Source organism: Talpa occidentalis, unplaced genomic scaffold (assembly GCF_014898055.3).
Source record: "Talpa occidentalis isolate TD23 unplaced genomic scaffold, MPIMG_talOcc4v2.1 talOcc4.6, whole genome shotgun sequence".
Lineage (NCBI taxonomy): Eukaryota > Metazoa > Chordata > Mammalia > Eulipotyphla > Talpidae > Talpa > Talpa occidentalis.
In genome coordinates, this window is record NW_023604972.1 from 139,231,124 (window position 1) to 139,296,184 (window position 65,061).

A 65,061-nucleotide genomic window follows, 5' to 3' on the forward strand; every position below is an offset into this window, starting at 1 on the left:
AAGTCGGGGTGCCCTGCTCCCGACAGACAGGTTGGGGTGTAGGCTAGCTGCCCCCAGCATCCAGGGAGGGGTGGTCCAGGCAGCCCAAGACCCGTGGCACAGAGCCGGGCCCAGTGCAGGGCGGGCAGAGGCCCCTGCAGCCTCCCCCTCCCCCAGTGGCCCAGGCAGGCCCGAGACCCCTGCCACCGCCCCACACTCCTGGGCCAGGCTGCCCGAGCCTCCGAGGGCCCGCGCCTGCGCTCACTGCGGGGCCAGGCCCGCCGGGTGAGGGAGGCGCAGGCTGGGAGAGACTGGCCTCTCGGGAGGCGTCTCAGAGGGCGCCAGCCGCGTCTCCCATTCCAAAGCTGGCGCCCGTGTTTGGGGCAAGGGAGGCATTTAATCACGACGGCCAGCATCCGCTCAGTGCCCCTGGCCCGCTCTGAAGGAAAGCCCGCGTGGGGGGGGGTCCTCCAAGGAAGGCGGCAGTTGCGGCCGGGGACGGGGAGTGAGCGGGCAAGCTCGGACCCACAGGCCAGTAGCCACTCCCTGAAGACGGGGACAGTGGAGAACACGGGGCGCACGGGAGACGAGACGGCGATGCGACAGCTAGTGGGGGTGGGACCATGGCTGGGGCGGGGGGGGGGGCGCAGGAGGCAGGATCGAAGCCGGCACAAGCAGCCACGACAAGGGCCGAGGCCGCCGCCCGATGCATGCGAACGACAGGCCGAGGGGCCCCGGCCAGGACCCCAGGCAAACAGGACACCCCTGCAGGCCCCTGGGCTTCCAAGAAGGAGAGACAGCACGGGCGGGGATGGGGTCAGGACTTTATTACGGACGCTAGTGGTGCCGGAACCGCAGGCCCCCAGCACGCCCCGGGCTTCCGAGGAGGACACGGCGCGGGCGGGCCAGGCAGGCCTGTGCTGCGGGGCTAGTGGTGCTGCTGCCGGAACTGCAGGCCACAGTAGCCGCACGTGCCAGTCTTCGTCTCCTTGTCCTGGAAGAGCCACAGGGCAGCCTCGTCAAGCCGCAGCCGCCAGTGCAGACACGCCCCGGGGCACTGGTTGGCTCTGGGTGGGCGAAGCCAGGACGCCTGCCAGCTCGGGGCTCCTCAGAGGCCTCCACACCGGGCAAGCGTCGGCACAGCCCTGCTCTGGCATCGCGGCCAACCCACCTCGCTCCCAGGAGGCCAGAGGTTCACCCGGAGCATGGCCTCTGCGGCCAGCAGAGCCCACCCCTCGGGGCTGGGGGGTCAGGCAGAGCCCACACGCGGGGCTGGGCACACCCAGGCCAAGCACAAGGGTGAGTGGGTGCAGCTGCCCCTGTCCCAGAGGCCTCACGCCCCACCCGTCCAGCCCCGTGGCGTGTGGCAGCGTGCAAGCCCCAGGGGTGGGGCAGCGGGACAGCCGACGGGACACCTTACCAGGTTTATGTACACCTTGGGGTGGCCCAGGGCCCCCCCACCGCCGTCGCACGCGATCACACGGCTCCCAACTTCGCTCACGGGCTGCTCCGCTATCAAGTCAATGGCGAAGTTCTCATTCACCTGGAACAAGAGGGGCGAGGCCTTGCAGAGACGAGCCGTGACCCCGTCATCGGTGACCCCGTCATCCAGGCCATGCCATGCAGGGCCAGCGCGTCTTCAGCCAGGCCCACCAGCAGCCCCCAAAGACAGGCGCAAGCCAAGCACACTCGTGCACACACCCAGCTCACACCCGCACGGTGCTCCAGCCCACAGGGAGACTGAGGCCTGCAGGAGGAGACATCCCTGGAGCCTGCGGAGGGTCACGCAGCTGGTCTGACCCCGCCCGCGGGCGGCCCCAGGAGAGCGGCCTGACTGCTGTCCCCTTGGTGAGGCAGGGCTGGTGCTGGGTGCCAAGGGGGCAAGTGGCCATCCGGGGAGGCTGGTTGTGGCCGCAGGGCGAGGGATCCCTGGGCAAAACGCCGCAGGCACCGCTGGTCACGACTGGCCAAGAACTGCAAGTGGACTCGGTCCCTGTCTCCCTGCAAGGAGGGCTCATCTCCCCATGGCCTGCGCCCCATTCTCCAGGGGAAATGCGGGTGCTGCCTGTGCCTCCGTCGTGCCCACGGGCGGTTCTAATCACACGTGCGTGTGGCAAGCTCCAAGGGGGTGTGTGGCAGGGCAGGACAACCGACGGGCTGCACGTCCCGAACAGCCCTTCAATAAAGCCAAGTTTTCCCAAAACCATTTCTTGGAAACCAAAAAAACAAAAAGTACAAATACTCAACAGCAAGTTTTCGCTAAGAGAACGAAGTGGGAGGCCTGCTCGTGCACACAGGACCTCACCGTGTGGCCAAGGTGGCCGGGCCCAGAGCCCAGGCACCTTCAGGCCAGAGCCAGGCGATGCCGCAGGCCTTCTGCACCACTAGTGACTTCTCTGCTGGTTTTGCCCGCAGCTGCTGCCCAGCCCTGCAACGGTGTGCGAAACCCATAGTCACCGGGAGTCTCTCCAGCCCTGAGAACTAGACTGAGCTGGGACTGCGGGAGCCACCTGCTCCTTCTGGCAGCCAACGCCCCCCCCCCCCACAGCCCTGCAACACCGGGCAGTAGTGTCAGGGAGCCCAGGGTGCCAGGGAGCCCAAGGGGTCCCAGCACCACCACTGGGAGAACCTGCCAGCACCAGGCCTGGGGAGGCCCTGCTGCCCCTGATAGCCAGCACGAGCCGTGTGCAGAGAAGCAGCCCTCCCGAGCCACAGCTGAGGGCTCTGTGTGCACCTGGGACACCCACAGCTGGGCGCAGGTGGGCGACGGAGGGCAGATGGGAAGGCAGGGACGAGACACACGGGGCCTCGCAGAGGACAACGTCATCTCAGTGGAGGAGCCTAAGACTCTGAAAAACCATTCAAGGGCTTCCATTTTTCAAAAGAAAATCTGACTTTCAGAGGGATCACCCTGCAACCCATTGGCCTGCAGGTCCACGGGCTTCCACTTCTCCAGGGGTACAACCACCTCACCGCGCTTCCCTGGCAGACATCACTGGTCGAACGTGGAGCTCTGGCATGGAGCAGGCTTCCAGATGCTTCTCCACCCAGGCCAACCCATTAGTGCAGCATCACCAAAGGAACCAGCTGACAGACAAAACACAAACCTATCTGCTCCCTTTCATCAACCGCACAGCAGCAAGCCCGCTGGGCTGCAGGACACGGGCGTGCAGCAAGCCTCGCTTTCTGTAGGAACTCGGCCAGGCAAAAAAGGGGACACTGGGCCTGGAACTATTGCAAAAGTAAATTCTAGCCTTTACCCAGGCAAGGGAAGAACAACACGGTACTTCAGAAATGGTGAGGCCAGGAGAAACTTTATTACTCGTGCATGAGGTCTGAGGCCTGGGCAGGCCCTAAGGTCTGAGCACCGGTCTAGAGACAGAGTTTTTTTTATACATAACCGCTTTACTTGACAACGCTGGTTAGTTAGCAGACAAGTCTTCACACAGGAAAAGGGGAAGGACACAGATTTTTGAGGCTGCGCTGGGAGATCAATCAGCCGAGCAGGCTGCCAGACCACCTTGTTTAGATCTGCTTATTGAGGAAACAAACTTGTTCACACGTCCAGGTCTATGACTCTCTAACAGGGAAAGATTTTCCTTTTCCTAGCAGTCCCCTTTCAGAACACACACCCCAACCAAGATCAAAGGGGAGGGGGACACGGCCAGACTGTGGCAGCACAAGAACCAAAAGGAGGGAAGAAGAAGCCGAGGCAGCGGAGCAGCCCTGGGGCACCCGCTGCTGTGCTGCTGCACCGGCTTCTCTGGGCAGGAGTCTCCAGGGCCGCGCAGCCTCTGAACCCACGGGGTTTCTTTACAAGCTGCGGGGCAACCAGGCCCACTTGGGGAAGAAGACTCCACACCCGCCGCCAGCTGTCGGGCGCATGAACCGGGGAGACCCCGGCAGAGGCGGCTTGGGGGAGCAGAGGTCAGCACACGCGAAGGGGAGGTGGCGAGGGGGCTCCACAAAGCCGGCGCACTCGCTCCACCGGAGGGTCTGGAGCCACAGAACCATCGACAGAGCCCACGGCACCCTCCTGACGCGCCAGGCTTCGGGGCGCGGGAACCAGGGGAACACGCTGCTCAGAACAGACGCGGCCTGCAGGGGCTCCGGGCCACGTCAGACCCGTTCACGACACGAACGTGCACTCACCTCCTTCTGACGACCCACAAACCGGACCCTCCTGTAGTCTCCGTCGTCGTAAGCCTGCGGAGAGAGCGCGCGTAAGCCCCGGCCCCGAGGCCCCGAAGCCCCAGACCCCCGCCCCCGCTCCCGGAGGCCCCGGCCCCGCGCAGGCCGGCGGGGCGTTTCCCGGGGCGGCCAGGCCCCGCGGAGAAGCACCGCGGGAGTCGGGCTTGGGCGCCCCACCCCCGCCGCGGCCCCACCGGAGCGCGCCCGCCGCGCCAGGCGGCCGCCCCGCGCTGAGCCGAGGCCCCTCCGCGCCGCCCGCGCCCCGTCGCCGGGTCACCGGGACACACCGCGGGCGCCCCCGGACGGACGGCGGCCTCCGCGCCGCGGCGGTACCTGGCCCGTGTGCGTGACCTTCTCCCCGGTCGGCGACGTCCGCACCCCGAAGGCGCGGGAGCCCCGGGGCAGGCTCAGCGCGCTCGCGCCGCGCCGGCCCAGCAGCCGGCAGAAGGTCAGCAAGGCCGCCATCTTCGCGGCTGACCCTTGACCCGGCGCGCCGACGCGGCGGCGCATGCGCACGGAGAGGTCGGCGGCGGGGGCGCGCACGCGCAGTGCTCCAGGCAGGGGCGGGGCGGGGCTCGCCGGGGAAGGGGCGTCCTCGGCCGCCGCCTGCCTGGGGCCGTGCGCGCCGGGGCGGCGGACGGCGAGCCCCCGAGTGCCTCTGGGGCTGCCCCGGGCGGCCCGCACCTCAGCTGCCCGGCGCAGGGAGAGGCGGCGCCCGCGCGCCGCCCGGGGTGCCCCCTGCCCCCGCGCCCGCCCGGCGCCCGCTGCTCCCGGGACGCGGGGCCTGGAGGGCGGGCAGCAGCCCAGGCTCCCCGGGCCGCCTCCCGCCTGCGGGGCGAGGCCCTGCGGGGAGGCCCGGGCGGCCGGGCCCGCCCATCGCCGCGGAGGTGCCGCGCCGGCTGCCGGGCGGGCCGGGCCGAGCGGGCGCGGAGCTGCGGGCCCCAGGCCGGGCTGCCCGCCCCGCCCCTGCCCTCCGGAGGCCGCTGACTGCGAGCCGCGGGCGGCCTGCCCCGCGCCGGCGTTCGCGTCGGCCCGCCTTTAGCGTGTCCAGCGGGCCGTGGCCGGCCTGGCACTGTCCGCGGCCGCCGCCGCCCTCACGGGCCCAGGGCGCGCCCCGGCCGGGGCCACGTGACCCGCCGCCATCTTTTTTGCTGGCCGGAGTCCGGGCGCTGACGTCCCCGCCCGACTGCGCAGGCGCGAGGCGGGGCCTGGGGCGCAAACGCGGTTGAGACGCGCTGCCGGCGGTCCCGGCGCCCTCTGCGAGGTCTGGGGGCCGGGGGCTTGGCGGGCTCGGGGGGCCCGGGCCCGGGCGGGGGGCGGGGGCCCCGGGGCGGGGGCGGGGGTTCCTCTGGGGTCGACCCCGGCCGGCCTGCGTCTGCGGGCCGCAGTCTTGGCCGCGCCCCGTCCTCTTGCGCCCACGTGCCCGGGCCCGCCCGCCGGCCGCGGGGACCCCCAGCCGCGGGGGTCTCGGGGCGCAGGTCCCGCCCCCGGCCGCGGGCGCCCTGACCGTGCCCGCTCGCCCGCAGAGCCGCCGCCATGGCCGCCGCGTTCCTGAGGAAGCTGCTGGCGTCGGCCGCGAGCCCCGGCCTGCTGCTGCCGCGCCCCGCCGCGCCCCGCCTGCTGCCGGCGCCCCCCGCGCCCCCGCGCTGCCGGCGCCCCTCGCGCGCGCGCTCTCCGCGCTCCTGCGCGCCCCGCCGCCGCCCGGCGCCCCGCGCCCCCCCGGCGCCCCGCTCCTGCGCGCCCCGCCGCCGCCCGGCGCCCCGCCCGCGCGGCCCCTCAAGACCAAGGCCGCGCTGCGCCGCCGCTGCCGGGACTGCCGCCTGGTGAAGCGGCGCGGCCGCTGGTTCGTCCACTGCGCCAGCCACCCGCGGCACAAGCAGCGCCAGCTGTAGCGGGGCGCGCGACCGAGGGGCGCCCCCACCCCGAGACGCGCCGGCCCGGCGGGAGGCCGCTCCGGCGCCTGCGTCCAGCGGCCCCGCAGCCCCCGGCGGGGTTCGCGCCCCTCGGCCTGGGCCTCAGCGCCTCCGCCTGCCCCGCCCCCACTCTGCCTCTGGGGCGCCCCCGCGCCCCCGGCCCGCACCCGGTTCTTGTATAAGTACAATAAATCTTGCACGAACGAAGAGTGAGTGGACGCGTCGCCGACGCCGGGCGGCGAAGGGCTCCGGCCCGGCCGGGCCACGGCGGGTGCGTTCAGCAAACCGGGCGGGGCCGAGGCCCGCGGGCCCCCCCGGACGGAGCCCGGGCCGCTGACCGGCGGACCCGCCTCCCGAGGGCAGGGGAGGGAGCCCCCAGGCCGCGGGGCGCCCGCGCGCCCCCAACCCCGCCGCGCGGCAGCACAACCGGGCGCGGCGCTTGCAGAGCCGGGGCTGCCCCCCCCACCCCCCGCAGCGCCCGCGCCAGCCTCGGGGACCCGCGGGCCGCAGCCGCCGAAGACCGAGTCTCCCCCAGACGGGACGCTCTGCGCGAGTTCCCTGGGGCGCCGCCTGTGACGGTTTTCGCCTTCAGCCGCCCCCACATTCCCTGTCCTGGGGCCACAAAATTCGGGGGCCTCAACGCAGGCCCCGACCCGCCCCGCGCGGCCTGCGGCTCTGACTCGGGACCAGCCGGTCACCTGTCCCTGCCGCGCCTGCCGGGGGCGGAGCCGGACCGGGGGGGGGGGGGGGGGGGGGTGAGGGGCCGAGCCGGGAGCGCGTCTGGGTGGGGGACGCTGGGGTCCCTCGGTGCCTGCGCTGCACCCCACAAGGCCCGGGCGCCTGCTGGGGGGCATGTACCGCCGGCGCGCAGCGCCACCCTGATCCTGGGCGGGAGCGGGCGAGGGCGTGTGCGGGGAGCCCGGGTCTCAGGCCGGCGTCCAGGCAGCCCGCGTGGAAGGACCGCGGCCGCCTGGCCCCCGCCCTCCCCTCTCCTCCGGCCGGTCCCGCGCCCAGCGCGTGCCCGCTGCCCACGGGAGGGGAAGGGCCGCCTCTCGGCTCAGGGCAGGGACAGGTGGGGGGCCCCGCTGCGCCCCTCTGAGCCCACCGGTCTGCCCGCCCAGGGCACCAGGCTGTGCCCGTCCCGGGGCTCTCAGCCCCTGCCTGGCGCGGTGACGGCTTTTCTGTGCTCAGGTGTTTTCAGAATTTGAGCCGCCGGAGCCTTTGCTTTCCCTGTTTGGAAATCCAGGCTTCGCCACTCGCCTGCCGGGGTCCGGGGGGCCCAGGTGGGGCTCCGGCTCCTCCTTGTCCCCAGGCCCTGGGCACCACCCCTGAGAACCAGCCCGGGGTCTGCACCAGATGCCCCCCGATCACTGGTCAGAGAGGAGGGAGCGACCCAAACACTTCCACCTCCCGGTCTCAGCCCAGGAGCCACCAGGCCCGTCTGAACAATGATCTTTCTGCCCAGGTGCCCAGCAGCGGGTTCCAGAGAGGATCTGCCCCCCCAGCCCCTCGCCTGCCCCTCCCCCATGCCCAAGCTTGGACCCTGGCGTCCTTCTGCACCTGTGCACCTCAGCCATGTTCCCGGCCACGGCCTCTGTCCTCCGGTTTCCCTCAGCGGCCATTTGCTCAAATCATGGCGCCCACCTGTAGACCAGGCAGGAGCGTGCACCCCACCGGGTGGCAGGGATCCGGCCCTGCCCTCTGCCCTGGGAGGCTCTGCGCCCTTGCCAGTGGAGACCATGCAGGAGGGCGGAGGGGGAGCCTCGGGCCCTGGAAGGGGAGGGAGGCACCAAGGGGCAGAGGGGCGCCGGGACCTGGGCCACCGCTCCCCGCAGGGAGGGACTGGGGCACCCCAGTCTTGGCGGGATGTGACTGCAGACACCGGAAAGGCCCGTGGGCAGCGCCTGCAGCGCTGCTCCCTGGGAACACGGGCCCCAAGCCCAGCCTCTCCCAGAGCGGCCCACCGCCAGACAGCGGCCCTGCGCTCGGGAAGGCCCGGGGTCGGCCCCGCCCCACCCTGGGCACCCGCCTCGGACACCCTGACCACTGAGAGCGCCCCAGGCCCGCAGTGGAAGGAGCTGCTGCCGGTGGCCGCCTCGGCCGCACAGCAGCGGGGCTAAGGCCCCGGCGAAATAGCGCGGCCTCGGAGGCTCCGGGGCCCTCTGCTCTGCGGCGGGCGGGGGGGCGGCTACAGAGGCCCTCGCGGCAAAGCTCCTCCCGTCGGGTCGACGGCGCGTGCAGACAGGGCTTAGCAGACGCCCAATCTCGCTCTTTTTTAATAAACCAGCAGAAAGTGGAATTTATTTACATAATGCGATGATCCATGAAGGTTACCATAACACCCAGGGACCATATTAACCGCTTGAGTGGGATTCATTAGAAATTAACTACCACTTAAATTAATTTTCCCACAGCCACCGGGCCGGAATGGCGGGAGAGCGGCGTCCATCAGCCGCGCTGACAGCCGGCCTGTCACCGCCCGGATTTATAGGTGAGCGCGGCGCGCGCGGCGGGGCTGGGCCACCGTGGGGCCTCGGCCCTCCGGCCCCGGGCCCCCTCCCGCCCGACGAGGGGCCCCTGAAGCCGCCGTGGCCCCCTGACCTGCGGAGGGCGAGCCCCCACACCTGGCAGGAAGGCGCCAGTGGCCGAGCTGCGGGGTCCCCATGGCCACGCCCAGCGCCCCCGCCAGGGGCTGCCTGCGCCCCGGGCCTTCCCCAGGGGCCCAGGGCTCCTTTCAAAGGGCCTTGTGTAGGTGTGTGCACACGGTGGTATGTGTCACATGCACCCCCGTGCGCACAAGCGAGGTGTGCACCAGTGTATGGTTGCACCCGTGTGCGTGCATGTGCACCGGTGTGCAGGCGTGAGGTTTGCGGTGCGCACGTGTGGCGCCTGTGTGCTCGTGTGCTGCATACACACACGTGTGCTGCGTGTGACGGGGAGGAGCGGCTGCACCTCCAGGCGGGGCCGACCCTCTTCGCTGGGGCGCAAGGGCAGCGCTGCCCACTGCTGTCAGTGACCGACCCCCCACCAGGTGGGATGGCCCCCCTGACTGCCCCGGGGACGTGAGCACCGAGCCCCGAACTCCCGCCAGCCTGAGGACACAGCAGGCGGCGCTGCTGTTCTGAGTCCTGGTGCCCAGGCGGTCCATCACCAGACATCCCTGGGGTCCCAAGGGATGGGGCGCCCAGCAGGGCCCCTCAGTCCCCACCCTTCCCTGGCCTGTGGAAGGCAGAGGAGGAGCCCCCTGGGGTGGCGGGGGCCAGGGTGCCTCTGCCGCAGCGTGGCCTCCCGTCCAGATCAGGTGGGGAAGGCGCGTGCTGGCCCAGGCGGTGCCCATGGGGTTCTGTGCCGAGGTCCTGGCTTAGTCCGGGGCCAGCAGCTGGGATGTGTTTCTAGATGGAAGAGAGGAGCCCCTGGGCTGCCCCAGCTGCTTCAGGAAAAGGGGGGGTGCATCTCCATGCCGGCCACCTGTGGAGCCCCCAGGACCAAGCCTACCTGAGCAGCCTGAGGTCATGCCAGCCGCAGTCAGCGAGCCTCCGCTTTGGGGGCACAGAGGTGAGAGGGGAGCCAGGCGGCCTCTCCCCGGTGCTCCAGGACCCGACCCCCCGCACGGGAGCAGTCCCCCCAGAGCGGTCCTTCAGCCCTGACCCCCGCAGGGCCCCCGCCCGCCTCTCGGGGGGTGCATTTGCAGAAGGGGCCGTCACCCACTGCAGGGCCCATCCTCAGGGCCGCACTGGGAGACGCGGGGGTGCCCCACCCCCTCAGAGGCCTCTGCAGGGCTGTGACCCCTGAGCAGTCCCCTCTCCGTCTGCAGCCGCGCAACAGCCCGGGACAGAGCCCGGCGCCGTCTCCTCTGCGGCCCAGGGAGCGCCGTGCAGACGTGTCCCGCCTTTCTCCCGGAACACTTAGCGCAGAGGTCCCTTCCGTCAGGAGAAGCCGCTTTCCACGCCCCCTCGTCGTGCCCGCCGCTGCCCTTTCAGAGGGAAAGCTGCGCCGTGTCTGACGCGTGTGACCCGAGTGCACCGGACCCGCTGGCACCTCCCGCGCCGCTCTCTCGAGGAAAGGCTGCTCATCGGAGCCAGGCGGGGGCTCCCCGAGAAACAGGCCGCGGGAACTGGCCCCAGGCGCTGCCGGTCTGGAGCGATGTCGCCCCCGGCCCCACCCCCACCCCAGCCCACCCCAGGCTGCTCCCCGGTGGGGCCCCACGGGCCCGGGCCCGGCTTCCCCTGGAGAAAGGCCCAGCGACGACACACGTCAGGCACGGCGTCAGGTGGGCAGCATGCCCACGTGTGCACACCCCACACCGGGGTGCACGCGCCACACAGGGCACACGCGGCACCTCGTGGCCTACAGCACGCACAGGCCCTGTGCACACGCACCCGCCACACACGCGCTTACACGTGCACGCCACCTCCGCACACGAGCACGCACCGCCTTCTCGGGGCCAGAGCCCCACCGGGCCTGGAGTCCAGGTGCTGCCCCGGCCGGCTCACCGCAGCCTCAGGGCCCAGGGCCGCCCGCACCGCCCCCCCCCCGCCACCCCGCCCACAGCGGCTTTCACGGCTGCTCACCGGTGCCTCCGAGTGAGCCCGCCCGAGTCCAGCGCGGCGCACCCCACTGAAAGGACCCCTCCTCAGCCAGAGCCCCGCAGCTCACAGCCACCTTCTCTAGGCAGCCGGGGCTGGGCTGCGGCCGGGGGGCCTCCTCCTGCGTGCCCCGCCCCATCCTCTTCTTAGGGGCGCCGACCCCCCCAGACCGCCGCCAGGTGCATTCGGCGGGCTCTGGCCTCAACCTCTGAGTGGGGGGGGCCCGTTTCACCAACACGGTGCCGCCACGTGGACCCCGACACAGATGCCCTCCGCCCGCCCGCGGCCAGCCCCTGCGTGGCGGCCCAGGAGCTGGTCCAGAGGCCCTCGCGGCCTCGCGGGCACCGGGCCACCATGTGCGGGGTGGGGAGGCAGAGGGGGCAGGCTGCGGCCGGCGCGGGCTGTGGCCAGCGATGGGCAGCAGGTTGCGGGAAAGACAGCGGCTCTCGGGGCAGCCTGGGCACAGTGCCCTGTCCTGGGGGCGCTGGGGGGAACCAGGGCAGCCCCCACCTGGCCCTGGCAGCGCCGACACCCGAGACCGAGTGCTTGAGTGAACAAAGCCCAGGCACAAAAAGGCGTCCATGCTGGGAGGCGCCGATGGCCGTGGGGGCAATTGGGAGGGTGTGGGGGCGTGGGGTGTGGAGGCCCAAGTGGGGCGCACCCCGGAGGTGGGCTGCTCTGACCCGGTGCCGGGGGGGAGGGGGGGCCTCCCCACCCCCAGCGTCTGTGGAGGACCTGACTCAGCAGAAGGCCCTCCCCCGCCCCGGAGGGGAGCGGCTGCGCCGGCTGGGGCTCTCCAGGCCGCGGCCCCGCCCGGCTGGCACGTGTCACTGCGCTCGATGACGGGGCAAAACGAAAACAGAATGACAAGTGATCCACCTCCCGGGGAGTCCGCGCCCGCTCCGTGGAAATGGGGAATGACTTCCAGACGCGAGATGCTGCAGTCTCAGGCCCGGTGCCATCACCTCCGCCCCCACCGGCACCCGGCCAGCGCCCAGCACCCCAGCGGCACCCGGCCAGCACCCCGCCAGCACCCAGCACCCCACCGGCACCCGGCCAGCACCCCGCCAGCACCCAGCACCCCACCGGCACCCGGCCAGCACCCCGCCGGCACCCACCCAGCACCCGGCCAGTACCCAGCACCCCGCCGGCACCTGAGCACTTACGCAAAACGCTCTTGTCCCACCCTCTCCTCCCGCCGCGGCTTTACGAGCGGCACAGGCCCTTCTGCCAAGGGTTTTGTGTCCCTTCTCCTCAGAGTCGTGTCAGATCTTCCTGGACTGGCGCTGACTCTCGCCTCACGGCGGGGGCGCAGCCAAGGCCTGGGGGCGCGACCCAGCTCATCCTTCCGCTCTCTGAGGTGAACGTCCGTCTGTAAAAACCACGACCCCGGGGGTCTGTGTTGTTCTGGTTCTTGGATGGCGTCTTGGCCTGGTGCTCCCTCCTCAGGGGGTCCTCCCTCCCTCCCTCCCTCCCTCCCTCCCGGAGCATCTGCGCCTCTGGACCTTGCTCTCAGCAGGGCCCCCCACGGACCTGCTCCTGTGTGCGCTTCCCGCCAGCGCTCCACCCCCAGCCCCCCGGACCCGCTGGGTCCCCCACTCAGGGTGCAGACCCCACCTCTGCCCCAGGGGACGGGGCTGTCCTCCTCACAGCCCGCGTGCCCCCACCCTGGCTCCCTCCCCACCCCGGGGCTCCAGGGGGCTGCCCCCTGTCCGTCCTGTGGGCCGCCGTGGGTTTGTCTCCGCTCCCTGCGTGGACGGCTGTGCTCCGTGGAGCCCGCGTGGACAGGCTTGTTCTCGGGGGTCAGCGCCCCGGCCCCACCCCTCCCCCTAGCACTGAACGCCACCCGTGGAGTGAAGGCCCCGGGCTCCCCGCCCCCCCCCCACTTGAGAGTGGAGCCGCCAGCCTCAAGGTCAAAGGAGGTGACCTTGGCAAGCTCGGTGCACGGGCTGACGTCCATGCCCCAAAGGGACGCACTGGGCCTCCATGGGGCCGCATCGGTGATGGGCCATGAGGGCACCGGCCTCAGACGCGCAGCAGTGAGGGGTCCCCTCTGTCTCCCCGTCACTGTCTCTGCCTGGCACTCCGCGCACTCGAGGTCAGGGCCAGGACCAGGGGAGCCCTCGCAAGCCAGGCAGGGGCCTCCGCAGGACCCCAGGGCCCCAGCCCTGATTCAGCTGCCACTGGCTGCACAGGGAGGCTTTGCCCCCCGCCCCCGCGTGTTTATTTCGGTGCAAGCAGAACCAGAGACCTTTGTCTACAGGGAGCCGCGTCATGGGATGGTCTGCCACCTCCTGCCCCCCCTCCTCACGCCCTGGTGCCCGAGGCAAGCCACTCCCTACAAGCGAGTCCCCGGCAGGGCCCAAGCCAGCCCCACCCAGCTGCGGCGCCCCTGGGACATGTGGCCTGGCCTGGCCTTGTCCGCCACATTGGCTTTCTGACCCCGGCGTGTCCCTGCCATGGAGCCTCTACCTTTTGGAAAGACCCCCCCACGCCCGTTTCTGGGGGCCTCCCAGGGGTCACCCCACATTCCCACGTGCACGGAGACCCGTCAGTGCTGGCGGGCACCCCTGCGGCACTGCAAAGCTACACCTGGCGTGGCAGGCACTGCCGGCCCCCCAGGCGAGGGTGGGGAGAGCCGGTGCCGGCCGGGAATGCCCAGGGCGCCAGCCCCGCTCTAGGCAGAGCCGCGTCCCTGCCAGGGCAGCAGCGGGCGCCGGGCTTCCTGAAGCGCAAGGAGCCTGCGCGGGGGCCTGGGGCGCGGGGGCACCTCCGGGAAATAGAGTCACTGACCGCCCAGCGGAGGCCTGGAGGAGGCCCCCCCCCCCCGCCGCAGGCCCTTCTCCGTGAGGGGGAGGCGGGAGGGTGGGTCCTCCTGCTGGGAGTGGCGGGACTCCCCCCAGCGCGGGGGTTAAGTGAATTCAGATCCCTAGCCCTCGGAGCGCTCGCTAGAAAAATCAGATTACATGCCTCGCGTGGGGAAGCGGCAACAGCAGGAGGCGCGCGGCTCGCTGCAGCCAGCACGTGCTTGCCCGTAAATGGAAAGGGGCTGGGCGCCCCCAGGCCGCAGAGGATCGGGCGAGCTGCCAGCCCAGAGGGCCCTGACCTGGGCCAGCCCGGCCCGTCCCCCAGGCAGCGCCCCCCTGCTGGCCCCGGCCGGGCCCCGTGCTGGGCCCAGCCCGGCCCCTGCGGACGTCCGGCCCGGCCGGTGGGCAGCGCGGGGCGGGGAGCAGCTGGCCGTGCGGGGGGGCTGCCGGCCGCCCCGCGAGCAGGTCGTGGGTGTGGGTGCCGTGCACCCCTGGCCGGCTCGCCCACGTGAGCCCAGACGTGGCTGTGATTTTCACGACTTCGTTTCCACTCACTTCGCTGCGCTTTCATAAAGGGACGTCTCATCTCCTCCTCCCCCTCCCAGCGAAGCCGCGCACCCAGGCCGAGAGGCCCTTCCTGCGCCGGGAGAGCGGGGCTCACGCGCTCCAGCCGGTCGCTCGGGCTCTAATGAACGAGTCTGTCGGAGGGACTGGGGCCGCTGGAGGGAGGCGGCGGTCCGGCCTTGAGCGCCGTGTCCTCAGCGGGGACGGCCGGCGGGACCTGCCCCTCCGTGGCCAGCGAATTCTCCGCGGGTCACCGCCAGCCAGCCCGGCGGAGAGTGGTGGTCGCGTCCTCTGGGAGGGGAGGAGGGAGGGGAGGGAGGGAAGGGCCCTGGGAGTCAGGGGAGGCCTGGCGAGACCCTGCACCCCCGGTGAACTCCAGGGCCCCGCTCTGCCCCAGCGTGGGAGCTCTGCAGACCCCCCACAAAGCAGCCTGGAGTCGCCGGGGCTGCACGAGGCGCGGGTGCCAAGGCCCAGGTGCCACCCGGCCCGCCACCCCGCTGCAGAGGAAGGCCGGGTGGGCCAGCTCAGGCTCCACGTCCAGCCCAGAGCTTGGCCGGGACTTGGCTTTGTACCTCGGTTCTCGCGGATTTGGGGGACCCGCCAGCTCTGGGGTGATGTGCATTACAAGTCACGTCTAAAACCAGCCTTCACGGCAATGTGTGCGCTGGCGTGGGGGAGACCCCTGGGCGTCAGGACCGCTCCTGCTGGGGGCTGTGGCTGGCCCCGCCTCCAGGGCCACTCAGGGCCATGTCCACTGGCACAACCCACGCGCCCCGGCGTCCAGGGGCTGCCGTGGGGGCGGGGCCTGCCGCCTGGACCTGCCCAGGCTGGACACCCTGAGGGAGGGTCTGGCCACAGAGGCTGTCGCCCTAACTTGGGGGACCCTCGCCCCGGATGTCCTTACTTTGCAAGCCCTTCCTCCCCACCACGCACGTAGGGGCCGGGCACGTCCCCCGCCCTTTGCTCTTGCCGTCTCTGCAGCAGCCCGGCCGCCCCCCCACCACGCACGCGGCCAGGTGTGAGGGAGAAGGCCGGGTGTGCAGGGGGAGGCTGGGTGTGTGGGGGGAGGCCGGGTGTGCGGGGGGAGGCCGGGTGTGAGGGAGGAGGCCGGGTGTGCGGGGCGAGGACGGGTGTGCGGGGGGAGGACGGGTGTGCGGGTGGAGGCCGGGTGTGAGGGAGGAGGCCTGGTGTGCAGGGGGAGGCCAGGTGTGCGGGGGGAGTCTGGGTGTGAGGGAGGGGGCCGGGTGTGAGGGAGGAGGCCGGGTGTGCGGGGGGAGGCCGGGTGTGCGGGGGGGAGGCCGGGTGTGAGGGAGGAGGCCGGGTGTGCGGGGGGAGGCCGAGTGTGCGGGGGGGAGGCCAGGTGTGCAGGGGGAGGCCGGGTGTGCAGGGGGAGGCCGGGTGTGCGGGGGGAGGCCGGGTGTGCGGGGGGAGTCCGGGTGTGAGGGAGGAGGCCGGGTGTGAGGGAGGAGGCCGGGTGTGCGGGGGAGGCCGGGTGTGCAGGGGGAGGCCGGGTGTGCGGGGGGGAGGCCGGGTGTGCAGGGGGAGGCCGGGTGTGCGGGGGGAGGCCGGGTGTGAGGGAGGAGGCCGGGTGTGAGGGAGGAGGCCGGGTGTGAGGGAGGAGGCCGGGTGTGCGGGGGGAGGCCGGGTGTGAGGGAGGAGGCCGGGTGTGCGGGGGGAGGCCGGGTGTGCGGGGGGAGGCCGGGTGTGAGGGAGGAGGCCGGGTGTGAGGGAGGAGGCCGGGTGTGCGGGGGGAGGCCGAGAGTGCGGGGAGGAGGCCAGGTGTGCAGGGGGAGGCCGGGTGTGCAGGGGGAGGCCGGGTGTGCGGGGGGGAGGCCGGGTGTGAGGGAGGAGGCCGGGTGTGAGGGAGGAGGCCGGGTGTGCGGGGGGAGGCCGGGTGTGCGGGGGGGAGGCCGGGTGTGCAGGGGGAGGCCGGGTGTGCGGGGGGGAGGCCGGGTGTGAGGGAGGAGGCCGGGTGTGAGGGAGGAGGCCGGGTGTGCGGGGGGAGGCCGGGTGTGAGGGAGGAGGCCGGGTGTGCGGGGGGAGGCCGGGTGTGCGGGGGGAGGCCGGGTGTGAGGGAGGAGGCCGGGTGTGAGGGAGGAGGCCGGGTGTGCGGGGGGAGGCCGAGAGTGCGGGGAGGAGGCCAGGTGTGCAGGGGGAGGCCGGGTGTGCAGGGGGAGGCCGGGTGTGCGGGGGGGAGGCCGGGTGTGAGGGAGGAGGCCGGGTGTGAGGGAGGAGGCCGGGTGTGCGGGGGGGAGGCCGGGTGTGCGGGGGGGAGGCCGGGTGTGAGGGAGGAGCCGGGTGTGCGGGGGGAGGCCGAGAGTGCGGGGAGGAGGCCAGGTGTGCAGGGGGAGGCCGGGTGTGCAGGGGGAGGCCGGGTGTGCGGGGGGAGGCCGGGTGTGCGGGGGTAGGCTGGGCGGTCCTGCCGCTCCTGGCCCAGGGCGGGGGTGGCGGCAGGGCTGCGGCGGGGGGCGCTGCGGGCCACCCCACAAGCAGGTCGTGGGTGCGGGTGTCTGGGGTGCCTGAACGGACGCTGAGGTGGCGCTGTGGGGGCAGGCAGGAGGGAGGGCGTCAGCACGGGGGGAGCAGAGGCAGAGGGCACGCCCCCAGCGTGTGCACCCATCCACTCCCTCCAGGACACGGCCCAAGGAGGGTCTGAGGTGGTGGCCCCGACCACAGGGCTGCTTGCACGGGCACCGTGGTGGCCACGGTGACCACGGTATCTCAGTGGCCACACCGGGGTCATGATGCCCAGTCCTAGTGGCCTCCAGGAGGGGGGCGGGCCTGGTTCCTGGCCAGTCTCCCCAAGACCAGACGCGCCCCTTCCTGGACCTGCCCCTCCACACACCAGGCCCACCCGCTCGCCCCCCCACGCCGCGGTGGGGGGTGCAGGGCCCCATCTCGCGCACCGGCTGCACCCAGGCTTCTCACCATCTCGGAATGTGCCATTTGTTAGCTGCTCGCTTTCATTTCAGCCCCACGCAAGCCCTTCCGCGGCGAGGCGGGAGCCGCCTGTTCTGCGGGGCACAGCAACGCGGCGATGACATAAACACAAATAATTGGCTCTGTGACATTCTTAATAAAAAAGACATGTTGATTTTGTTGTAATGGCAAATTTATAGCATATTTTTCTGCTAAGTGAGAACAAACGCAATCCTGGGTCACGGCGCCATGCAGCAAACCAAGACTGCCCCCTATGGGCACCGGCCTCGGCCCGCTCCTGCGACCTTCCACCCCAGCCGTGGCCTCCAGCTGGGGCCTCTCCTCGGCTCCCTGCTCCGGGGCGGCTCCCACCCCCCATCAGAGCAGGCCTCAGGCCCAGACCACGCCCGCCGGCCCCGGGGTCAGTGGGAATCCTCCGGGCAGGAGGCAGCCCGCAGGGGACATCATGCTTAGAGGGGACGGCCCTTTCCAACGCCCCCCTCAGCCCACGCCCTGCGGCAGGCAGAGCGGCCACGGCTCCCTGGGGCAGAGGGGTGTCCCACCCAGCGGGGGTAGGAGCAGCGCGTCCCGCGGCTGGAGGATGGGGCTCCCGCAGGCTGACACCCCGAGCTGCACGCAGAGGTGGGGGCCGGCCCAGCCCACTGCCTCCAAGCTCCGTCCCTCCCCAGCCCGGCTCTGCTGCCCAGCCTGTGCCCCCCATGTGCAGGGCCAGGGAGGAGGGGCGGTCCCCGCCCAGCAGCCGGTGCTGCCTCGTCCCAGGAGGGCGTGGCTCAGTGGCTGCCGGGTGACCAGGAGGTCGTGGCCGCTGCGCCCCTGGGCCTCAGGTGCCCTGGCTGACCCCCACGCCAGCAGACTGCTGGTCTCTGCAGGCCCTGCTGGCAAAGGGGACTCACTGACTGCCCAGCCCTCGGGCGTCGCCAGGCCCAGAGCAGTGGGGCTCACACATGGAAACATCCAGAAACACCGGTGACCAGCGAGCAGGACAGGCTTTAGCGAGACTCCAGGTGCTGGTCACACACCCGGCCGGCTCGGGCCTGGCTCCTGTACGGCCGTCCACACTGGCCGGGTCCTGCAGGTGGGGCGGGGAGACTCACGCAGCCCATGGAAAGGGCTGCGGACCGGGCCTCAGAGCCCTCAGGCTGACGCCGCCGACCCGGTGGTGGGACCGCTGGCCCCGCTGGCCGCAGGCCGGCTGTGCGGGGGCTCTGCAGGCCGCCCTGACATTTAACACGGAGAAAACACGCGCTTCCCACCCGACATGGCTCCACGGCCCAGGGGCCCACGACCTCCCCATGGGGCTCCCGCCAGCAACCGAGGCCCAGCCTGACCTGTGGGAAGGCGCCCTGGACCCCAGGGGAGCCCGGAGCGGGGTCGGGGCGCCGGGAGATAGCGCAGAGCTGGGCGATAAGGGCTTATCCCGAGCGGCTGTCAGCGCCGGCCTGAGCGCTGTCGAGACGCGGACGGATGGTACTACCAGCGGCTGCGCCCTGGCCAGGATGGATGCTCCCGGCCCCAGGCAGACAGCCGACTGATGGATACCGCTAATGGGCTGGGGGGGCTCGCGCCCCGGGGGCATTGTGGAGCGATCCTTCTTGTGAGGCGCTGCAGATGCTAATCTCGGAGCAGCCTGCGCCCACAGTCTCTCTCCCCGTGCAGATGCGCCCGAGCTGGGGCCTGGCGGCTCAGGGGTGACTCTGCTTTCCAGACACAGGGTTCAGGGGTGCCCAGAGGTGCCTGGCCACCGCCTGCAGGAGAGCCAGCTGAATCCTTGGCCCAGCGCTGCCCGGGAGCCGCAGGGTGCTCCCTGGCCGGGGCAGGGGTGGGGGGCATGAGGGTCCTCACAGCCAGGGCAGCGGGAGAGGCAGGCCGCTCTCCATGCTCTCCCAAGGTCTCTCCCAGGGCAGAGCCTGGCCTCAGCCTGCCGCTTCCAGAGGCTTCCCTGGGGGGCAGGGGTGGCCCAAAAAGCCACAAGCCAGTCCTCAGGAGCCCCCAGGGCTAGGCCTGCTCCTCTCGGGACACTCCCCAGGCTACACCACTTTGCCTCCTTTGTTACCGGCTTGCTGCTGGGGAGATACGCCCCAGCAGCCACACCCCACACTGCCGGCCTCGGGGAGCGTCAGTGGCAGGAGGGTCACTTGGCGGGCACAGGCCGTGTCTGCTCCAGGCTTAGCCAACTTGTGGTGGGTGCAGGCCTCTGCCCGGCAGGACCGCCTGAGAAGGGCAGCCAGACTCAAGCCCAAGCTCACGGTCGGGCTCGACCCGGCAGAGCCCCAGCCACCATCCAGGGAGCTGCGAGGGCTTGGCTATTGCTTTAGGGTGTGGGTCGGCAGATAAAAAGCTACGTGTTTGAGGCGTACGCACTGTGAGTCGTCACCCCATCAAGAACACCTGCCCCGCCACCCCCACTTACCACTGTGCGAGAGCCAGAGGGAGAGGGCGAGTCAGCCCCCCGCACCGCACAGTGTCCCCGCGCGGCCCCTGTGTCTACGCGTCTGACCGGGCCCTTCGCCCACGCTAAAGTCGGATTATTTGGGTCTGGGGGCCTGAGGACGGGGATTGCGGGCTCAGCCATGTGGCGGGAGTGCTGGCACTTTCCGTCCAGCCCCGGCCTCCAGGGACACCTCCGTCCCTTCCTGCTGGCGACCGCCTGGCTGGGGGCCGCGTCCCCTCACTGGTGGCAAGAGAGTCCCCCGCTCACACCGGATAGCGAAGCCTCCACAGAACCTGGCCGGGCTGGGGGCTCCCCTGTCCAGGTCCTTGGCTGAGGGTGCCCGTCCAGGCCCGCGGCTGGGGATCCCCCGTCCAGGCCCGCGGTCACCCTCAGGTCTCTTCATCCACCGTCCCTTTGTCTCACTGACATCCTTCGTCATGAAGCGGGAGTCTGGCCAGCGGGCGGCCCTGGGAGCTGGGAGCAGCGCTCACGTCCGTCCAGCCCAAGGAGGGGCCGGGCCTTGATCCCAGGCGGGCCCCAGAGCTGCCCTCCTTGTGGGCACCCTGTCTCCCGCCGGGTGGGGTCCTGGGCTGTGGAGGCCCCAGGGCGGGAGCCCCTTGCGGGCGGGAGGGCTGAGGGGGGTCAGCTGGAGGCCTCTGGGTGTCTGGGGTTTGTCCACTCCCTCTGGGAGACAGTGGCCAGCGCGTCCACGGGCTGGGGTGTCCGTGCCTGTGGCTGCGGCAGCCCCTCTTCCGCCCGTGGCATCAGCTTCCCGCCGTCTCTTCTTCCTGGCTGAAGGAGCGGAGGCTCTGTCAGGTTGTTTCTTTCCAAAGCACCCGCTCTCCACTGCTCTTTCGGCTCGTCTTTTTTGGAGCTCCTTGGGGGTAAACTGAGGCCGCCCTAAGGTGCTTCTCCCCGAACGCAGGTCTTTCTCCGGTAAACGGCGGCGCGGCTCACGCCGGCCATGGGCTCGGTGCCTGTGCGTCCCCGGCTGCTTTGTTCTGACGTCCTTTCGGATGGTTTGTTTTGATCCCTTGGCTGTCCGGGCGTGTGCGCTTCAGGTCACAGACTTGCCAGTTTTCCCGTTGTCCTCCAGCTCTTGATTTCTGCTTTCATTCCCCTGCGGGTAGTGCGCCCGCAACCTTACGCTGGCTAAGATGAGAACTAAGGCTGGAGAAGCTTCGTGGGCGCTGTCGCCATGGAGGGGCGTCTGCCAGGCTCCTTCCCGGGCCACGGGCGTTTGCCCAGAAAACAAGAATCCACCGCGGTGAGGCGGAGCCCACCTGGGGGCTGTCGGCCCTGGACACCTGGGGTCCTGCCAGGCGCACCTGCAGCGGGCCGGGCTGCAAGAGAGGGCGCCCGCCCGCCCCTCACCAGGCCCTCACTGCTCGTCTCCACCTGCCGCTCTGAAGCCGGAGAAGCTGCCCCTGCATCTTGCATCTGAGAAATGGAAATTCAGGGAACTTGCTCGAGGCTACAAGCGGGAGCTCCTTCTCAATAAAGAGCACCTAGATGTCGGGGTGCGCTGGTGCGTGCCGGCGCTGGGGGGGCCTTGGGCTTGCAGGAAGCAGCTGCCCTTGAGCTGGGCAGCGAGAAGCCACCGGGTCCTCACAGAAGGCTCCCCTGCTCAGCACCCCGCCCAGCCCCGGCACCCCCGTGGCCCCGGAGCCTGGCCTGCTCCTGGCCAGGTGCACGCGGCGCGGTCAGCTGAGCTGGCTGGGCTCTGAGGCGCCTCGCCTGCCCCGGGGGCCCTGCCAGCCAGGCCTGCCCCACCGAGCACTGCCCGTCCAGCCCGCCCCGCAGCCCACATCCGTCTTCTGGGCTTTTTTTTTTTTTTTAAAGCGAGAAAATGGGAAAGAATAAAAAAGAGAGACTAGGAGGGAGATTCGGGAGATAAAAGGCACATGTGGGTGACAAAGAAACTATGACATAGTCAAATTTTATTAATGGCTCCCCCATCTGCATTCGGAGGATAATTAACTATTCACAGGTGAAATTAGCTGATAGGAGTGGCTGGCCCGAGCAAATCGAATGAGCTCCGATTATATCAATAGTTTTCAACCAGTGTCCCCGGTTATCAAACCATCAAATAAATTTGTCCACTCTCTTCCTCTGGGGGGGACCTTAATTATCCGCCCGCGCGTGGCAGGCCATTAATAACGCGGCTATCGGGCGGCGGGTCGCGAGCCCCGCGGGGATCCATCTTCCATCTAAATAAACATTTGGGAAACGTCCTTAAAATTATTACGGACGCGGCGCCCTGCCCGGGAGGCGCCGGCCCCGCCCGCGCGTGATGGATGCGCCGCGGCCCACGATAAGGCGGCGCCGGCTCAGGGGCGTCGGGGCCTCCCCGGCTCCGGCTCCGGCCCGCAGGCGCGGGGCGCCCCCCCCATGCCCTCCCCAGCACGCGGCCGCGGGTGTCTGCCGCCCGGGGTGTCTGCCGCCCGGGGTGTCCGCGGCCCGGGGTGTCCGCGGCCCGGGGTGTCCGCGGCCCGGGGGTGTCTGCGGCCCGGGGTGTCCGCCGCCCGGGGGTGTCCGCGGCCCGGGGGTTCTGCCGCCCCGGGTGTCCCGGCCAGGGGTGTGCGTGGCCAGGGGTGTCCCGGCCCGGGGTGTCCACGGCCCGGGGTGTCCGCCGCCCGGGAAGAGCCCCGGGACCCGGGCCGCGGGCGCCGTGGGCCGGAGCGAGGCGGCCGGCGGCCCTTCCCGTGACCCGATGGCCCCGCCGTGCCGGCCCCTCCGCTCTCGCCGCTGGGGTTCGCCTTGGGGGGCGCCGGACAGACGCGCCGGGGCCTCGGGGCTCGCCCCGGCCCGCCGAGCTTCGCGGGGTGAAGGAGGGCTTCAGGCGCTGCACCCCCAAAGCAGGTTGACGCCGAACCCTCCCGGGGGCAGAGCAGGGCGGGCCTTGCGCTCCGGCTCCAGCCGCGGGGCGACCCCTCCCCGGACCCCCGCGGGGGGTTGCGCTGGGGACGCGCACCCCGGGCCGCCTGGGCGTCTCCGCGGGGCCGACCTCCCCGCCTCGGGCTCGCTGCCTTCCGGGGAGCAGCAGGAGGGGCGGGCCCGGGGTCTGCGGCGCAGGCGGCCCGAAGGAAGAGGCGGCACTGCCTGCTCAGAGTCTCCAGGAGGCTGCAGAGGGGACTCTCGTGCCAGCTCGTCCTGCAAGGGCGGCCCTGACCAGCTGGCAAGCCCCGCGGTGCAGAAGGTGCTGAGGGGAGCGTCTCACTCACTTGGATGTAAGAATACTAAAAGTTTTAGCAAATTTTATTGGGGAGGGACGGGATGGGGGGAGACCCCCCTGGCATCTGCGCCAGCCCTTGGCCGGGTCAGGAGGAGGTGGGGGTGCAGGGCTCTCGCCCCCCGCTGCCCGGCTGCCCCGCAGGCTGAGAGAGCCCGCACGCCGGGGCCATCACCCCAGGGCCAGGGGCGTCTGCAGCGAGGACACCACGTCCAGCCGGGCACCTGATGCTGCTGCAGCCAGCCCGCCCGGAGGGCCTGAGGCCCACTGGCCTCCCCTGCAGCGGGGGCGGCAGCTGGGCGTGGCCCTGTCCAAACAGGCCGGCGCTGGCCCCTCCGGGCCGCTCACCCACAAGGCCAGGCGGCCCAGGCGGCTGCGGCCCGCACGTCCGTTCCTGGAGCCCGGGTCGCGCCGGTAAGAACGCCCCTTCTGTTTCTCACGCACAGAGAAGCTCCCTTTGCATATTCCCCTCACGCTACACGGAGGGTAAATTATGCCAAGCTCAGAGCCAGCCTGAGCCAGTCCAGGAGAGCGGCTGACCCGGGCAGAGCCGCCGTGTGTCCAGGCCGACATGTGTCACTCTGAACAAAGAGCAAGGAGGGCCCTTTGGACACGCGCTGTGGGCTGCTCGCAGAGCCAGGGCCCATGGGATAGGGCTGCAGGGGATGGGGGCGCAGGGGGCCGGGGCTGCAGGGGATGGGGGCGCAGGGGGCGGGGGCTGGCGTCTGTCAGCTATGGCCGCGGCGCACCGTCCCCCTGCAGCTCACAGCACAGAGGCCCCAGCTCCTGGGCTCCCTGTGCCTGTCCCGAGGCTGTCAGTTAAGCGGCGGGGGTGGGGATCCCCGAGTCCAGCCGGTCTCCACCCCAGCTTCTCCAGGCTGGCCTGGGGCTGGGCAGGCTCGTCGTTCTGGGACCCACCCCAGCACGTGAAGGGCAGGTGCTGCAGGATGCGGGCGCCAGTCACCCCTCAGGGTCTTCGGGGCTCGGCAGAGAGGCCGGCGCTGTCCATCCCTTGGCCTTGAGTCCGAGGCCGGATCTGGCCGTGACAGCCCAGGGCAGCCATCCTTCCCTAGGCCCGCCTTGCCCCAGCACGCTCCGCCACCACCTCAGGCCCGGGCTCCCCTCCCCTCGCTGAGCACCGAGCCCCACAAGAGGGGCTCCCTCGCCCCCGGCTGCCCCGGAGCACAGGATCCGCCTAGTGACCGCTGCAGGAGGGGCTTCAAGCCCCCCCACGCGGCATCTCGATGTATTTAAAAACCATTGGGACGTCCGCTTTCAAGGAGACGCAGGCGCCATTGCACGCACCGCTGCCCGCGTGGGGCTGGGTCAGCACGACACGCTCGTCCAGGGGCTTTAGGGAGCCGGGTAGCGGAAACTCCAGCGCTGGGCCGGCGGGGTGAAGCCAAATTCCTGCCACCTCGAAGTACCTTAGTGACAGGCTCCTGCCAAGGCGAGGGGCCCGCACCAGCCCGGCTCACGGCCACTGCCACCTGGACATCTGAGGAGAGGGGAGCTCAGGCCGGGGGTGTCGTCACCAGGACCTCCAGGCCCTACCCCATTTCATTCCCAGCGGGCTCTGGGAGGGCCGCGCCCGCCCACCCCACCCAGGCACAGCCTGGGGCAGCTGAGAGCTGCCGCTCTTTTCATCACACTGCCGGCCTTAGTCCATTTTTTTAGAGTTGTAAAGCAGCAGAAAAACGACAAATAGCAGAAAGATAATACAATAGAAATGGATACACAGGTAATTCGTATTTGGGAGAGAGCAAGAACATTAACATAACGCTTATGATAAATAGCCAAAAAGACACAATGAATTAAGTCAATAGACAGCAAGAATTTACATGAAAGAATCTGAAACAGGCCAGATGCCCAGACGAGAGGCAAAGGCCAAAGCCAGGCCGAGGGCTCCAGCAGCGCCTAGACCTGGGGGCTGTGGCCGGCCAAGGGACAGGCCCACGGAGGACAGGCCGCCGGCTGTGGGTCTCACCCACATGCACAACCTGGGCTCCAGGAACAACCCGGGGGCGACTTTACAAACAGGGGAGACAAGGAGCTCACTGTGTCCCCGGGAGGCGGCCGCCTCACCCAGAGCGTCCACCAGCAGCACAGCAGAGCGCCGGCCACCGGCCACCCGAGGCGCTGTCAGAGACACCCCGCCGGCAGCTCTTCGTGAGGGGTGGGGCGACACCCGCAACAAACAGCTCCTTGAGACGCCAGGCCGGGCCTTGGGTGCCCCGCTCAGGCCATGGAGAGGCAGGACCCAGGCCGGTCTCTGCAAAGGTCTTCGGCTTCTCTCCCACCCGCAAAGGTCGGCTTCGGATGCTGCTTCATCTCTGAGGGCAGCCCCGGCTCTTCCTGCCCTCGCAGGCGGGAGCAGAGCCCCCCAGGCTGAAGCAGCCTCCAGGCCCACCAGCCCGGCTTATATCCTCTCTGAGTGCCCCACCCACAAGTCTGATTGGACCATTCCTCAATCCTGTGGCTGATTGGACCAGATAGCACCAATCAGCTCGTAGCTCACACCTGATTGGTCCAGTCTACAGTCCAGGAAGTGAGCATAAAAGGGCGGCGGCTGGGGGCGGAGCCACGGGAAAGCTGGTGGGTGTTCCCCGCGGGAGAGGGACAGTGGCTTCATTTGAGGAAACATAAGGGGAGCTGATAACAGGCATTCACGGAAAGACCCGTAAGAAGCGCCAGGCAGAGAGCTGGACAGGGAGCACAGCGGAGAGCAGAAAGGGGCGGCTGGGAAGTCAGTGCCCACGCGAGTCCAGGGCAGAGGGCGGGCGGACGGCACGTCTCCAGGGCCAGCGTCCAGCGGGAGCCCACGGGCCAGCGTCCAGCGGGAGCCCACGGGCCCAGCGTCCAGCGGGAGCCCACGGGCCAGCGTCCAGCGGGAGCCCACGGGCCCAGCGTCCAGCGGGAGCCCACGGGCCCAGCGTCCAGCGGGAGCCCACGGGCCAGCGTCCAGCGGGAGCCCACGGGCCAGCGTCCAGCGGGAGCCCACGGGCCCAGCGTCCAGCGGGAGCCCACGGGCCCAGCGTCCAGCGGGAGCCCACGGGCCCAGCGTCCAGCGGGAGCCCACGGGCCCAGCGTCCAGCGGGAGCCCACGGGCCAGCGTCCAGCGGGAGCCCACGGGCCAGCGTCCAGCGGGAGCCCACGGGCCCAGCGTCCAGCGGGAGCCCACGGGCCAGCGTCCAGCGGGAGCCCACGGGCCCAGCATCCAGCGGGAGCCCACGGGCCCAGCGTCCAGCGGGAGCCCACGGGCCAGCGTCCAGCGGGAGCCCACGGGCCCAGCGTCCAGCGGGAGCCCACGGGCCAGCGTCCAGCGGGAGCCCACGGGCCAGCGTCCAGCGGGAGCCCACAGGCCAGCGTCCAGCGGGAGCCCACGGGCCCAGCGTCCAGCGGGAGCCCACGGGCCAGCGTCCAGCGGGAGCCCACGGGCCAGCGTCCAGCGGGAGCCCACCGGGCTGCGGCAGCTGGCCCGTCACACTGCGTCTCCGCGTGGCAGCGCTGCTGCAGCTCCCCGGTGTTTCAGGAGTGGGGGGGTGCAACTCCAGCCCGCTCTGGGCATCCCCAGCCCGCGGCGCCTCGTGGATCCCTTCTTGGCCTTCCGCGAGCCGTCCCCAGCCACCCAGACCAGCCTGTCCCTGCAGCCTCTCCCCACCTGTCGGGCGGACGTGGCGTGTCCCCACCGCGGGGCTCCCTGCGCCCTCGTGGCCACTGCTGAGTCCCATGAGGTTTTAGTATTTTTTCCTGGAAGTTACATTTAATTCTATCACAAGCTGGGCTGTTTCTTAAAAAAAATTCCCGATCCTCGTGAGTCTTTCTTAGCTTGTGCTTGATTTGTCGTCTCCCACTGCGCCCCCGCGGCGAGGCTGGTCCGGGGAGGCCGGTGGGCGCGGGGATGGAGCACAGAGGAATCTCATCGCCGCCCGGGTCCCTCCCTGGCCGTGATGGACTCGGGCGGCAGTGGCCGGCGATAGCTTGATAGCTGAGACCCAAGCCCTGCACCCCAGGGGGCCCTTTACACACCCACTTTTACTCATTTTCCTTCCCCAAACGAGCCCCGGAGTCGGAGATCTACTCCCAGGCATGAGGACGGCAGGTGCGCAGGCTGAGCCCCAGAGCTGAGCAGCCGAGGGAGCTGATTGTGGCCTGGTCTGGGCACAGCAGAGGTGGGGGTCACGCGGCAGGAGCCCTGGCCCAAAGGTCAAAACAGCGAGGACCCAGGCACAGACTGCTGCCCTTCCTGCATCTGCTGTGCCCTGCGCAGTGCGGCTCCCTCCCCTCCTGGGCACCAGCCAGCTCCCCCCAGGGCACGGCGGAGGCTGTCCCGACCCACTGCGGTCTGCAGAGCGGCCAGCGCCCAGCCAGCTCCTCCTGGGCCCAGGTGCGGGCGCTCAGGCCACTGCGGCTTATGCAGGCAGATGCGCCCGGGCCTGCCTCTGCCCAAAGCGGGCAGTCCCTCCACACGGGCCCTTTGTGTGCGCAGAGAGACCAGTGTGGACACTGCTGGGAAGAGATCACACTATGGCCGGAGCCCTGGGCCGGAGTGGGCCCCAGCACGGGTGCGGGAAGGGCAGCGGGGCAGCTGGCCCCGGGTGTCCACACCTCCATCCGGGCCCGCCCTCTGCAGAGACTTGGCTGCAAATCCGGTCCCCTCGGAGTCCAGTCTCAGCGGAGAGGGGCTGGCCGCTGCCCCCTGATGAGCCGTCAGAGCCTCCGCCCTGCCTGAAGCCCCTTCATAAGCAGAGACCGCTGGGGGGGCAGTGCCAGCGGGCAGGCTCCCTGACAGAAGGAAGGGAAGTGGCCACCGCCAGCCTCGGGGAGCGCGTCAACCTCGAAACCGAAACCGGCACTTTGCTTTGTGTCGAAGACGCTCCGGGTCGCGAGGGTCCCGCCCCCGGAGACATAGGAGCCTGCTGGACACAACGGGGCATCGGCCGGTGGGGGCGGGGGGGCTGCTCCTCAGAACCCCCACCGAGCCGGGCTAACCTGCGGGGCCTGGGCGCTCCGCTGGGGCCAGCCCCCCCCCAGGCCCTCACCCCCCAGCCCCTCCAACACCCCTCCAGCTCCCACCCCAGTCCTCCCCGCCCCCAGCCCCGCAGTTATCCCGCTAAATTAAAATCGCAACTCGTTCGGTCCCATTTACAGCGGCCTCGGCGGTGACACATGCAATTACTATGAACACGGGGGCGACATGATTGCTGACGGCGCCGGGAAGGGGCTTAATCAGAAAACATGGGGCTGTTCCGGCCGAGTTATAATTTCACTACTTGCTATTCCTTTATGTTCCTCTGTGTTCAGATAATTAGATACACTAGTTCTTGCTTCCCGAGAGGCCAGAAAGGGCAAAATTCCTATTCTTTTTACATTAAAAAGATTAAATTATAATATAGAAAATCTGTAACTTTGGTAGAAATGACAAATTCACACTACATTAATTTCAGTGCTTACAAAATGTTACAAATAATTTGTGTTCCTCCCTCTTGTAGGTGCATGTGAATTAATTACCTATCCAATTGCAATGTCTTGCGCGGCAGCTTCCCACAGACAACCCCGAAATTAAAAAAGACGCTTTGCTTCCCCTCCAGAGCAGGGCGGCGGCCGCCAGGACACGGCGGCGGGGACGTGCCACTGGTGAGGCCGGGGCTGATGACCGCCAGGACCCGGCCACTCGCAGCTCCGGACACTGGACAAAGAAACAGGCTCTCAAAACCCAAAAGGAGGGCGGCTGGCACCCCAAATCACAGGCTCCAGAAAAGGCAGCTTCGCAGCCCCACAGGCGCACTTGGGGTGTCCTGCTCCGCTGCTGGGCAGCAAGGACTCTGCGGGACCCCATCCGCGCAGGGACAGCAGGGCCCCCCCAGACTATTGCAGCCGCATGGTGTCCCCAATACCCCCCACCTGCGCGGTGGCCCTCCGGGACAGGGTCCTTGCAGATGCCATCGGGCTGGCCAAGGCCGGGAGCCGGCAGTCTGCGCCGCGTGGATGCCGTGTGTGTGCAGGCCCAGAGGCCCGGACACCCAGCGAGGGTCCTTCCTCCCCACCACGGAGGTGCGGCCGGACACCCCCAGGTCCTGCACTTGGAGGGGCTCCTCCTTGACCCCTGTTGGGGTCCTTCCTACAGTGCCCCCCAACAAGTGGCCACAGCATTGCCACAGCTGCTGAGACGGGGGCTCATGGACACAAATGGGCAGGGCGCCATGGGGGTCAACATCCGCCAGACGCCGGGAACCAGCGCTGCCCCCCCAGGCCTCCACTGGGAGGGACCCTGGCTCAGCAAGAGCTCAGGGCACTTGGAGCCCTGCGGGGTGGGGCTGCGCCCCCAGGACAGGCCCTGCAGGCCGTCCTTCCCCCACCAGGGGCCGGAGAGCTGCCCACCCAGCAGGAGTGGGCGACCGCCAGGGCCCCCAGGAAACCTCTCGCCTCACCCTCTGCCTCCTCCCTGCAACACACCGCTCAGGTCGCGCTCGCTCGCGCAGGCCAAGGCAGGCGGGGCAGGGCTGCACACGGGGGCGCACACGCCCGCCCCGCCCCCCGCCCCCCAGCAGAGGCAGGCCAGCCCCTCCCCCCTCCTGCTAGGAGCAGCCCCCGCCCGCAGCCTGGGGGCGCAGGAGCCCCGCCCCGCACCAGCCCGCCGGGACGGTGGTCCAGCCACCCCGAGCGAGCGCGCCGGGCACCGCCCTCCCGGGAGCCGGGCGCGAGCCCCGAGGGCGCAGGGCGCGAGGGGACGGCACCTCGGGGAGGGCACCTGCTTGCGCACAGGCGACCCTCGTGCCCACCAGGACCCGCGCCAGCGGGGGCCGCCAGCCGGGACCGCCCTGCGCCCTGCAGGACGCGCGGGGGGCGCAGGGGCCTCGGCGAGGCCGCCCCGCGCAGGGGTGCGGCCCGGGCAGCGCCCACCCCCAGGCCTCGCTCTGCGACGCGGGCGGCCCGCAAGGCCCGAGGTGGGGGCGCAGCGCGGCGAGTGGCCCTGGCCCCTCCCGCCACCGCCGCCCGGGGCCCCGAGACCCAGGGCCTCAGCCGAGCGGAACCGGGGCGCCTGGAGCCCCGCAGGCGGGAGCGCACGGAGGCCGCCTGCCCCGCCCGGGCCCCCAAACCCCGCCCGGGCCCCCTCCGCGCCCCCCCCCCCCCCCCGCCTCGGGGCCGCCCCCAGGCGTCCGCCCGCCGCCGCGCGCCCCCCACCCTGTCCCCAGCCCGGCGGCCCCCAGGGCGCCCCGCGGCCCGAGCGAGGGGGTCGCACCCCGCGCTGGGCGCCCCCCGCCCCGGGCCAAGGGCGTCGGGCGCGTCCAGCGGGCCGGGCTCGCGGGGTGGGGGGAGAAGGACCCTGAGGCCGAGCCCCCCGCGGCCCCTCCGCGGGCTCCCGGGACCGCGCGCGCAGGGCGCCGGCGGCCACTAGAGGGGGTGTCGGCCCGCGGCGCCCCGAGAACCTGCCGCGCCGGGCTCCGGGATCCGCCGGGCCCGCCGCAGCCCCTCGCGCTGGGGGGGGGGGGCGGGGGCCCAACTCCGGGAACAGCCCGGGCCGGACCCGCCCCTGCCGGCGCCCGCGAGCCAGGACCGCCCCGGCGTCCACTGCAGGCGGCTCCGGGCAGGGCGGACGCTCCTCTGCCTGGGGATCTGCCCTGGCGGGGGGGAGCCGGGGGGAGCCGGCGGGGGGGGAGCGGGGGGGGGCAGGCCCGCCCCTCTGCCTGGCCCCGCCCCCCGCGCCCCACCAGCCGGCGCCTCCCCAAGTGGGGGTCTGGCCCGCTCACCGCCCCGTGCAGGGGAGAGGAGGCCGGTGCCCGCGCTGTCCCTGCCTCGCCCGCCCGGCCAGGCTGTGCAGGGCCCCCTCCTGCGGGAGGCACCGGGGGGCCCGCGAGGGGCCTGGGGATGAGCAGGCACGTGCACTGGCCCTGGGAGGCCGCCTGCCCCGCGGCGCTGCAGACAGTGACCGCGCAGTGGGGGGGCCTGAGGGGTGTGCCAGGGGGTCAGCACTGCCCCCCGGGGAGGACTGTCTGAGCCGAGGCTGGGGGAGGTGGGAACGCCCGCCTGGACGCCCCATCAGCCGTGGTGGAGGCTGCCCTTGGCCCTGCCCGTGGGGGCCGTGGTCCCCCACTTCCTTCAGCCCGGGTGCACCTTCCACAGTGACCCCCACCCCCTCACCTCTTTAGCTACCCCCCTTGGCGCATGCCCTTCCGCTGGCCAGAGGCTCTCCTCTCTCTGGAGAGCCCCCCACATCGTCCGCACACAGAGCCCACGGTCCCCTCTCTCCCACGCCGCTGACCCCCGCCTCGCGCCCTGCGGCCCCTCGTCCTCGTGCACCCCACCGCACCCAGCCTGAGCTCCGGCCGTCCTGGGAGAGGTGGGCACCGGGTCCCCCCGGGGCCTGCGGCCAGGAGGGTCGGCTCCCCAGAGCCAGGGCTGGTGGTCTTGGACGGCGGCGCTGGCCTCGCGGACCCGCCTCCTCTCGCCCGAGCTCCTCGCCCTGCAGAGGGAGCGACGGGCGGCGGGGCAGGGCGTGGGGAGGCTCCCACCTCTCGGGGCACAAAGCTGCAGCGCATTGGTGAAGGTCGGGCCGCTCCGCAGGGACCCCATGCCGCTGGCCCCAGGCTGCCCGCCGAGCAGCCGCGTCTCCCCCTCTGCTGCGCAGGGCCGGGCCCGGGGGGGCCAGGTGGGGCCTTCCCGGGAAACCACAGGCAACCGCAGGCCTCGGCCCCCGCCGCGTCGGAGGAGCCCCACGGCCCCGCACCGGCGCCTCTGCCCACGCTCTGCGCGGAGGGAGGGCCCGGCTGGCGCTGCCCGGCGTCGGGGTGTTTCCAACGGAGCCGCTGGAGGCTGCTCCAAAGCGCCAGTTTTCAGGCTGCCAACCCGACGGGCTTGGGTTTGCCGGGCAAGGTGGCGCCCCACGGTCTCAGTCCCCGCTGACCCCACAGCGGGCCGCGGGCCCCTCCTGCGTGGCTGCCCTGGCGTGGCCACTGCGGGCTCCGCACCATGCACCTGCCCTCTGGGGCCGGCGCAGGCCTTGAAAATCACCAATGGCCCGGGCGCGGGGCAGGCGCGGAAGAGTTGAGGGCGCTCGGCCCTGGCATGTCCTCCGCACGCGGTGGCTGGCGGTGGGCGACCCGCCCTCCCAGGAGGCCCCGGCAGTGCCCGCCCCAGCCAGGCCCCCCGCGAGGGAACGTCAGCCTCCCATCCGCTCCATCTCGCGGCTTTCCTGCGGCTTCCGCCCCTCCTGAGTGGGTTCGCCTTGTCTGTGCTTCCCTGTCTGGCTCGGATCCACACGCTTCATCTCCGGGTCTCCCTCCACTCTACACGCGAGCGGGTTTCAGACAAACACTCCCCCATCGCTGTGCTGCGTTTCCTGCATTAACCCAGTACCACGGGCACCTGCACACACCCACGCAGGACACAGACACGCGCCACACCCACGCAGGACTCGCGTGCCACCCCCTTGCAGGACATGCATGCCACACCCACATAGGACACAGACACGCACAACACCCATGCAGGACAGACACACACCACACCCACACAGGACGTGTGTCACACCCACGCAGGACACACGCACAAGACACAGTCACACGCACACACGAGTCACCCGTGCACGCTCAGTCACACGTGTCCACAGACACACCCACATGTGCCGACAGACAGGAGCGCCCTGCACAGACGCGCACACACGTGCACACAGACACAGTCTCTGGGCTCCGGCGACGCCCGAGTCAGGCACAGGCGCAGGCCCAGGCCCTGCCCGGCGCGGGTGAGGGCGGCTAAGGGTGTGGGGGGCCTTCGTCCTTGGGCTGCTGGAGGGAAGCCCCGCCCCTGCCCCCCCACCCCCAGGCTGCCGGTCGGAAGAGCCCTGGCCCGTCTGGGGACGCTGAGGCACAGACCCCCTGGCCTGGCGGCCCAGCACCGGGCGTGACGAGACCCCGCTTTGCTGTCTCCAGGGCGCCTGGCGGGCCCGGAGGCTGGTGGGGTGCCCCTCCTCTGGGCGACAGACACCCCGCCATGCTCACACCCCCAGGACCCGGCCTCGGGAGCCGCCAGGGGCTTCTCCCCTCTTCGAGCTGCCCCTGAGGAGGGCTGGGGCCCTCGCGGGGGTGCCGGGCCTGGGAGCTGGCGGGGGGCCAGGAGCGCCAGTGGCAGCGGCCCAGTCAGAGCAGGCTGTGCCCGGGGGCCCTGGCCCGAGGTTTCGGGGAGCCTCACGCCCACGAGCTGCAGGGGCCGCCAGGGGCCACCTCGGGCTTTGGACGCCGCCCAGCCTGAACAGCGGAGCAGTCAGCTGGCCCCAGGGCTGCAGAAGGGCCGGCGGCCGCTGGGTCAGAGCCAGGCTGGGCCGCTCGCAGGCCGGGCAGGCCCGTGTGGGAAGGAGCCCCAGGCTGGGGCCCGCCCGCCGGCCTCCCCTGCCCCTCCCCGCCCCGCAGCAGAGCCAGGGAGCCCCGGGTCTCCAGAGGCCCCGCGCCCCTTCCCTGCCCGTCCCGCCTGGGGCACCCGCCCTGTTCCTGAGGGTGGCCCAGGCCCCCATGGGTGGGGGGGGCGGGGGGCCTGAGGGAGGGTGACCCCACCTGTGTGAGAGGTGGGGCGCCTCCTGAGTGGGGCGTCGGGACAGCCCTGAGGGGCCATTCTGGGCCACAGGGCAGGCCCCCAGCTCCTCAGCCCTGCCCCACATGGGCTCCCTAAATCCTCTCCCAGATTTTCTCACAACCTGTGTTAGGGGTAGAATCAAGTCCCCCCAAAACTTTTGTGCCAGGGTCATGACTCCCAGCTCCTCAGAAGTGACCCCTGACAAGGAGGTGCCGGGCAGGCCCCACCCAGTAGCACTGCAGGTCCCCCAAGGCCCTGTCAAGAGCAGGGCCAGGCCGGGGCTGGGGGGCGGGGGGCAGGGGCAGGGCTGGGGTGAGGAGCCAGGCTGGGGGACCGGCCCCAGCAGAGGAGCCTGCCCCCCAGACACGGGGGCGAGTGGCTGGCAGAGGGCAGCTCCCCAGCAGGTCTGCAGGGAGCAGAGAGGCCTTGGGCTGGGGAGGCTGAGGGGTGGGGCGCCGGTGGGTCAGGACCCCCTCTCCACACCCCTGGCCCCAGCATGCCCAGTCTGGACGTGAGCGTCCCGGCCCCCTCTTGTGGCTGGCCTGGCCTCCCAGGGGGCTCTGTGAGGTCGCGGGCCAGCAGGAAGCGACCGCTTTCTCTCGGGAGCACGGAAAGCAGCAGCCATGGAGAGACCGGCTGGGGTGGCCGCCGGGTGGGCCGGGGTCACCCGCAGAGGAGCAAAACCCAAACCTGACAGGCGGGGCGGGGACCCCGGCATGGCCGTGGGGCGACACCGCGATGGCTGGTTCTTGAAAATCGAAGGTCGACACGGAAGACAAAGTTCGGGGAGGGACAGTGGGGCGGGGAGAGCACAGCCAGCACGCCCAGGGCCGGACGCCCAGTGGACAGCCTGGGCCCGCCGTCCCCTGGAGTCTGGGGGCGGGGGCTAGTCCCGTGTCCCTGCACACGCCACCCTGCGCACGGGCGCGGCCCACCGGGTGCGGGCAGGGAAGCGTGCCGCGCGGTGCGGGGACCCAGAGGCTGCCCAGGCACGGGTTTTGGTTTCAAGGCGGTGGGCGGCCGAGGAGGGCAGCCCCAAGCGATGCAGCTGCCGGAGCAACCTCGCAGCCTGCGGGCCGGGTGAGGAGCCGCCTCCTGCAGAGACGGGCCGCCCCCCCCAGGCACGACAGGATGACGAGGCTGCAGGGCCGGGATGGCGGGCAGAGAGCCGCCCCAGGCCGCCTGCTGGCCAGGCCCAGCCACAGTGCAGAGGAGGGCCCAGGGACGGCGAGACTTGCCCACACTGGCCCTCCTCTGCATTGTCCACCTACTGGCAGCTTCCGCCTGCCCCAGCCCAGCAACGGTGCTGGGGTTCACTGGCCCAGCGAGGGGGCAGGCGCCCTGCTGGGGGAGCCTGGCCTTCTGGGGGGCAGCCAGAGCCTGGGAGAGCCCACTGCGCAGCAAGAGTCTGCACTGCGAGGCTGCTGGACAGGGCCTGGCCTGGCCACCCACACCCTGGGCCCGGCCTCCAGGTCCCCAGGCTCAGCGAGGGAGAGGTGCAGGCCGCTCTCCAGGTGCAGGGGACCCCAGTCCAGACCTCAGGCCAGAGCTCGTGACTCGGCCCCCACCGCGCCCCGGCCCCGCCCCACGGCAGGGCACGCTGAGGCAGCAGGACTGGACGCCTGGGGCCGGGCAGGCGGGCGAATGGAGGCGAGACTGGGCGGCTCCCCGCGGCGCTAGACGGGCAGGGGACGGGCACTGGACGGGCCCGCTCAGCACCTGCTCCGGGCGGTCCTCACGGCCCCGGAGCCCGGTCTGCGGGGCGGAGGCAGGGGCAACTCATGCCGCCCTGCCCCTCCCGGGCGCCGCCCGTCCCAGACACGTGGAGAGGATGGTTGGGGCGTGCCAGCAGCCCCAGGGGCAGCCCCACAGAGGAGGGTTGCCAGGGCGGGCTCGTGGGTGAGGGGCGGGGGGCCCAGTGCGGGGCCGGGGCCGTGAGGTCGCTCAGTCAGCGGGGCCGCAGCCACATTTCCCGCGGGGCTTCAGCGGGTGAGACAAGGCCCATCCGGGCACCGTGGGGCGCAGGGACACCTCGCCACGCCCAGGGCACATCGGCCACGTGTCTGGGTGCCCCAGGGCCCGTGACCCCCCAAGTGGATTCTGGGGGTTTTGGGGGTGGCGGCCACGAGAGACGAGACCCCACCCCACTCTGGGCTGAGTTAAGTTTAAACTCCCAACGATGCAGAAAGAGCGAGCAGAGAGCCTGGAGGCCTCCCTGGCCAGGGAGCAGGCGCCTGGGGTGGCGGCAAGGTGGGGTGCGGGGGCACATCCCCATCAGTGTGCTGGCACCAGATCCCCCAACTCGCTGCTGCTTCCGGGACCTCTCGGCAGCGCGGGTTACTGGCCTGGTCATGTGGTGAGCCAGGAAGGCAGGTGCCACCACGCCTCAACGCGCCGGCACTGGGTGCTGCGGCCCTGACAGCCTCGCTGGCCTTGCTCCTGTCTGGCTGCGGGGAAGGGCGGGGCGTGAGCAGAGAAGGGGGCACCTCCCAGAACCCAGCAGCCCTGCCCGTGCCACTCCGCCCCTCGTGGGCGCCCTGACGGCCCCAGCTCCATGGGGCTATGCTTGTTTGCAAGGCCGCTGGCCACGTCCCCGGCCCGGCCAAGCTGGCATCGCTGCCGCTTCAGCCCTGTGCCCCAGGGCAGGGAGGCTGCAGAGTCCCTGCAGGCCGAGGAGTCACCGGACTGCAAGGGCAGGGCCGGGAGGGGCGGCCCGGGGGCGCAGACCCAGGGCAGGATGACTGGCTGACCGGCTCGGGAACATGCCGGGCAGAGCCAGCGGTCTCGCGGGAACTGGGCCTGGGCCAGCTCAGCCGAGGTGAAGGCCCCCGGCAGGGTCCCCACACGCTGCCCTGGCCCCCACCGGTCTCCGGCTGCGGCCGAGCGGGCAGGCCTCGCTGGACCTTCCTACACTGGGGACTAAGCGCAGGGAGGTTCCAACGAGGCAGCCCTGACGTTACCCCAAACCTGAAGCCTCTAAGTGAGAACACGGTGCCAGAGGGAGGCTCTCCTCAGACTCGGGCCCGGGACACTGCGCGTCCAGGAGTGCGGCTCTGTGGGCTCTGATGCTCCCTGGGGACCACGCCGTGCTGGGGCGACCGTGGAAGCGGGTGCTGGGCCGAGGCTTCGCTGGGCGTGTCCAGAGCCTCGCCGAGTTTCCAGGCCCTCCCTGAGGTGGGGAAAGGGGGTCCACTCTGGAGTGGCTCCGGCTGCCTCTGCCAGCTCTGGGACCCTTCCCTGGCCTCGAGGACCCACCACCCCGCCCGGCCTGCGGCCCCAGGGCTTGCTCCCAAGGGACACATGTGCCGGCTGGCCGGGTTCTCGGTCGTGGGGCCACCTGCATGCGTGGCCGGCATCCCTGCCACCCCCAAAACTCAGGCTGCCATGCCCCGCACACACCACAGGCCTTGGGGGCATGCAGTGGGCAGGGCGGTCACCCTCGGGCAGGGAGCTGGGACTGGGGTGCCCCGGGGAGCCTGGGGAGCTTGCAGAGGAGGGAAGTGGGTGGGAAGGGGCTCACCTGTTGCCCGTCAGCAAACCCCAGAGCAGTTTCCTTTCGGAAGGAGCCTCACTCAAGGGCTTAGCAAATATTAGCACAGCCTGGCGCCATCCCCTGCGCCCCGCACCCCGCGGGCTCTGCCCTGGGCGGACTGGGCCCCTCTGGCCACGCCGCCCAGGACTGGAAGCTCTGCGGAAAGACGCCCCGCTGGGGATTGGCGTTTCCAGCCCGCGGCAGCCGGGACAGGCCCCGAGAAGCTGTCTCCTGACCAGCCGCTCTGCTGCTGAAGCCCGGCCCGGCAGCGCACCCGGGGACGCACCCAGCCCCGAGGCGGGCGTCTGGCACCCTCCACCGGCTCACTCAGGGCCCTACTTCAGGTGGAGAGGGAGCGGCCCAGCCCCCTCGGAGGACACGGTGACCGCCGAGTCGCTCTCCACGTGCCGCTCCGCCCGGCCGGAACACGCCTGCAGCTCGTCCCCACTTCAAAACCCAGCAGGGCGGCCCCTGCCGGGCGCGGGGTCCAGCGACGCCTCCGGGGACGCGCGGCCTCAGCACCCTGGGGAGGGACCCCACACAGCACCCCACCTGCCCGGGAGAGAGCCCCCAGCCCTGTGCAGGTCACTGATGTGCCTCCCACACCCCCCACCACACCCCCGAAGCTCCCCAAAGACACGGGGGAGTGAGGGGCAAACGTGAGAGACTTGAGGGGCCGTCGCCACACGCCCCACACCACAACGCCTGGGCCAGCGTCAGGCCAGGGCATCAGCGTGATGGTGACACGGTGGGGACACGGGGCCGGGGAGGGGGCTGGAGCCCACACGGGTGGGGGACGCCCGAGGGCAGGACCCCCCTTTTCCACTCAGCCTGGTTCCGGGCCTGAACCCCACGCTGAGACCTCCGCGGAGAGGAGGGAGAGCCGGCCCTGCCTCTGCTGGGCGGCCCAGGCGCCACAGGAACCCAGCGCCCTCCCCACCTCACGGCCAGGCCCTGCCCACAGGAAAGGCTGCAGACCCTGCCGGCCAGGGCGCTCAGGTGCTGCCAGGCCCCAGAATGTTCCACCACCCGCCCCTGCAGCCAGGTCAGCACCCTCTGGCCAGCACACACCGGCCCCCAGGCCCGCAGCCCCTGCGTGTGTGCCTGACCCCGCAGGCCCCGTGCCCGCCCTCGGGGTGAGGCCTGAGGCTTCCCCCGCCCGGCAGGGGCAGGTGCCAGGCTATGCGGCAGGAGACCCCTCCCTGACAGGTTGCTCCCCTGGCCCAGAGGCACCCCCAGGCCCGCCAGCCCCCACGAGCCCAAGAGCCTGCTGCAGCCAGGAGAAACGTGGCTGAGGTTCTGGAAGGCTCTGGGGCTGCCCAGGGGGCGCGGGACGGCTCTTTCTCCAGGCTCACCCACTGAACCAGAAGGGCTCACTGTCCCGCCGACGCTGACCTAGTTCCGGAGCCCTGCCCGCGCCGTCTGGGTGTCTGCGCCCGGCCGCCCGTCTCCCCTGGCCCCGGGGGAACAGGGGCCCTCTGTGCTGGGCCCGCGCTCGCTGGCCAGCAGCCTGCTCAAAGGCCCGGGCCTGGCCGGCGGCCAGCGGGGACAGAGGGGCCTGTGTGTGGTGCTGGGCCACGGCGGGAAGTCGGGCGGCCCAGGGAGAGGGGGTGCCCGGAGCTCGGCCTCCTCCAGCGGCCTGGGCCCGGCTCACACACGGCAGCGCAGCCGTCTCCCGCGCCTTGCTCTGCCCGGGGAACGGGGGGGGGGGGGGGGGGGGGGCGACCCTGCCCCACTCCTCGGAACGGCTTGGCCCAGGCGAGGGCGCCAGTGCCAGGCTCACCGACCCTGCGGCCGCGGCCACAGACACAGCAAGGAGGCCACGGACACGTGAACCGCGGGGGTGGCGCGCGGGAAGCGGCTTCAGCCTCAGAGGAAAATGCAGCGGTTGAGCGCAGCGCTGTGAAGCCGTCCGCAGCCTCTGCAGCGCAGGTTCAATCCCCGGCCGGCCTGGGAGGGTCCCTCCCTGCGCGGCAGACTCTCCCGTGCGCCCGCCGCTCCCCTCAGCCGTGCTTTCGGTCCAGCCGCCTGTTCTGCCCCCGCTCTGTCTGGCGAGTGCTCTCACCGCCCCCCACGCCTCTGGCCTGTACCCCAGCTCTTGTGTGCATGAATAAATCTTTAAAAAAAAAAAAAGAACCTTGAAACGCTGGAGTGAGTGATGCAAAGACCCGTTCCGTGACCAGACGAGCTAAAACTCGGTGCCCAGCACTGCGCCTGGGGGCCTGGGTCTCCCTGCACCCCTACGGTGTCGCCCCTGCCGCACAAGGCCTGCCCCTCCACGCCGCTCCTCCGCCCCAGGTGGGCGGGATGAGCCTCGGCTGCCCACGCCCACGGGCGCCCATGGGGTGACGTGCGCGCTTCAGCCACCTCCCCCTCCAAGGGGCTTGCGACATCGCGTGAGCGCCCCCGGCTCCTCTGCGCTGGCCTTTCCAGAACAGATCCCTGCGCGGCGGGGCCTGTGGGGCCTCCAGACCTCGGACCTGGGCGATCAGCCGGCTCAGCCCCACGGGTGGGCGCCTGGCCCGCGGAGCCCCCCTGGACCCCTGTCCATCCTCCCCTTTTGCTCCACGAGCTCCTTCCCGGGGCAGTCGCTCTAACTTTCTGCCCAGTTTGTAGCTTTTGCTGCCTGCTGGCTCGGGGGGTTCAGTGTTACCCGCGGGGGATGTGCCCAGGGTCCTCCAGCCCCTGCATTCGCCTCATGTGTGGCCCAAGCCTGTCCGCGGCCAGTGAAGGGCACAAAGCCAGGCACGGGGCAGGCACTGCCCCACTGCGCCCCACTGCGCCCCACCGCACCCCTGCCCGCACCGCAGGGAGGCCCCAGCAGTCGGCCACAAGGAAGAGGAGGCTCTGCCCTTCCAAGCAAAGAGGACTCTGGGGCCGGGGGGCGGAATGGGCCCCAGATCGCCACAGGGGCTGCGAGGCTCGTCGGGGCCAGTGGGGAAGCGAGTGGACGTGGCGGGCAGCCCGGAGGACAAGACAGACAGAGGTTGCCTGGAGGAAGACGGACGCGTAGGCTGTTGTGATGACCATCCCTTCTAAAGCTCCGAGACCGGGAGAGGCCAGCGGGCTCCGTGGCGGGCGCGCAGCAGGGGAGCCGGCTCCCCCAACGCCCCCGAGGACCTTCTTGGCTCTGAGCCTCGCATCAGCGAAGTCACCGCTCCCGTGGGAGCAGCGAAATGCCCGCGTGAAAACGGGCGTTGGAGCCACTGCCCGTGTGGGGTCCACGGCGCCCTGGGGCTGAGCCCCCCCACCCCACCAGACCGCCCACTCTGAGGTCACCAGTCCCCCGACACCGGGCAGCAGCTCCGCGGTGCCCAGCCCGTCATTCTGGGACGGTCCCTGTCCTGGGAGGTCGGTTCCCATCCGCAGGACACCCGGCTTTTCATGAAGCCCCATGTGGCCGGCCGGTGGGGAAACGCCACGGACGCCCTTCCCCACGGGGAGACGGGTCCACCGCGCCAGTGGAGGCCCCCCGGGCCCCTCGAGTCGGGCCTGCTCTCGCCTGGGCCTGCGAGGAGCACTGACCGCAGGGGACCGGCCGGCCCGGGCGCAGGGCTGGGAGCTCTTCCTGGGCAGGCCCTGTCGGGGTTCACGCAGGCACTGCCCCGCACCCTCCAGGGCAGCCTGTAGTACCCGCCCCGGGCCGCCTCACCCCACTGCGGCTCTCCTCCAGGAGCCCCGGTGAGACCCGCGCCTGCCTCGTGGAGCCCCAAAGCCGGGGCACGGGGGCAGGGCCGGCCTGGTCAGTCAAGGGCGTCCGCTTCCGTGCTCCGGTTCCGGGGATGAGTGCCTCCGAGTGGGTCAGGTGGCTCTGGGCGGCTGTTTGCAGTGACCGGACGCCTCCACTCAGGGTGGCCTCCCAGCTGTGCGGCCCCGGGGAGGGCGGGGTGGGGCGGGGATGCCGCGTGAGCAGCTGTCAGGCGCTGGGGCTCCCCTGCTACGCTCCCGCTCTGTCGGGCCCATCCGGGAACCGCCCTGGCGGTCAGGGTGCATGTCCTCAAGAGAGGTGGGGCGGGAGGGCCACTGAATCTGGGGAGCCCCGTGGCGCCCTGAGAACCTGCCCTTGCACGCGGTGTTCTGGAGCTGCTGGGCCGTGGCTCGGGGCACGAGGCGGCCTGGGCGCCAGAGCACAGAAGGGAGCAGGCTGGGCCGGGGCAGGCCGTGGGCTGGGCCAAGACGGGGGACGTGGCCGCGGGTGAGCGGAGTGGCTTGTCCCCCGCGGCCTGCCTCCGCCTGTCCAGTCCCAGCAGTCCTGGGGCACGTGTGTTCACTGGGGCCGAGTTCATGGAAAAATGAAAATCATCACCGAGCACAAAGGAATTTGACTTCTTCCTCCCAGTCACAAAGGCCAGACTGGCCAGCCCGGTGGCCGGGGGTGTCCTCCGGGGGCCGGGCTCCCGCGGCCGGCGTCATGGCCCGAGGTGGACGCGGTGGCTCGGCCAAGGGCCCGACTGTTCTCCAGCTCAGGTCCAGACCTGGCAGCGGGGACAGTGGACCCCTCCCGCTGCCCCTGCCCCTCCGCCTGGGCCCCCGGTGCAGCCCCCGTTTCCAGGGCCGGGTGCCGGGCCGCTTCCTTCCCGGCGGTCGCCACCGGGCCTCACGGCCGGGCTAAGCAAGCCTCGCTGCGGCTCTCGCGCGCCTCCAGGCTGACGCGGCTGGAAACAAACTCCCAGCGGAAACAGCCACTGGACAGACTGGGAACTGGAATCAATAACGGGGTGGACGCGTGTGGGTGCCCCCCGTCACTCTGGCCCAGGCGCCCAGCGGGCCTCACCCTGCTACGGCCAGGCCGCCGGCCGGAGCTTACAGACGCCCGTGTTTGTGCCCCGTGGAGTGAGGAGGGACAGGGAGGCCACCAGGTCGCCGGCAGAGGAATAAATGCTTGGGTGGCTCAGCAGCAGGAAGGCCGGCCTGAAAATAAATACGAGACGAAAATGAAGGCAATGGCCGCTCGGAGACCGGCCCACGCGAGGCGGCCCAGGACGGGCGCGGCTGCGGCTGGCGCGAGGGCGTCCAGGGCAGCCTCAGGTCGGCGTCTGCACCTCGAGGAGCGGGAGCTGTGGGGGGCAGGCGGGCGGCTCCTCCGCTGTCTGCGAAGGGTCCGTGTTCCGGAAAGTTCCCTGAGGCCTCCTCCATCCTCATGGAAATTGCCCAACTTGTTCTAATCAGGTTGGCAGAACTTGGGGCTTCTAGAACATTCCTCTACTGCATTAAAATTGGAGCCCGAGTGTGTTTGGCCCCTCCCTGAATCACCCCCACCAGCCCCCCCCACCCCCAGCCGCAGAGAACACCGCAGTCCCACGCAGGGGACCCCGGGCCCCGCCTGCTGACCACCCTCTTCTGAGCCGCGGCCACCGGCCCCTGGCCTGACGGTCCCTGGCCCGAGCGCTGGCCCCCAGGTCTACAGGCCCCTCCCCGACCCGAGACCACTCGCCTCCACCCGCCCGGCCCGGCCCGAGGTCTCAGGAAAGGACCTCCCCCAGGGCCCCCTCCCGGCCCACCCCGAGGTGGCCCCGTGGGCACCACCACAGGCTACCGCCAGCGGGCAGCGGCCCGGCCGCCCTCGCCTCCGACCCCACAGCTCGCCTGCTCCCGGCCGCCTGCCCCCCGCCCGCGGCGCCCCGGGTCGCCTCCTCCTGGCCCCTACTCAGCGCTGCGCTGTCCTGGCCCCGCGGCCTCCCGTGTCTCAGCTCACAGCAAACGGAGGCCGAGTGCCAGGGCGACTGCCTGGTGGCAGAGGGGGCTGCGGCCCCCCCATTCCTCGGAGCCAGAGGGGCGGCAGGGGCCCCCACTGCTGCGTCTGTCCAGTCAGACGTGCCTCCCCGGGGCTCTCCTGCTCCGTGTGGCCGGCCGGGGGCGGGGGGGGGGCGGCCGGGGCCGGGGCACGGGGCTGGGGTGCCGCAGCTCGCGGGCCTCTCAGGGCCAGGGGGGGCTCGTCCCGCCCGGCCTGTGCGGCCTCATGCGACCCACTGGCCCTCTGGGGCGCATCCCCTCTGCCGGCCGCCTGTCTGGGGCGCGCAGAGAAACACCCACTTGCTGGGAGAGCGCGGGGCTCTTGGGGACGTGCGCCTCTGGGCCAGGGAAGCCGGCTGCGGGGTGACCAGGGACCCTCAAGTCTCCCCCCGCCCCGGGAGACACCCAAAGACCTGGGGCCCCCGCAGCGAGAGCGGCCTCCTCTCCAAGGGCCGAGCCCAGGGCGCTGGGCAGGTCCTGGCGGGTCTCCCGTGCCAGCCCCGCCTGGGGAGGACCCGGCTGCAGCCAGGCCCGGCGGGGGGGGCTTGGGGGGCCGGGGCTGGCCCAGGGCGCAGCCTGGACGCCGACCCCTCCTGCCCCTGGGGATGTGGGCAAATGGGGCCTCGTGCCGGGGCCACTGGGGGGTCGTGCCCCCAGCCCGGGAGCGCACAGCTGGGCCCGGGGGCGCGGGGCGTTGGGGGGTGAGCCGGGGGCGGGGCCGGGGGCGCGGGCCTGGGCCGGGGGAGGGGGAGCGCGGGGGGGGGCGGGGGTGCTGGCGGGGCCCGGGGGCGCGGGCCTGGGGGGGGGGCGCGGGCCTGGGCCGGGGGAGGGGGCGCGGGCGGGGCCGGGGGAGGGGGGCGCGGGCGGGGCGCGGGGGCGGGGGGCGCGGCGGGGCCGCCGGGGCCGCGGGGCCGGCGCGGGGGGCGGGCCCCGGGGAGCCCCACCCGCCGGCCGCCCCGCCCCCCGCTCGCGTCACGGCCGCTCCCGCCCGCCGCGCCTGCGCCCCGGCCCGCCCGGCCCGCGCATCCCCCGCTTCCCGCCGCGGGGCCCGGCCGGCCCAGCCTGAGCGCGCGGCCATGAGGCTGCGGGGACGGGGTCCTCGGGCGGCCGGCGCGGCGCCCCCGGGGCGGAACCCCTTCGTGCACGAGCTGCGCCTCAGCGCCCGCAGAAGGCCCAGGTGGGTGCGCGCCCCCCGCTCCCCGCCCGCGCCCCCCCGGCCCCGCGCCCCCCCGCCCCGCCCCGCCCCGCCGGCCCCGCGCCCGCCCGGGCCGCGCACCCCGCGGGGCCGCAGGAGGCCGGGCCGGGCCCACTTGTCGCGGGGCCGCGGGGGCCGCGGGGGGCGGCCGGGCCCGAGGTCGGGGCGGGGGGCCGGGCTGGGCGCGCGCTCGCCCCGGGGCCGCGATGCTCCGGGCGGGGTGTCGGGGTGTCGCGGGCGGCCCCCCCTGCAGCCCCGACCTGCCCCGGCTGACCCCGTCCTGCGCGGGGCGGAACTTTCTGGGGGCTGAGGGTTTGGAAGTGCGGCGCCCCCAGATGGGTGGACGGCGAGGCCCGGCCCCGTCTGCCCTCCCGGGGGGGCGGGGGGGCCGCGGGGAGAGCGGGGACCCGCACCCCCTCTCGGCCGCGCGGGGGACCCCGGCCCCGCCTGTCCCTGCCCAGACTCCGGCGGGCGGGCGGGGCTCGGCCCAGCCTCGGCCCAGACCCGCGGCCTTAGCGCCCTGGACGGCCCTTAGCGCCCTGGACGGCGCCCGCCCGCGCCCGGCGCCCCAGCCTCGCCACCCTGCGGGCGGCCGCCTCTGGGCTCCAGCCGGGCCCTGGCCCCGGGCCCTGCCTTTCGGGGAGCCCGACCCTCCCCGGAGGCCCTGCCCTCGCCCGTGGCTCTGGGCCGAGGGCGGCTCCCCCGAGCCTGGGCTGCCGCCGTGGCCCTCGGGAAGGGGCCGGGAAGCTCCGGCCCCCAGAAGGGGCTGCCCCACCACCTGCGGCCGGCCCAGCCCCCCTGCACCTGTCTGCGTGTGGCCTGCGGCCCCCCAGGCTGTGGACCGCGGAGCCCCCCTCCACCTAGGGAAGCCCACCCCCAAATCAATCGACAGGGCGGGCCCTCGGGCGCGCAGAGGCACCCCGAGGCCGGTGAAGATAGCCAGCGTGCACCCCGGCTCTGCCAGCCCAGCGGCTCAGGGCCTGCCCACCTGCCCCCGCCGGGAGCCGCCCGAGCAGCTCGGGGACGGCAGGGGAGCAGAATGCGGCCCCGCGGGGTGGGGTCTCCTGCGCTCAGCTGAGGTTTGTCCAGGTCAGGGGGGAAGTGGTTCATGTCACCGGGGCTTCGGGGCACCGGGGCCGGGCTGGGCGCCCTCCCCGCTCTGACCCCGTGGCCGCCCCGCAGGGCGGCCTTCCTGGAAAGCTGCGCTTCCCCTGCGCCCGGAGCTGGTCCTGGAGGGGCCGCCCCGCCCCACCCCACCCCACCCCACCGGGGTCCAGAGAGGATCCTGGGTTGAGCCCAGACAGGCTGCCTGGGGCTGAGTCACCCCAGGGCCGTGCACCCTCCGTGGCCACTCTGCAGGGGACCACGCCCCCCTGGCCGCACCTGGGGAGGTGCTGCTTGACCTTGGCCCCGAGCACCCCGGCCACAGGGCGGCCTCTGACGCAGACGCCCCTCGCCCACCCTCTCCTGCCGGGTATGCGGTGGTGCCCGTGGGCAGGAGGCTTCAGGAGCAGCCCTGGGCACCCGCGGGCACAGGGGGGGCCGCCTTCCTGAGACCTGGTGGCGGTGGCACAGCCGGGAGGATTTTCCGGAGGGGCCCGGCAGGAGGGCAGGGGAGGCCCCAGCCTCCGCAGGGCATTTGGGACCTGCAGGGCTGCCCCCAAGGTCCAGGGACCAGAGTCCCGCCCCCCCACTCTGCAGCCCTGGGAGGCGGCCGGCCGGGCCCTGTGCCCATGTCACGGAGGAGGTGACGGATGAGGTGACCGAGCAGGGCCCAGGGGTGGTGCCATGTGGCCACCTGGAGCCGCCTCCTCTCAGGACTGGCTGGGCACCTGACCCTGCTCCCCGCAGCCAGAGGATACACCTCAACCTCAACCGGCCACTGGGGGGTGTGGTCGAGGCTGCCGTGGGGCACCACCTCTGCCCCCCGCCCCTCAGACTCTTGTGTGGTCCCGGGATGGGCACCCAGGGCCACCAGCCCAGCAGCAGGCCCAAGGCTGCCCTGGGGGGGAGTGCCCAAGGCGATGCCGCCGGGCGGGGCTTCCGCAGGGCAGGCGCAGCCCTTGAGTCCCAGGCTGGGCGCACTTTGCCCCTTGGACTTCCTGCTGCGGCACCCATGGGAGCCGCCGCCTTCCTGAGCCACCGCCTGCCTCTGCCCCTCGGCCCCAGAGACGTCTGGGGCACCACAGTGTCCGTCCCGCAGCCGCGCCGTGGCCTGCCCGGGCCTCCCGCGCCCCGGCGTGGCGGCCTGCCGTGCTCAGGGCCGCGTGGGGTCGTGCACCGCGCCCTGCCGCGGGCTCACCCCGCGGAGTCCTCACGCCGTCTTCGAGCCAGAAACGTGTTTCCCCTAAAAACAACCTGTTTCCCCGGGGAGCTTCTGAGAAACCGTCTGTGTTTTTAAGCTCTGGGGCTTCAAGGGGGTGGGGCGGGGCTCCTCGCTGTGTCCCTGCGCCGCCTTGCGGCCCCCGCGGCCAGCGTCACCCCCGCAGCGTCCTGCAGCCCCAGCCCCGCGGGGCCAGGTGCCGTCCTGCATGGACAGTTGCCCAGCAGGGCCCGGTGGCCAGACACCACCGAGCCCCCAGGTGGCTCCGTGTAGGTGTGGAGGGGCATCTCCTCTGTGGAGCCCCAGAACCCCCAGGGACATGGTACCTTCGCTCAGCACATACCTGCTGGACTCCTCGTCCGCCCCGGGCCTCATCCCGCTGGTCAGTGGCCACTGTCACCAGCAGGGGGTCTGTGTGGGACATGGCTGAGCCCCCAGGTCAGGCCCACTTCCACCCCTGACCCGGACACAGCGCTCCAAGCTGGGCCCAGCAGCCCCCACTGCCGGCCCTGGACAGTGACCAGTGGACGGGCAAACCGCACAGGCCCTGACCAGCAGGTGCCTGGGTCGGAGCCTGTGGAGGCCTCAGGAACTCCCTCTGGGGTGGACAGGGGCTCCTGGGGCCTGTCTGGGCGGTGCGGGCGGCCCCTCCCTGCTGCCCCGCGGGCTGTGCGGTAGGCCAGCAGCCTCTCTGGCCTCTCGGGGTGCGCCGTGGGGCCTGGCCTGCGTGGCCACAGCTGGGGCAGGGCCCACGGGGCTCGGGCGGTGGCCTGGGGTCTGCATCATGTCGTGGGTGAGCCTGGCCCTCGGCGCTGGCCCGGCCTCCTCCCGGTGGCCGCTCCCCGGGGCCTCGTACTCGCGGGCGCCGTTCGGGGCCTGCGGGTGCTCTGCGGTGCCGGCGCCGGGCGCCCGCGGGGGGTGCGGCAGGTTCCCGCTGGGCCCGGGAGGCGTCCTGACACGGGGCTCGCGGTCCAGCGCCGTGGGCCTGGGGGTGCGAGGTGGTCGAGGTTGTGCGGGCAGGGCCTGCCCAGGGCGGGGCCCACTCGAGAGCTGGGGACTCGCGGAGGCGGCCCCTTCCCCGCAGCCTCCCTGGGCGGCGCGTGCCCCGCGTCCGTGGCTGCCGGGCGGGGCCCGTGGGGAGGCAGGGACTCGCCGGTTGGGGGGAAAATGGTAGCTGAGTTAGAAAAGCTCCATTTAATTTTAGACCCAGTGGGAGGCTGAGCAGCGACTTGTGTTCAGCAGCAGCAGGACCCTGGCGGCGTCCCCAGGTGGACGGACGCCGGTCTCCCGGCGGGGCCGGGTTTGGGGGTGCAGGCCGCCCGGCCCGGCACGCGGCCCGCCCGCTCCGGGTTATCTCTCGCGGAGGAGCTCCCGCGGGCGCGGCTGCACCGGCAGATAAGTAACGGCCAGGCCGGGGCACGGCTTGGGCCTCCGCGGGCAGCGGCTGCCCGGCCTGAGAACTGCGGCCCCTCCCGCAGAGGTGCTGGTGGCCATGTGGGGTGCGGGGTCCGTGTGTCTGCGCAGCCCTCCCTGGGGGCTCCTTTCCCCCCCCCCCAGCCCACGTGGGACAGACACAGACCCTGAGGCCTGGCCCCGAGGCCGCCAGGCCTGGCCACTGCTGCCTCCTCGTGCACAGCCCGGGGGTGGCCGGCCGGCGCCCTCTCCAGACACTCTTTCTGCTTGTCCTGCGGGTTTTCTGAGCACTTGGGGGGGCCTCTCCTTCCTCCGCCCCTTCTTCCTGCACCGTGGGGGCGCCGGTCTGCCTGGGGGGGGCAGTCAGGGTACAGGGTGGCTTTGGGGCATGGCCTGTGGAGGGGCAGGTGGCCGGGGGATGGGGGGACGGATGGTCCACCCAGGGGCTGCCAGGAGCCCCAGACGTCAGCGGCGGGAGCCCCCGGAGGCCGCGGTGGAGGCCTCAGACCCCACTCCCCGCCTCTCCCGGCAGGACGGGCCCACAGAGGCCCGCAGGCCTGGCAGCGGGGCCGGGTCACGGCAGGGCCGTGGGGCCCAGTGGGGCGTCTCTGCAAACACGGGGCTGGGAGCCAGGACGCAGGTCCCCCCGCACCGCGGGCTCCCCAGGTGCCGCCGCTCCAGGCAGCTGCACACGCCCAGGGGGGCCCGGGTGTCCCGTGGGGGTGGCTGCGCGAACCCCGGGTTCTGGCGGCCCAAGGGGCATGCTGCGTGCTGGCCAGCCGGCGTCCTGGTGTGGCATGGCGTCCTGATGGGGGCGGGCTCTGTGCCCCGACGCGGGGCCTCTGCTCTCCCATCCAGCTCGGGGCGCGTCCTGTCGGCTTCAGCTTGGGAGGGGCGGGCTCTGGCCCCTGGGAGCCGGCCGTGCGGGCGTGGGGGACCCGCTCCCCGTGGGGGCCCGCCGCTCCATCCTCTTTCCTCTCCCCGCTGAGCTGTCAGGTGGGGGAGGATGTGGCCAGCAGGACCCGGCAGGAACGGGGGCAGGAGGCCCGTAGCCACACCCCACGCCGTCACACACAGCTGGGGGTCTCCAGAGTCGGGGTGTCGGGACAAGCTGGACGGCGACGGGGACGCGCCTTGGTGCGGGGACAGCAGCCGGCGGGTGGCCGTGGGCACAGGTGACGGTGACCGTGGAAGGGCGCCCAGGAGGGCACACTCGGGTCACCCGGCGGCTTGGAAACAGCAGGAGGGCAGCTCCGGCAGCCCAGCGCGGCGGCCCCGCGTGAGCACGGACACGGGCTCCGAGCCGCGGGAAACCCAGCAAAGCGGGTTTGAGAGGGGGAACCGGGACCCCTAAGGTGCGGGCAGGCGCTCCGGTGGAGGCCCTGCGGCCAGCGGAGCCCGGGCAGCGGGACGGGCGCCTCCAGCACTCGGGGTCTAAACGACGGAGCAGCGGCGGGGGGCTCGCGGGGGCTGGCGGCAGGGCCTGGAGACGCCTCCACGGCCAAGACTTGGGGTCAGGCCTCTCCCGCCTCCTGACCCCGCGGTCATCTGACTGTGTGCCCACGGGCAGCCTGGCGTGGCCGGCAGGGGCCACCCTCTTCCACGGGTGCGTGCCGCGCTGGCCCCCCACGCCCACCCCTCACCCCTTCCCAGACGCCAGCTGGCCCAGTGGGGCGCCTGGGGGTACATGGGGGGCTGCCCCCATCCCCGGACGGCCTCAGCTCCATGGCGGCGGCGGCGGCGTGACCGAGGCTGTGGGGCCCGCCGGCCAGGCCCCGCGCTCACCGGCCTGTCTCCCCAGGTGGCCCTCATGACGCTGACGCTCTTCCCCGTCCGGCTGCTGCTCGCCGCCTGCATGATGCTGCTGGCCTGGCCGCTCGCGCTGGTCGCCTCGCTGGGGACCGAGGACCAGGAGCCTGAGCAGCCCCTGGCCCTGTGGCGGAAGTAAGTGGGGCCCTGGGCGTCTCCCACACTGCACGGCCTCCCGCCGCCTCCCTGCCCAGTGTCCAGAGCTGCCCTCTTCCCGGTCACCGCACCCCTGAGGGGGTCCTGTCTCCACCCCCGTCCCACAGGGACACACCTTCCCGCTTCTGCGACCCACTGGCCTTTGTTCCCAGGTCCACAGCACAGAGCTCCTGTGTCCCTGGCCTGCCCACCCCCGTCCCCAGCTCCCCAAGGCCCCCGTCCCCGGCTCCCCAAGGCCCCCGCTGGTCGGACCTTTTGGGCGCTGGCCTGTGTCGGGCCCGACCTGCCGCTCTGGGGCCGGCGTGTTGTGGCTCCGCTGGACTAACGAGCACGTGAGCCCGTGGCCCGCCTGGGCCGGGCAGTGCCGCGGTGCCTCGGCTCTGGCTTGGCTCGGAGCAGCACCTCCCGTGGGGCCGGGGCGCTGGCGGCTCTCCCCGGGGCCGGCGCTGAGGGTCCTCGGGCGCTTTGCTTGGAGACAGAAGCAGTAGCTAGGGTGGGGTGGCCGCGGGCCAGACGCCGGCTGTGGCCCTGGTGCTTGCACCTGGCGCTCGGAGCCCTCGGGTGCAGCCTCCTCGCTCCTCTGGACAGTGTCTGGTCTGCGGCAGCCCTGCCCCTGCGCCGACACGGGGGTGGGGTTGGTCTCTGGGGAGCACAGGCATGAGCATGTGTGTGCTGTGTGCACACGGCATCTACTTGAAAGGCGTGTGTGCGGTGTACACAGGGGGCGTGTACCTGGGTGTGTGCAGTGTGCGCCAGGGGCATGTGCCCAGGTGTGTGTGGTATGTACTGGCGTGTACCTGGGTGTGTGTGCGTGTGCACCAGGGCGTGTACCCAGGTGTGTGGAGTGTGCACCAGGGCATGTACCCGGGTGTGTGGAGTGTGCACCGGGGTGTGTACCCGGGTGTGTGTGGTGTGCATTGGGGTCTGTACCCAGGTGTGTGTGGAGTGTGCACCGGGGTATGTACCCGGGTGTGTATGGTGTGCATTGGGGCGTGTACCCAGGTGTGTGTGGAGTGTGCACCATGGTGTGTACCCGGGTGTGTGGGGTGTGCACTGGGGCGTGTACCCGGGTGTATGGAGTATGCACCAGGGCATGTACCCAGGTGTGTAGTGTGCACCGTGGTGTGTACCCAGGTGTGTGGCGTGTGCACCAGGATGTGTACCCGGGTGTGTGTGGTGTGCACTGTGGCGTGTACCCGGGTGTGTGTGGTGTGCACCGTGGCGTGTACCCCAGTGTGTGTGGTGTGCACCGTGGCGTGTACCCCAGTGTGTGGCGTGTGCACCATGACGTGTACCCAGGTGTGTGGGGTGTGCACCAGGGCGTGTACACAGGTGTGTGTGGTGTGCACTGTGGCGTGTACCCGGCTGTGTGGCGTGTGCACTGTGACGTGTACCGGGTTTGTGGGGTGTGCACCGGGGCGTGTACCCGGGTGTGTGGGGTGTGCACCGGGGCGTGTACCCGGGTGTGTGGGGTGTGCACTGGGGCGTGTACCCAGGTGTGTGGGGTGTGCACCGGGTCGTGTACCCGGGTGTGTGGGGTGTGCACTGGGGCGTGTACCTGAGCCCTCAGCTGCCCCCGGCTCCTGGGGGCTGCGGTGGGTCTGAGGACTCTGCTCGCCTGTGGGCGGCTGCCTCCTGGCTTGTTGTGCTGGCCCAGCCCTCGGGCCACAGCCCTGTAGGGTCAGCGCCCACCACCTGGCCGCCCGGGTTGTTGGAAGTGGGGCTGGGCGTGGGGTGGGTGTGGATAGTGTGGAGAGCACCAGGGTCCTGCCTGCAGCCTGGGGGTTGGCCCTGAACCCCGAGCCTTCTGCTGGCCATCCCCTGTCCCTGCCAATGTCCAAGTGAAGCCATAGCCAGGGCAGCCCTGGGCACCTGACCCCAGCCTTGGCCTGCATCCCCGCAGCTCTCACTGCGCACCCCCGGGGCAGCCACAGGCCCTTGGCCCCAGGCCCCTGGCCTCATGGTCCCGCCCTGCAGGAGCTCTGTGTCTGGCCCCCAGGGCAGCCTCACAGCCCCACCCCCACCCCGTGCCTGCAGCCCCGACCTGCCCCTTCCTGCCGCACATTTCCCCACGCTTGGGGCCCTGTCCCAGGAAGGCACCCAGATGTGGGCGTCTCTGCTCAGCGGTGCCTCGCCCCGCCCCTGCCGGCCAGCCTGCTCAGAGCTCCCCGCCCCCTGCCTCGGAGCCCCACACGCGGCTCCTCTGTGTGCAGGCGCCCTGGGGAGCGTGGCGGGCAGGGGTGGCACCTGTGGCTTGCCCGCTGGAGCACAGGCGCGGTGGCCGCCTCGTCCAGGCCCGGCTGCGGCGGACTGGCAGGCCCTCGGGCTCTCCCGGGAGGGCTGTGTCCGGTGGACCGCCCGGTGCTGGCGCCAAGGGGCGCATCCCTGAGAAGCTGGCCCTTGTCCCGGGGCCCCGGGTGTGTGCCCTGCGGTGTCTGCCGCGCCAGGGCCAGGGCCAGTGCCGGCCACTCACTGCAGAGATGCACGGCGTGCCCTCGCACTGCAGAGACGCCCTGACGGCGGGGGCGGGGGGGGTGGCAGGTGGGCACTGGCCGGCCCGTGCCCCGTGAGCATGGGGAGGTTCTGACATCAGCCCGACGCCCTCAGGGCACCCGCAGGCCCGCGGTGAGGCGGGGCGGCACAGCCCGCACACCCGGGGTGGGGAGGACCCGGGTCTTCGGGAGGCCTGAGCGGCCGCCGTGTCTTGCAGGGTCGTGGACGCCCTGCTCAGAGCCCTCATGCGCACCATGTGGTTCATGGGCGGCTTCTACCACGTGTCGGTGAAGGGGCGGCAGGCGCTGCCCTCCGAGGCGGCCATCCTCACCCTGGCCCCCCACTCCTCCTACTTCGATGCCATCCCCGTCACCATGACGATGTCCTCCATCGTGATGAAGGCCGAGAGCAGAGACATCCCGATATGGGGAAGTGAGTGAGCCCCGGGACCTGGTGGGCCCTCCCACCCCCACCCCCACCCCCACCCCCACCCCGCCCTCGGACCGTGAAGCGCAGGCCCTGCCAGGCGCCACGGGTGCTGGGCACTGGCCTTGGGCTGCCCCTGCCCTCCTGGCACCAGGGCGAAGCCCCAGCGGGACGTGTCCGCAGGCCCCCGGGTCTCGGCTCCCGGCGCCTTCCGCAGCCCCCAGCCCCAGCCGCCCCTTTGCCTGGAGCCGTGGCAGCGGTGGGGGCAGCAGTGGGGGCAGCGTTGGGGGCAGGGGTGGGGAAAGGGGTGGGGGGCTGGGGCAGGGCTTGGCGACAGTGTGGGAGCAGGGGGGCCGGACCCCGGCTCGGGGCCTGGAAGCTGGGGGGCTCGCAGGCCGATCTGCCGCGCCGGCTGGACAGCACAGGACCCTGGGCAGTGCCGGGTGGGGCGCGCGGGGGTGTCGTCCTGCGCCCTCCCGGACCGAGCAGCCGCCCCCGCCGCCTTCCCCAAGGGTCCGGGTCGGTCCTGGCGGGGCGCAGGGGTCGCTGCGGCCTCCCCGAGGCGGGGGGCGGGCGTGGACCGTGGCCGCTCTCGGGCCTCGCTGCCCTCGTGGGCGCTGTCACTGGAGCGCCAGCCCCTGGGCCGGGTGGGGGGGTTGGGGGGGCGGCAAGTGCGGGGCCGTGGGCGCACGGTGACCAGCCGTCCGCAGGGCCCCCCAGGTCCTCGGCCTGGACCCTCCAGTGGGGGCGGAGCCGCGGGGCGCTGGGCCTGGTGCTGTGGGGGGCTTGGGGCCCACTGTCCGGGCGCCGCCGGGGCTGCCCCCAGCCTGGCCGCGCCCCTTCTCTGGACCCGGCCTCGGAGCGGCCCTAGGAGGGCCCCCCGCCCCCTGCCCCCCCCACCGGGGCCGGCGCCCACCAGCCTGTGCCCGCAGCCCTGATGCGCTACATCCGGCCGGTGCTCGTGTCGCGCTCGGACCAGAGCTCGCGCCGGAGGACGGTGGAGGAGATCCGGCGGCGCGCGCTGTCCCGCGGGCGGTGGCCGCAGGTGGGCCGGGCCGGGCGGGCCGGGCGGGCCGGGGTTCTGGAGTTTGAGGAGGGAGAAGCAGGCGAGAGCCCCGGGCGCGGGGCCATTCGTGGGCCGCGTCCTCTGAGCTCTGGGGGGTGGGGTCCCCGGGCCCAGCCACCACCGGCCGCGCGTGCCGGCCCGGAGTCCCATCCAGCGGGTGAGCCGGGCAGCGGCCCGCGCCTCTGCGCTCTGGCCGGGCCCGGGCAGCCCCTCGAGCCGGGACGTTTGGGCCCCGGGTGCTGACCCGAGCCCGGCCCCCTGCTCCGGCCAGCCCCCCAGCCTGACCCCGGCCACTGCCTGCCACCACGTGCGGCCTCGACCGGGTCACCGGCCTGGGGCAGTTGCTGGCCTGGTTCTCCGGGGGCCTGCGTGGCCCGCCCTCCAGCGCCGCCCGCGGTCAGCGTGCATCCCCTCGTGGCAGCGTCTGTGGGGGGGGGCACCCGCCGGGCCTCCTGAGCTGCCCCCGACACTGGCCCCTCCTCCTTCCAGATAATGATTTTCCCGGAAGGCACCTGCACCAACAGGACCTGCCTCATCTCCTTCAAGCCCGGTACGGGCGGCGCCCGTTGCCAGGGGACGGGACACACGCACTGGCCACGGGTGGCCCCGTGCTGGCGGCAGAGACGCCGCCTCATGCTGCGCAGGCTCGAGGGCGGGCCAGGGTGGCCGTGGGACCGTCTCTGCCCCCCGCTGTCTCTGCAGCTCAAGGACGAACCTGAGGCCAAACTGCGGGGGGCCCACGGGGCCCTTGGGTGTGGGGACTGTCCGGGGCCGGCCCCTGCACCCCTCTGCGCCCCACCTGGGCCTGAGCCGTCCACGCCCAGGGGCTTGCCACTGATCACTGCCGGTCTTACTGACCTCACAGTGGCCTGCGGTCAATGTGGCCGGCAGAGCTGGGGTGCACCATGTCCTCCCCAGGAGCCGGTCAGTGTGCTTCCCACGCGTCCTCAACTGACAGCTCTGGCACGCGGCCCGGGGCATGGGGGCTGCCCCCAACTCTCGGAGCTCAGCCAGGCCTGACTCCCTCGTGCCAAGTGCCCCGCTGCTGGGCCGGTGAGGCCTGAGCCGAGGGTGGGAGGCAGCAGCCCCCACCCAGCGCGGCGCTGGCAGCGGCTTGGGCTTCTGGGCGTGGGCAGTGACTGGTGGGTGTGGACAGGCCCCAGGGGTGCCGGAGTCACGCCCCCCCCTCCACAGGCGCCTTCATCCCCGGAGTGGCCGTGCAGCCTGTGGTTCTCCGCTACCCCAACAAGCTGGTGAGTGTCTTGGGGAGGCCAGGCCGGGGCTGGCACAGGAGTGCCAGGGCCCGGCCCAGCCGTGACACATCCCTTTTCTGCCCCAGGACACCATCACGTGGACGTGGCAAGGACCTAGCGCGTGAGTCGGCCCCGCTATGTGTGCGTCCACCCCCGGGTGGGGCAGGGGCTGCCCCGCCACCTGCCCGCGCCCGCCCCGGCCCGCTGTGAAGGCTTCAATGCAAGCGGCCGGGGCTCCGGTCCTGGGACCTAACTGGCCGTCTTTAGCCACAGCAGGAGGGTCAGTGAGAGTCTGCTCCTTCCTGGAGGCCCCGGCTGAGAAGCAGGCACAGGGCAGTGGCGGGCAGCCCCTGCCAACTGGCAGGGGGCTGGGGTGGGGGGAACCCACAGGACCCTGCTCTCTTGGTGTCCAGGACAGGTCTCTGGGGGAGGCTGAGCAACCTGTCCAGCGACTGGCCATGATGGGGCGGGAGGGGGGCGCCTGGGGAGGGATCTGTGAGCGAGGCCCCCGGGGACTGGATGGCCTGCAGAGAGGAGGTGGTCAGGCAGGTCCTGAGGTCAGGCGGCAGCCACAGATCGGGGCTGCCTGGCGGGCCTCCACAAGGGGCTCGTCTGCTGTTTCCTCCAGGCTGGCCATCCTGTGGCTCACGCTGTGCCAGCCCTACAGCCGCCTGGAGATAGAGGTGTGTACGAGCTGTGCCCCCTGGGCTGGTGCACATGGGGTGGGGGGGCCTTGTGGCGTCCTCGGGTCTCTCGGCGGCGTGGGGGGGTCTGCGGGGCGGGCCACATCCAGGCCTGGCCGCGGGTGTCCCAGCTCACAGGAGCTCCCCACCTTCGCCCATCCTCTGCCCGATCCCGGGTCCACGTGGACAGAACATCCTCGCCTCAGGGAGGCCTCAGCCCGTTGCCCCTTGGGCTTGGGCATCTGGGCCCTGCCACACGCGTCCTCTGGTCCCCACGAGCCTGCCGGGCGCTGCCCCCAGCCGCAGGCGTCCAGAGCCCTGACACCCCCTCTGAGCAAAGCTGCCGCCCAAGGGCAGGTCACGCCTGGTGCCGGGTGCCCAGCGTCAGGTGGCCGGCGTTCAGTGGCCAGCGCTGCCCCCTTGGGTGTGGCGCTGGCCGTGTGGGCTGACCCGCACTCTCCGCAGTTCCTGCCCGTGTACCACCCCTCGGCGGAGGAGAAGCAGGACCCCGCACTGTTCGCCAGGAACGTGCGCCGCGTCATGGCTGAGTGAGTGCCTGGCCCTCGCGGCCGCCGGCGGGAGACAGTGGTCGGCTCCGTCTGACACGTGCGGCCAGCGGCCCCCGGGGCAGCGCGGCGTGGCAGCATCCTGGCCCCACGTCCCCTCGCGGCTGTGTCTGCGGGTGGGCTGAGCGCCTTCCTCTGCCCGCAGGGCCCTGGGCGTGTCCGTGACCGACTACACGTTCGAGGACTGCCAGCTGGCCCTGGCCGAGGGGCAGCTGCGTCTCCCCGCAGACACCTGCCTTCTGGAGTTCGCCAGGCTGGTGCGGGGTCTGGGGTGAGTGGCCCGGCGGCCGCGCTATGGGCCGGGCACTCCTGCCGCTTCCTCCTCCAGCACCCCCAGCCTGCTGACCGCCTCGGGACCCTCCCAGCCCGGCGGCCGCACACGCTGGCGCCTGTGGGTCTCCCTTTCAAACACCGCTGTCAGGCGCGTGTCCAGCCTTGTGCGGCCGGTCTCCGGCGCCGGCCGGAGAGGGACACGCTCATCCCTTGCCCTGCAGCAACTCCCCCGTCCCTTTGAGCCCCCCTCCACAGCCCCCCTCTGCAGCCCCACCGCTGAGCAGCCCCCCTTCTAGGCTGAAGCCGGAGCAGCTGGAGCAGCAGCTGGACGAGCACTGTGAGCGTGCCCGGCGGCGGGGCCCGGCCCGGCTCTCGCTCGAAGAGTTCGCGTCCCAGCTGGACCTGCCCGTCTCCGAGCCTCTGAGGGACCTGTTCTCCCTGTTTGATGAGGTACAGCCCGGGGCCGCAGGTCCAGTGGGCTGCTGGGGGATGGGCCAGTCTGAGTGCAGCTCTCCCACAGCACGGGGACGGCGACGTGGACCTGCGGGAGTACGTGGTCGCCCTGTCTGTCGTCTGCCGGCCGTCGCGGCCCCTGGACACCATCCAGCTGGCATTCAAGGCAAGTGCTGCTGGACCTGGCATCCTTGGTCCCTCGTGGCTGTCTGACTGCTCCATCCCCCACACCTGTGCTCGTGCCTCCCTGCAGCAGGGCCGGTGCCTGCGCCTGAGGCCGGACACACGTCCACCACGGTGTGGGGGCCTGGGGTGGGGGCGGCTGGGGGGCAGGCTGGGGCTGGTGTGAGGGTTGTGGGGGCTGCTTTGTCCGGCGCTCCCACATGCTCAGTGCCCGGACGCAGCTCCTGGGGCAGGCGGCTGGGGCAGGGGTGGCCGGGGGCCCTGCACAGCCCACGCCAGGCCCGGTGGCTGCTGGTGACCGTGGCAGGGACCAGGCTGACACAGCTCCCCGCAGATGTACGGGCGGCAGGAGGATGGCAGCATCGACGAGGAGGCCCTGTCCACCATCCTCAAGACCGCCCTGGGCGTGGCGGAGCTCCCTGTGACCCGCCTGTTCCGGGCCATCGACGAGGAGGCGCAGGGGCGGGTCACGTTTGGTGAGTGGCCGGGGGCAGGACACAGGCAGGCCCCGGGGACCCCCGCTCGCCGGGCGGCTGATCGGCCTCCCTGCCTGGAAGGTGGGCGCAGGTGACAGAACCCAGGCTGGGGGCTGTGAGCTCGGACTGGTACCATCGCTGGCAGCCAGGAGGTCCGTGTGCCCAGCAGCGGGGCCCGCAGGGGTTGGGTGGCCAGGCCCAGCCCCAAGAACTCAGAGCCCAGGACTCAGCCTCAGACGGGCAGCGCCTGGGCCCGCATGTGCCTCTGGGCTCCCAGCACCAGCCCAGCCAGAAGGCGCACCAGTGCCCCGGGCCCCCCAGAGGCAGCGGCAGACCCTGGCCCGCGGGGGCGAGGTGGACCCCAGGCCGGACCACAGGCTCCTTTGTCTCCACAGACGACTTCGCCAGGTTTGCGGAGATGCACCCCGACTTCGCTGAGGAGTACCTGCACCCTGCCCAGCAGCATTTTGAGAGTAGCTCGCAAACGCCCCCTTCAGTTCCAACGCCCAACGGCTTCTGTGCCGACTTCAGCCCCGAAAACTCGGATGCCGGAGTCCGGGGGCAGCCCCTCAGCAAGAAGCTGGACTAGGACGGCGGGTCCTAGAGGGCTGGCCGCTCCCTCTGCAGCCGCCTCTGGGCCGCACCGGGGCCCCAGGCTGTGCTGGGGCCTGGGCCGGCCTGGCCGCTGTGGGTGGAGGCACTGGCCGAGGGGCTCGTGGCGCAGGGGGCACACGCTGCGGGCCCCGTGGCGTCCCGCGCCCAGGCTGCGCCGCAGCCGCCCTGGGCCTGCCCACAGGGCCGCCCGCCCACCGGCCCCGCTCTGAGCCGCCGCCACGGCCCCCCGACACCGGGTGGAGCTGTGGTTTTTAAACGTTTCTATATTTGTGGGAGCTCGTGAGTATTTTATAAACTTCATTTAGATACTTCAGGAAAAATCCAGCATTTTTTTTTAGGATGAAAATCGTTTTCTACTTCATTTCTCCGAGGGTCGGACGACTCTCAGGGGCACTGAGGCCGTCGTCCTGCCCGGGCCGCCCACGACTCCTTCTCCGCATCCCCCCCTTTTCCAGGCCCTTTTTATAAACCTCGGGGCCTGGTGTCCGCCTTGTGGGGCCGGCCGGCCGCTGCCGTGAGCCCAGGAGCTGGCGCTGGGCAGCACAGCCCGGCCGAGGCGCAGGGGTGTGGGCCTGACAGGCGCCGGCCGCTCGCCACACGCAGGCCGGCGGCATCGGGGAGACGTCTGTGTCCGGCGCCTCCCACGCACGGCAGCCTGGCCCCGAGCCCCAGGCTCCACGGCTCAGGCGGTCCCACGACAGCGGGCTCCTCTGGGCAGCGCGGCCCCGTGCCGGCCCTGGGGCGGACTCCCTCCTTACTTGGTGTCTGAACGACCTCCAGGGCAGCGGCGCCTCCTGGCCACGGCCCCTGCAGGAGTCCGGAGGCGCACCGGGCAGCGTGGGCCAGAGACCGCCTGGGCGCCCGATTCGCGCGCAGAGTGGGGGGCAGCCCCCCAGGGAGGAGGCCACGGGGTGGGTGAGGGTGGACAGGCCGAGATGTTCCGAGGGGCAGCCGCCCCCGTCTGCACATGACGGGCTTTTTCCTGAAATGCTGCCAAGTGTTTCCAGAAAAGCTTCTGACAACAGACCAGGAACGGATGTCTGTTCTCCCGCCCGTCCCTGCCCGCTCGGGCCAGAGCTGTGGGCGCCGTGGGCAGCGTGGCCGTGGGGAATAAAGCGTGGACGACCCCCTATTGTGTCCGAGTGGTTCTTCCCGGCCGGCTGGGCCCCGTGGGCTGTGTCCCTGGGGGCGGGCGGCAGCTGCAAGGGCTCAGCCGGGCTGTGGGGGCCACGCAGCAGGGGCGCGTGAGAAGCCAACACAAGCAGGTGCTCACGTGCACATGCGCGTGCGTGCACACACACAGGCTGCAGCCTGGCCACCCAGGACCAGATGCTTCCCCGACCGAGGCCCAATGCCCATACTAAGAGCTGGAGCTTCAGCTGCCTTCCGGCAAGAGCACCTGGGGCCGGGGCAGCGCCCGCTGCCCGCCCAGCTTCAGGAGGACCCCAGCACTTGTGCGGGCTGCCCAGGGCCAGGAGTGGCAGTGCCATGCAGGGCTAGGAACAGGACCAGAGCCCAGTGCTGTAGTGGGCCGCAGAGCACACCTGGCAGCAGACCATGCACCTGTGAGTACTCACCTGGCAGCAGTCACCTGGCAGAGCACTCCCCTGGCAGCACTCGCCTGTCAGCGCATCTGGCAGCACTCATCTGGCAGTAGAGCACCCTCACCTGGCAGCAAGTGAATTCTTGCAGCAAAAGTGGGTGCACCAAGACTGGGGGCAGCAAAGTGGACGAGTGAAGTCATCTGGGGCAGCCGGGGGCACTGGGGAGGCCGTACAGCCCCCCGAGCAGAGCACTCCACATGGACATGGGGCCACGCCTCACCAGCTAGGGATGGAGGCGGGGGGGGGGGGGGGGGGAGGTTGTGCAGAGAATGGGGCCAGGGCGCCACCCTGGGTGCCTGCCATGTCCGGGGGGAGTGGCTCCACACCCAGGTCACCAGGTTGCTGTCCCTAGCTGGGGTGCAGGACCCAGACAGTGCCCAGCCTCTGGGCGTCCCGGCGGGCAGCAGGAGGAGGGGTGCGGGGAGCCCCTCCCCACACGCAGAGGTGTGGGCAGGTGTGGGCGGAGGGTGAAGTCCAGGCCCTGGGGAGGGCGGTCCCTGCGGCCCTGACCCTGCTGGTGCCTGGGGGCAAGGCGGGGCCGAGGAGCTTGCTGGCTGCCTGGCTGCTGTCCTGCACCTCGTCCTGCGCCTCGCCCTTGCGGCTGTGCCAGGCCAGCAGGTGGGCGCTGGATGGGGTCAGGGGCATGAGAAGAGTCTGCAGCGCCTAGGCGAGCGCGGGTGGCCGGGGGGCCCGGCCAGCCCTGCGGGCGGGAACCCTGCATCCCCTCCATGGGCTGTTAGCCGCCCGCCAGGTGCATCGCCAGCCACGAGCAGAGCAGAGCAGACCGACAACCGACAAGTGGGGCTTGGGGGAGTCTGTTTTGAAGCCCCGAGGGCCACCCTGGAGGGCCCCACCCGGGCAGCTTTGAGCAGCTTTGGGGACGGGGGTGGGGGAGTCTGCGGTCCCCGAGGCCAAGGCGGCGTCAGGATTAAAGCGTCTGCCCCAGTGCTGCGCTCACAGCACAGCACAGCTCCCAAATCAAGGGCAAACGAAGGCGTCTCCAGCAAGCAGCGGCAGCGTGGTGTTGCCCGCCAGCTCCCGGGGCATGGAGGGGCGGGTCTGGGGGGCTGTGACCAGCTAACGCCCTCCTGTGAGTCCAGCTAACGCCTGTGAGTCCCCCGTGAAATCAAGCAAACGCCCCAACAAAGTAAACAAGAGGCCAGTAGGAGAGAAAACGGGTTTCAGATCCTCATTTTATCCAGACGAAGCAGGAAATAACTAATTCTGGGGACTCAGGTCCCTGTCGAGACGCCGGCAGGGCGGGGAGCCCCCCAGTCTCCCCATCCCACGCAGGCGCAGGCAGCGCCACCTGCCCAGCGCGGCGACAGGCGGTCACTCCCGCCCAGGGCAGCGCCCGAGCCAGCGCGGGGCAGCAGAGCCCACAGGCTGAGGGCACAGCCGCGGGCGGTCGATGGGGCCACGGGGAGGGAAGGCAATTATGGAGAAGATGGAACAGCCCCATTTGCCAAATTGACTTAATTGCCACTTCAAGTGTGCGCGGAGCGGCAGCCGAGCAGGCCGCGGGCAAATCTCGATAAACCTCAGAATGTTTACCTCAAAGTCCGCTACGCGCCGAGCAGAGCCACCCCCACCCCGGGCCGGGCCGGCCAGGCCCCCCCAACCCCGGCCGCCTTGGCTGGGCGCGGGCACCTGGGGCCGGCGAGGGCTCCGGACTGAGGAGGTGCCGACCCCCAGGCCCCGCTCGGGCCTGGCCAGCAGAGCTCACAGGCGAGGCCAGAAGGGCCGGCCCAGGCCGTGCCAGCAGCCTGTGGCCGACCTACGCCCAGAACATTCACACGAGCACGAATGACCCGGCCCCCACGAGGCCTGGGTCCCCAGGGAGGGGGATGGCCCGGCCTGGAGTGACCCGACCCCGCGGTGCCCAGGGCCCCTCCAGACCGGCGTCCAGGGCTGGCCGCACCGGGTAGGGCCCGGCCCAAGAAGGGGACGAGCGGCAGATGAGCTCGTTCTCCGGCCCCTGGGCCGGGCAGTAGCGCCGAGAGGGCCCCGCAGAACCGGGTGCCACCGCGAAGGCACCCAGCACACTCGGCCCCCGGCACAAGCAAACACCCTCCCAGACACACACCCACGGAGCCCACCCCGAGGCGCAGAAGGGCCCCCCAGGGCTGGAGCACTCAGGTGGGGGTGGAGCACAGCAGCCACACCTCCCCACTCCCCGCAGGGCGCCGGGGAGTGCAGGGAGGAGGGGAGCGAGGCAGCCAGCAGCAGGGGGTGCAGGCGGGAGGGCAGGACGGTCAGGTTGGAGGCAGCGGGCGGAGAGGGACATGGCGGCCACTCCTCACAGGGCGGGGCCGGCCACTGCATGTCCACCTCAGAGCCAAGACCGCGCAGGTCCTCATCTCGCGATGAGGTCCCCCCACGCGCGGCCACGCCAGCTGCAGAGCTTCAAGTCCATGAGCAGCCTGGCTGAGCACCCGGAGGCCAGCGCCCAGCAGGAGACACGCGCCCTCAGCCCGGGATGCCAGGGCACCACAGGCTCGGGCTGAGGCTGGGTTGCTGCTTTGGAGGGCGCGGCCCCCACTGGGGGCACCAGGACCCCACCGTGCCCAGCTTACAGGCTGGAGCCACTGGACACCTGGCTTGTGCTGGGGGCCTGGGACGGTGCCTGAGCCCGTGGCCTGCCAGGCTGCCCGGCTCCCCCAGGCCGTGTGCCCGGCCGTGCACACTGTCCTCGCTCGGCCAGCGTCCTACACGGCAGGACTCAAAACCCTGAGCTGCCCCTGGTCCCTGGCCTGGGTGACCGCAGGGCTGAGAGCGGCAGAGGGCGGAGGCCGACGACAGGAAAAGGCCCCGTGACCAAAAGTGGGGTCACCACACCACCCGGGCCCGGCCCTGTCGCCCCCAGTGCGGCACAGGGTCCCCAGGGCTGGGAGCCCCATCCAGTGAGGGGACAGCACATCCAAGGCCCCAGGAACCGCGGCCGCACCCTGACCTCAGGCGACCGGCTGTCAGTCGCTGGACACAGGCTGGACTCTCGGAACTCGGAGCCCCGGGTGCCTCCACACACCGTCCCCGCTGCCCAGACCCTCCCAGCGCCCACCCTGGGGCCTCAGGCCCGCCTGACCATGGGCTGCCCATCCCAGGCTTCGGCCCCAGCTCCCCGGGTGTGGGCCCGCCACGGCCGCGCCACTGTGCAGGGCCAGAGGGTGGGGGGAGGGCGGGCAACCCCTCCCGGCCCGCACAGGGACCCCACCTTAGCAGCTGCCACCTGGGAGCCGGGGCACAGCAGCCCCTCCCAGGGAGCTGGCCACGGTGCAGCCTCCTCGGCAGGCAGCAGGGTCAGCCCCGGGCCAGCGTGGGGAGGCTGAGCCCCCTGACAAGTGCCGTCAGCTGTGCACGGCCGAGCCCTGGCCTCAGGGTTTCAGCGTCCAGCCTCCAGGGCTGGGGGGTCAGTGTGCCTCTCGGCGTGTCCCCCACCTGCACCCCCAGCCAGCTCCCGACCTGGCCCCCCTGCGCCCCCCTGCCTGGCCCTCCGCCACCTGCGGGGTGTTTGCCACAGCGGCCTGACCCCCAAGGGGGTTCTGCCTTCGGAGTCAGCTCTGCCGGCCCCCCCGGGCCAGGCGGAGGAGGGGGCTGGCCAGGAGCAGGCGGGTGAAGGGCGGGACACATGCAGGTGCCCCCACGTGGTCAGCGCCTCAGGGGGCCTGACCCCAGCCCTGACCATCCTGGCCGCCTGGAGGAGACTCACCAAGGCCTTGCTGCTGGCCGCTGGGGCCGCTGGGGCCGGCCCGGGCCTCTGCGCTGTGGGTGATTTGCTGGGGCGCCTGCCAAGGTTCCAGCCCAGCCAGATAGATGCCAGGTGACCAGTCCTTCGCTCCCACCAGGGCACTGCCCCCAAAGCCGCTGCCCCCCCAGGCTGTTGGGGCGAGGGGCAGGGCGGTTGGTCTGGGGCAGACACTGCAGCAGCCCCTGGGGCTGGAGCACCCCTGGGGCTGGAGCACCCCTGGGGCTGGAGCGCATACGGAGGAGGCCGGGGTCCCGGGGCCGACGGGGCAGGGGCGGGGCGGGCGCAGCGGGCCGGGGCGCGGGGCGGGGTGGGCGCAGCGGGCCGGGGCAGGGGCGGGGTGGGCGCAGCGGGCTGGGGCGCAGGGGCGGGGTGGGCGCAGCGGGCTGGGGCGCAGGGGAGGGGTGGGCGCAGCGGGCCGGGGCAGGGGCCGGGTGGGCGCAGCGGGCGGGGCAGGGGCAGGGTGGGCGCGGGGGGGGGCACGGGGCAGGGAGGCCCGGGGCGGGGTGCGCGCAGCGGGGTGGGGGGGGAGAAGGGGGCGGCCCGGGCACCCCGCCGCGCGCTCCCTCTGCCCGGCCAGGACCCGGGCGCGCTCGGCCGCCTGGACCGCGGGGCGCGGGCGCGCGGGGCGGGGGCGCGGGCGGGCGGGGGCGGAGCCGGGGCGGGGTGCGCCGGGCGGGCGGGCGGGGCGGCCCGGGGCTCGATAAGAGGCGCGGGGCGGCGGCGCCCAAAGTCCCCGCCGGGCTCTCGCCGCCTCGCCCGACCGGAGCGCGGAGCTTGGCGGCGCCAGGTGAGCCCGCGCCGCGGCCTCTGCCGCCCGCCCGCGCCCCGCGCCCCGCGCCCGCCCGCGCCCCCGGACCCCAGGCTGCCCGCGCCCGCCCGCGCCCCCGGACCCCAGGCTGCCCGCGCCCGGGAGCGGCCTGGGGCGGCCAGCGGCTGCCGTCCGGGGTCCGGGGCGGCGACGGCCCCGCCACCTGCGCCGCCCCGCGCCGGCCCGGCCGAGCCCCGCCCGCCTGCCTCGCGGCCCGGCCCGCAGCGCCCGGGGTCGGGTGGGGGGTCCCGCCGCCCCCAGGTCCCGTCCAGTCTCCAGCCGGCTCCCCGCGGCGGCTTCGAGGCTGGGCCCCGGCCCCGGGCGCCGCACCTGCGGGCTGGACACGAGGGGGCCGCGCACGGGCTGCCGGCGTCGCTGGGCGCAGCAAGGAAGCCCCTCCCTGGGGACCCCCCACCCCGTGCACCCCGCCTGCCTCTGAGACCTGCGGGGCGCAGGCGGGGCTGCTGGGCGGAGGGGGCGGGGGTGGGGGCAGCAGGCTGGGGGCATGTCCAGGGTAGGGGGCAGCAGGCTGGGGGTGTGGCCAGGGCTGGGCTCAGAGCCTCCAGCCTCCCCTGGGCAGCGCCCGCTGCAGCCCCAACCAGACCAGACCCACCCGCGGGCAGCGCCTCGCCCCGGCCAGCGACGAGCAGTTGTCACCAGGCAGGGGCCACGCCGCAGGGTCACCCGCCCAGCCCGCCCCGCGTCTCTCCCTCCCTCCCCTCTGCAGCCCCTGCCCGCACCCCCCCTGCCCCCAGGGTCTCCCTCCAGCTCTGGATGGGAAGGGGCTGTGGGGGCGGCGGGCATGTCTGAGCGCCCCTGGCCGTGAGCCCCGCTCTTGCTGTGACTGCGCCCCGGCTCTGTCCCCCGGGACCCCGCGCCAAGGGGCTCCTGCAGTCGTCCACGCTGCCCTCCTGGGCATGCTGTGGTCTCTGGGGGCTGTGCCGGGCGGGCGGGGTGGGGGGGCACCAGGGAGCGGCAAGGCCGCGAGGGCAACTCCGAGCTCCCAGCTCCTTATTTTCACACTCGGTCTGCAGCCCCAAGCTGCTC

General features: G+C 72.0%; 4 protein-coding genes across 6 annotated transcripts; 3 read left to right on the forward strand and 1 right to left on the reverse strand.

Annotated features, from left to right (window-relative positions):
• Positions 1-777: 777 nt before the first annotated feature.
• Positions 778-4,647, reverse strand: NDUFS6 (NADH:ubiquinone oxidoreductase subunit S6). The gene is made up of 4 exons (XM_037529282.2): positions 4,504-4,647; positions 4,132-4,185; positions 1,400-1,522; positions 778-973 (listed from the first exon to the last, which is right to left on the reverse strand). The coding sequence occupies exons 1-4, from the start codon at positions 4,633-4,635 to the stop codon at positions 908-910; spliced, it is 375 nt and encodes a 124-aa protein (XP_037385179.1). The 5' UTR covers positions 4,636-4,647; the 3' UTR covers positions 778-907.
• Positions 4,648-5,394: 747 nt separating this feature from the next.
• On the forward strand, positions 5,395-10,241 carry LOC119260575 (taperin-like). 2 transcript variants are annotated; one of them, XR_008549133.1, is made up of 4 exons: positions 5,395-5,434; positions 8,498-8,574; positions 9,480-9,638; positions 9,898-10,241. XR_008549133.1 is itself a non-coding variant. In XM_037529546.1 (3 exons), the coding sequence occupies exons 1-3, from the start codon at positions 8,511-8,513 to the stop codon at positions 9,990-9,992; spliced, it is 318 nt and encodes a 105-aa protein (XP_037385443.1). In that variant the 5' UTR covers positions 8,275-8,510; the 3' UTR covers positions 9,993-10,241. The 2 variants fall into 2 exon arrangements, 1 of the variants encoding a protein (XP_037385443.1); XM_037529546.1 differs by lacking the exon at positions 5,395-5,434 and having other exon boundaries at positions 8,275-8,574.
• A 10,368-nt stretch (positions 10,242-20,609) lies between these two features.
• Positions 20,610-42,082, forward strand: LOC119260467 (collagen alpha-1(I) chain-like). Its single transcript, XM_037529380.1, has 8 exons — positions 20,610-20,678; positions 20,824-20,931; positions 21,816-22,610; positions 22,927-23,057; positions 25,474-26,306; positions 39,037-39,247; positions 39,549-39,747; positions 42,017-42,082. Exons 1-8 carry the CDS (start codon positions 20,610-20,612, stop codon positions 42,080-42,082), a joined length of 2,412 nt encoding a protein of 803 aa, XP_037385277.1.
• Positions 42,083-43,547: 1,465 nt separating this feature from the next.
• LPCAT1 (lysophosphatidylcholine acyltransferase 1) lies at positions 43,548-57,954 on the forward strand. 2 transcript variants are annotated; one of them, XM_037530217.2, is made up of 14 exons: positions 43,548-43,652; positions 49,204-49,346; positions 52,078-52,292; positions 53,219-53,331; positions 53,842-53,902; positions 54,547-54,605; positions 54,692-54,726; positions 55,234-55,288; positions 55,754-55,836; positions 56,000-56,125; positions 56,424-56,577; positions 56,648-56,746; positions 57,098-57,239; positions 57,635-57,954. In XM_037530217.2, exons 1-14 carry the CDS (start codon positions 43,548-43,550, stop codon positions 57,826-57,828), a joined length of 1,584 nt encoding a protein of 527 aa, XP_037386114.1. In that variant the 3' UTR covers positions 57,829-57,954. The 2 variants fall into 2 exon arrangements, with proteins under 2 accessions (XP_037386114.1, XP_037386113.1); XM_037530216.2 differs by having other exon boundaries at positions 43,579-43,648; positions 57,635-57,953.
• Positions 57,955-65,061: the final 7,107 nt, after the last annotated feature.

Excerpts from the sequence above, each read along its gene's own strand:
- NDUFS6 (XM_037529282.2), bottom strand. The coding sequence starts at position 4,635 with ATGGCGGCCTTGCTGACCTTCTGCCGGCTGCTGGGCCGGCGCGGCGCG. Across the intron at positions 4,186-4,503 it reads AGGTCACGCACACGGGCCAG|GCTTACGACGACGGAGACTA; the intron begins GTACCGCCGCGG and ends CTCTCTCCGCAG. Across the intron at positions 1,523-4,131 it reads TTGTGGGTCGTCAGAAGGAG|GTGAATGAGAACTTCGCCAT; the intron begins GTGAGTGCACGT and ends CTCTTGTTCCAG.
- LOC119260575 (XM_037529546.1), top strand. The coding sequence starts at position 8,511 with ATGGCGGGAGAGCGGCGTCCATCAGCCGCGCTGACAGCCGGCCTGTCA. Across the intron at positions 8,575-9,479 it reads GTCACCGCCCGGATTTATAG|ATGGAAGAGAGGAGCCCCTG; the intron begins GTGAGCGCGGCG and ends ATGTGTTTCTAG. Across the intron at positions 9,639-9,897 it reads TCCGCTTTGGGGGCACAGAG|CCGCGCAACAGCCCGGGACA; the intron begins GTGAGAGGGGAG and ends CTCCGTCTGCAG.
- LOC119260467 (XM_037529380.1), top strand. The coding sequence starts at position 20,610 with ATGGAGGGGCGTCTGCCAGGCTCCTTCCCGGGCCACGGGCGTTTGCCC. Across the intron at positions 22,611-22,926 it reads CAAGCCCCGCGGTGCAGAAG|CGGGGGCGGCAGCTGGGCGT; the intron begins GTGCTGAGGGGA and ends CCTCCCCTGCAG. Across the intron at positions 26,307-39,036 it reads CCTGCAGCCTCTCCCCACCT|GTGGGCGGGATGAGCCTCGG; the intron begins GTCGGGCGGACG and ends CCTCCGCCCCAG.
- LPCAT1 (XM_037530217.2), top strand. The coding sequence starts at position 43,548 with ATGAGGCTGCGGGGACGGGGTCCTCGGGCGGCCGGCGCGGCGCCCCCG. Across the intron at positions 56,578-56,647 it reads TGTTCTCCCTGTTTGATGAG|CACGGGGACGGCGACGTGGA; the intron begins GTACAGCCCGGG and ends GCTCTCCCACAG. Across the intron at positions 56,747-57,097 it reads CCATCCAGCTGGCATTCAAG|ATGTACGGGCGGCAGGAGGA; the intron begins GCAAGTGCTGCT and ends AGCTCCCCGCAG.